The 57,109-nt window shown below is 35.3% G+C and overlaps 3 protein-coding genes across 3 annotated transcripts; 2 read left to right on the forward strand and 1 right to left on the reverse strand.

Moving 5' to 3' along the window:
- The first annotated feature begins 7,191 nt into the window (after positions 1 to 7,191).
- On the forward strand, positions 7,192 to 14,607 carry LOC111400984 (DEAD-box ATP-dependent RNA helicase 10-like). The gene is made up of 11 exons (XM_023028489.1): positions 7,192 to 7,685; positions 7,815 to 7,877; positions 8,672 to 8,746; positions 8,950 to 9,069; positions 9,963 to 10,004; positions 10,085 to 10,159; positions 11,007 to 11,153; positions 11,282 to 11,419; positions 12,596 to 12,707; positions 12,789 to 12,877; positions 14,278 to 14,607. Exons 1-11 carry the CDS (start codon positions 7,356 to 7,358, stop codon positions 14,395 to 14,397), a joined length of 1,311 nt encoding a protein of 436 aa, XP_022884257.1. The 5' UTR covers positions 7,192 to 7,355; the 3' UTR covers positions 14,398 to 14,607.
- Positions 14,531 to 21,331, forward strand: LOC111400201 (DEAD-box ATP-dependent RNA helicase 10-like). Its single transcript, XM_023027627.1, has 12 exons — positions 14,531 to 14,611; positions 15,228 to 15,313; positions 15,426 to 15,498; positions 15,621 to 15,695; positions 15,899 to 16,018; positions 16,912 to 16,953; positions 17,034 to 17,108; positions 17,956 to 18,102; positions 18,231 to 18,368; positions 19,320 to 19,431; positions 19,513 to 19,601; positions 21,002 to 21,331. Exons 1-12 carry the CDS (start codon positions 14,531 to 14,533, stop codon positions 21,119 to 21,121), a joined length of 1,158 nt encoding a protein of 385 aa, XP_022883395.1. The 3' UTR covers positions 21,122 to 21,331.
- A 3,863-nt stretch (positions 21,332 to 25,194) lies between these two features.
- LOC111400985 (probable galacturonosyltransferase-like 1) lies at positions 25,195 to 26,950 on the reverse strand. The gene is made up of 2 exons (XM_023028490.1): positions 25,609 to 26,950; positions 25,195 to 25,512 (listed from the first exon to the last, which is right to left on the reverse strand). The coding sequence occupies exon 1, from the start codon at positions 26,651 to 26,653 to the stop codon at positions 25,610 to 25,612; it is 1,044 nt and encodes a 347-aa protein (XP_022884258.1). The 5' UTR covers positions 26,654 to 26,950; the 3' UTR covers positions 25,195 to 25,512; position 25,609.
- Between the last annotated feature and the right edge of the window lie 30,159 nt (positions 26,951 to 57,109).

A 57,109-nucleotide genomic window follows, 5' to 3' on the forward strand; every position in this document is an offset into this window, starting at 1 on the left:
AAACAATTTTACGTTAGACTATATCCATATAAAAAAATTAAATATTATAGCAAATAAAAAGTTATTTAAATGCTCACTCATTGCCTACACATGGTAGATAAAGTATTATCTCCACTTCCTTTGTTTTACTTCTATGTTTCCTTACATCCTTTCGGGTAGAAAGCTCACAATTCATAATGAATGCTTGGATTATACTATGTGTTGCTTTTGCATGTACCATGACTTGATCTGCTATAAGAATACCGTTGCTACAGTCATATATTTGAAATTTTCATTCAGGAATATTCACCACAAAGAGATACCAACAATTGTCAGGAAATGAGCATGGAATTAGTAGATGCTTGCACGCCATTCACTTACGACCATTCATAGGCGAAAAACCATTCACATATTCATTTAACGGAGTCAAATCCACTTCTCCCCTGATGGTTTTGTTTTTCTCTTCTATTAACCAGGTGAAAATTCTAGAACACTCATCTTGAAACTTGAAATCCATTACAGCATAGTCTTTAGAACTTAAGGTTGAACCTTCCTTGATAAGTCGCCTTAATAACTTCAACTCTAACTCAATACTCTAATAGAATAAATACATGTAAAATTAATTTATTATTAAATATCAAACATAAAATTAAATTTATTGTAATCACTAAACCTTACTCACCGTGGGAGTTATATCTTTTCCTACATCCAACAATCTTTTCAACATGTCCCTTCCAATGTAATTGTCACTATCCTCCCAATAAGTACTATATAAACAAATATAAATTAATATTAGATAATATAATTCATTATCCACTGGATTAAAAAAAAAGTATTTAAGCTAATACAGAGTTAAATTTGTTACCCTGATAGATTGTGCAATATCCAATCTCTAATAATGTTGTACTTCTTCTTTGGACAAGCTTCTAAAGAATGGCTTTTTGATGATGAAGACCATATCTGTTTTCCCTTACCTTTATTTTCTCTTCTCGATCCTTCAACACTTTCTGTTTCTTGTTGAAATGTTGATGTCTCCCTTGGCGAATCACTCAGAATTGGAATTGTCTGAATAGGAACATCTTGTTGCATAGAACCAATGATGGCTTCTATGTTTGATACATTGCTCAATGTATTCTTGTTCTGTTCATCTACGTAGGATCTCATTGAACTTAAACTGTTATCCACGTAAGATTGGATCTTGCCTAAAATATTATCTTCTTGCCATTTTTGTTGCTGTTGAAATTCCTGTTGGAATACTTGTCTCTGACTGTCAAGAATAGTATCCATAGAAGAACGAATACTCGATTGCATATGATTTTCTTGCCATTTTTGGTGTTGTTCAAACAATTGGTTTTAACTGTGAATTATTTCGTTTTTCAAGTTATGGCATACACCAAATACATCTGATTTACATGTTGCTTGTGTATTCCCAGCATTTCTTCCATTTGTTTTCGAGTTATATAGTTGGAAGTATCAAAAGCAAAAGTAGAAGTGGGACCAACTCCAGGAGAAGTTTCTCCATGAACTATATCATCTAAAATGTTATGTTCATTATCTGCTGGCATTGAAAGAGTTGTGTACCATGACAATTCTAAATCTTCTTCCGTAGGATATAACACAGCAACTACCTCAATCTGTAATCATGATAACTAAATTTAGTTTTTAAATGATCAAATGAATATATAATTATGCATTCTTCAAAAAGTATGTTATACCTCTCTTGTGGCCAAAAACTATTTTACCATTCTCTCAGTCAATATTACATTGGGTCTCCACTTGTACATTCGAGGACTTTGTGCTGTTTTGTATCTCCTGCGTCCAAATTTTTTCCCAATCTCTGGAAAAGTTTCATATATCCAGAACTGCAAATAATTATAATATTTTGTTATACAAATAAGTTATAAATAATATATATAAAATAAAAGAACAGAAAAAATTTACCTGGAATGCAAGTGGATATCATTTTAATGCATATTTGCAGTCTGATTGATTTTGTTATGCTCTTTACATTCTTTGAGCTTGTGATTCTTGCAAAGAATTTAACAAAACAAAATATGATTTTCGACCCCATGGATAAGCAAGAAAGTCATCGAGATGCTCAACCATACCAAGAGTCTTATAATCAATATTTCTGCCAGTTGGTTTCAAAATACACTCCACGAACATAATCGACCCCAACTTAAATTTATCTATATAGTCTTCACATGAGTGGAATGCTTGATGTAACATTCTCATATTAATTCTTCTCAAACCATTGAAATATTGATTTATAAGATGATGGTGATTATGATTAATTTCCATAGACGATTCATGGCATGGTAATACAGTGATGAGACAATATTCTTGCATACTAAATCTGGCAACACGATCACCTAAGTGTACCCACACGTCGTTATTTTTATCATAGTGCATAAGCCTCATCACAAATTCATGTATCAACTTACTGCTAAATTGTTCCTCATCTTCCCTATACATAACTCCCACAAAAAATTCATAGAAATTGCTGCACATAACAGAAGCCTGTTGATTTGCATCTATAAATTCAAAAAAATCCAGGAAATATTTCCGATTTGGATATTGACAAATAGTGGCAGGGAGCCATTGATCTGGAGAGATAATATATTTAAGAGACATCTGCATAATAAAAAAATACACAAATTTATATTTATAAGAAATTCTAGCTCTATATTAGATGATTATGACAAAAAAATACTAAAGCTCCAAGACTTCATACATTAGGTAGAATGCAGACCTATATGAATAACTAAGACTATAATTTTTTCTCCATCTTATTTTTCTTTTTTCTGCTGTTGAAAATTTTACTTTAAGAGTCAAATTTAATATGTTTATAGGAGTCAGCTTCTTCAAATTGAATTTTATTTGTGAAGGTTTTTCTTCATAAATTATAGTTACATTGAACCCTTCTCACCTATAATTCATAGACATTTTTCCATGTATACATAATAATCCCAATTATTTATACATATACAACTTCTTGAGTTTTACGTGCAAAGTCGATTATTCCAAATTTTTTCTTGGAGGACACAGAGACAAACTCTCCGTGCACGAGAGGCAGCCTATGGAGAGATGCCAAACAACATTTTCTTTTATTCAACAATAGAAATCTTACTTTTCAACCGGCTAAAATGTTTCTCTCTACTCTCTACTTTGAAAACTCTCTCTTGCAAAAATGTGTAGAATTAGTAAAAAGTTAGTATGATTGATAAGATAAATAGTATAAGATTCTTCACATGTGAATATGAATTCTCGTGACTTTACACTTTTAACTTTTAGTAGTTCAAACAATAAATAAAGATAATAATTGTAAGAATGTTATTTTGTTGTTCTGTGAGTTAGTTGGGATAATAATTGTAGGAAATAAATTCTCTTTTAACTTTTTTTTTTGTTTAACATACTCATTCACATTAAAAGAAACCAAAAACTAATTTTATCAAATTTGTCAAAAAATATATCATCAATATCTTTTTTCAAAACTCTTTCTCATCATACCACTCGCGATCTTTATACACAGTTTACTCATATGCAGCGCATAAAACCTATTTACACAAGTTATTGAGTTACTCTAACACGATGAAATTTTACACATTGTCAGATAGCTTTATTTTAGTTTTATATGGTACAAAAAAAGAGTTCACATTATTTTAAATATCTTACTTCTAATAATTAATTGAGTTCATCTCATGAGTACTACAACTTTACAAGTAATCCCTATACCAGTTTACAAGTAATCTCCATGCCAGGTATGGCTATAGATTAGATTTTACAATATACTACTACTGGTAGATATAATAATATAAAAAATATAGATATCTTCCTCTATGTTTGATTGGTTATCTCATCATCAAAAGAAATCCCCCAATTTACAAGTTATCCCCATACCAAGTATGGCTATGGATTAGATTTTACAGTAAATATCCATATAAAAAAATATAACTTTAGATGTCTATATATTTTTTCTTCTATTTGGATTGGTTATCTCATCTCACCAAAAAAAAAAAAAAAAATCTTCCAAAAGTTCCTCTTTGTCTTCATCCTGTTTATAAAAACATTGTCACCAACAATGGAAGAAAAATATCAATTTATACCATAAATTCTATCCAACAATCAAAAATGGAAAGCCAAAATAATTATTGTAGAGAAACAATCACTGAAACCTTCAAGACAAGGCAATAGAAGATACCAACACATGATACTAATGGATACTAAAGTAAGTTATACAACAATTTAGTATTATTTTTCCTTTTTCAAAACAAATATGTTTTCTCTCTTTTATTATTATTAAAATTATATATATATATATATATACACACACACAATCTTACACTAATCAATTTTTATCTATCAGTGTAACACTATCAAAGCAAGTCTATATGATTCAAATATCACAGCCTTCGAAAATCAACTTCTTCTTGGAAAGATGTATGCAATTTCTAAAACTTATATTAAAAACAAAACTGGAAACTACAAATATTCAATAGGAGCACTACTTACAATGGACGATTTATGGACAGACTCGTGTTGAAGAGTTGAATGACAATAACCTATAACTTGTTTTTTCCACCTATCACCTAACTTCTTTCGATGAAGTTGAGCAATTCATGGATACAAACACTGATATAAGTAAGAAATTTCATCTTTATTTTCAAAATAAATAGTACTATTATATATAATTTAATCAAATAATTATAATTACAGTCAACACAAAAATAATTTATTTATTTTTCTTTTTGCAGACATTTTGGCTATTCTGATTGATATGATGCCTAAACGATTGATTCAATCAAAAGATGACAACCAAACTTGGGTACAAGATGTAACACTTGTGGACCAAAAATTCAGAACAATGGTGTTGACAATGTGGGATTCTTTTGTTGACAGAGAATGCAAATTATTCTCAAAAAATATTGACAAAAAATCAGTAATCTTTGCCACAAATCTAAAAGTCACTTCTTTTTTCGGTAAATTTCTATTATTTTTCCTTATTTAAACTCTGCTTAAAATTGCATTTCTTATCTTGCATCAATGAATTGTGTAGGTTTAAAACTCTCCACAAAAGTTCGTAGTACATTTTTCGTGAATACTCCTTTAATTGCAGTAGAAGAATTGGTTGAATGGTATGTATGTATATCTTTCAGCTTACATTTATTTTGGTTTTATTTGGCTCATCTACTCTTTCATTTCTTTCAGGAAAGATACAAATTTGGACAAAATCGATAAGTTGATTTTGAAAAAGCCATACACTCAAAAATCTCCCACAAAATTGTCTTCTCCAATACGCAACAAATTCACCTTAATTCAAAATCTACATCGTCGACTTTTACTGGTATTTATATATATCTGTACACAATATATTATGATTTCTATTTATGTTTCTTTATAAATTACAATTTCCTTTTTCAGAGAAAATTTTATTAGATGAATGCATCTGCAAAAATGGAAAAAATAGATAAAAAATGTTGGTATATAGCTTGCAGCAATTGTTATCGGCGATCAAGCGCTGATTTTGGTGAAACATATGTTTGTATTTTCTGTAAAAGTTTCAATTCCAAAGCTATTTCTCGGTAAAATATGTTTTTTTCACACCTTTCTAATAATATATATATCTATATGATATAGTTTCTTACTATATAAATAAATAATTACTCTCTTTATTTCAGAGCAAGAGCATATGTCCAATTATCAGATGTCACAGGATGCATAAATGCAAGTGCAATTGGTGAAGCTACAGAAAGACTTATGTTCACAAATGCACAAACTTTGATGGAAGAAACAAACTTTGTAATAATTTACAGTCTTCTCCAATCTCTTTTGATATATTTGATAAATTTTTTCATAACATTCATATTTTTTATACACAGGGTTCACAAGCAGATTTTGGAGATATAATTGGAAAAATGCAAAATACTGAAAGAGCATTCTATCTCAAAGCGACTCAAGCAGAACCTAATTCATCCAATTACAAATTTGACATCATCTCTGTTGAATGTTTAATTGTAGATGAAGAACAAGATTGCCAAAAGAATATTAATTTCAAAAAGAATTTGGACAATTTTAACATGGATGCAGATGCAGATGTCAATTGCTCTCCTCCAGCCAAAAAAGCTCTTTTCAAATCAGCTACTCACCAGTCAGAGTTAGAAAGTGCCGGCTCAAATCCATTTATATTGGACAAAATGAAAGAAAAAATAGAGTAAGAAATGGAATGAGTAGTATTATCTTTAAAAAATAGGCCAAGTTCATTTTGCATAATATTGTATATATTTTAGGTCTACCTTATGGTTAATTTATAGCTTTCAATGAAATTACTTTCACTTTAATTTCTTATTTTAACAACTTAAAAAACTTTTTTTTAAATACTCGACATATTCCACGCTAATAATAACAAAATTTATACAATACTCATGCATCGCACGAGGCGGATACTAGTTCTAAGAATTATTGTAAAAAAATATTTTCCTTTAATTGACAATTTTCATGTAAAACAAAGTCAAACGAATACCAAAAGATAGATGAATTTCTTGAAATTTTTTTTTACAATAAAAACAAATTTCATTCCCAATATCAGTAAAATTTATCTCTTTAATTGACAATTTTCATATAAAATAAAGCCAAATGAACACCAAAAATATTTTTATTTCAACATTTTTCACGTGAAAAATTATACTAATCAAATACAATAATTTACAATTTTGTTCAGAAAAATAATTTCTAAGTAATTCAATTCGCTGGAATTCTTTTTTTCCATCTAAATTCTATTTTTACAATCAAACGGACCATTAAAAATAAATTTTGATGTACATAAAATATGTATATAGGGATGTCCACACTCCCTCACATGAGATAGGGCGCACCTCCCACGAGTCCCACTTCATGTAAGGATTGTGGATACCCTTATGTACCAAAATTATGTACATCAAGTACAATCCATAATTTAAATATAAGTAAAAATTTTCTACTAAAGTATTGACAATTTGATGAAAATAAACATTATTATAGATAAAATATTGATTTAAAAAATTGTATAAAATTATTGAAACTATGAAGTTAGACTTATCAAAAAAATAAAATAAAATAAAATAAAAGTTCACCTCACATACATATTGAAATATTTGAGCTTTTAATTTTGTTGAATTAAATATTTTTAATTTTTTTTGTTGGATAATAAAAAGGAAAAATAAAAAGCAGTAGGTACCAGCAGAACTAAAATCGCGGAGTCTACCATTGAAGTAACGTTAACGAAAGGAACCCTAGCCGTTAGTCGGTGCGCACCATTGAAGAATTTGTAAACCCTCAACAGCGGACTTCCAAATTTCTTCACGGCGAGGCGTCGCTTCTTAGCTTCCTAAACCATAGCGATGGCGGAAGAGATAGAAGAAGAAAAATCCTTCAAAGATTTGGGAGTGAATGAGCAATTAGTTGATGCCTGTGATAGTTTAGGCTGGAAAGTCCCCACGAAGATACAAATTGAAGCTATTCCTCTTGCCCTTGAAGGGAAGGACATAATCGGGCTCGCCCAAACCGGTTCGGGTAAAACCGGTGCCTTTGCCATCCCAATTATACAAGCTCTTCTCGAAAAAGAGCAAGCCTTTTTCGCCTGCGTGCTCTCCCCAACACGTGAACTTGCTATCCAAATTTCTGAACAGTTTGAAGCCTTGGGGTCCGGCATTGGCCTCAAGAGTGCAGTGGTAAAACATGATGCTTCAGTATTTAGTTACTAATTTTAAGGATATGAAGTAATTGTTACACACGTTTCTTGTTTAATTTTTTCTTGGATCTTTTTTCATTGATTAGAGTTGTCAAAAATATTTTTGCAGCTTGTGGGAGGCGTAGACCATGCGCAACAGAGCATTTTGCTTGGGAAGCGGCCACATATTGTCGTAAGTCTTCTTATCTTCTGCTGCACTCGGGCCTATTCTTAACGTTTTTTGTGCAGGATTAATTATTAGCCAAATGTATTTTCAAATCTGTGTGTACCCAAAGCAGCTGCGCGAGAGCACAAAGTGTCGTCAAGTGGATGAAAGAAAAGGAGGGGATCTCATATGATTTCGATGTTATGCTTTGTTACATTGGTGGCTTTAAATTCAAATACAGAGCTACATAGATGTAAATGAAACTTGAGAGAAAAGGAGGTATTGATGAAGGGTAATGTTTCTGCCAAAGTGACCCACAAAGATTGTAGCAGAATATGCAAAAGGAGTGAAAGAACATAGACCATTAAGAAAGTGTCAGTGATTATTCACCTGTACTTTTCCGTGCTCGTCTTCACATTAATCTGCAGTTTGCAACTTGGAATAAATCAGAATACTTATTGGGTTGCCAGTCAAAATGTGAAGCTGCCATGTTTAACTACGTTTCAGATTTTAGGTTCTCAGCTCCTCAATTAGTGGCAGATCAGGATGGGCCAGGAGAGAGAGAGAGAGATAGAGAAAAAAAAAAGTGTTCATGCTCGACTGATATATCTATTTGGTTCTTTCAGTGAATTTCTTGACGAAACTATCATTCATTATTATGATGCTTGGTTCAAGTGTAGATACATATTGTTCTCTAAAGTTTTAGAATATTCGAAGCTACTTTAGTTTGTATTCCTGATGGATATTTGTTTTCTTGTTCATGCATTTATTTGCAGTGCTGACTGTTGAAAATGACGATTTTGTTGACCTACTTGTTGTAGGTGGCAACACCTGGCCGTCTTGTTGATCATCTCTCTAATACCAAAGGATTCTCTCTTCGTGCATTGAAATACTTGGTGAGACTCTATACGCATTTCAACTTCCATGACACTCTTCTCCATGCCCCTTCAGCACCCTCTTTCTATGCAGCTCTTTTATAATTTTGTGAAATAACACTCTGGACATTACAAAATTTGAATTGAATGCAAATTAAGTTTTTAACATTTCTTAATAGGTAATAAATGTCATGTGAGCATGTGATTATTTATTTATATGACAGGTACTAGATGAAGCAGATAGATTGCTAAATGAGGATTTTGAGAAAACGATTGATGAAATTTTGGGCGTTATTCCTCGTGAGCGAAGAACATATTTATTTTCTGCAACAATGACTAAAAAGGTATGCAAGTTAATGGTCATGCTGTAAACTTGTGTGTACATATGTTCTATCCATCATCATTAAGTCATACTTCTGTGACGGTGGATGTAACACGGTAGTCAACTTTTTTGCATGTGGCCATTATTTTCCTGTTACATGATTTCTTATTCCTTCTTTCTACGTTAATCTTGTTTGATATCATGCAGATCACATACACCTTCCCTCTAGTCAGTCTGCAAATTGCATCTTATAGTTTCATAAGATTTGATTATATTGTTTGGTGTTTTTAATGTTTTGTGAAGATCTTTTATATGCATTTTTCGTAATTTTGACCTTGTTTGATTCTCATTCTTTGGCCACAAAAATGAAAAATATGACTGTTATCTATCACATCAAAACAGCATATTTGACTTCTATCTCTTGTGTGGATCCTGTAACGGCTATATTTTTCATTATCATTCTTACAAAAGAATGTTCTTACTTTTTTCTGGTTAACATTTTTATGTATAGAAGAAAAAATGTTATTTACATTTTGCCTTGCTTTTCTTGCTTCTGCATATCCTGCATCTAAATATATTCAAAGTTTTCTGTAGTCATTTCTTTGATTCACTCAATTACTGGATTTGAATTGGCAGCAGCCAGCAGAAGCAAATCGACAGTCACCTAATTTGTCATCTGTGTGCAGTGGACCAAAAAGCCCAATCCATTTGTTATAGTGATATTTTCTTAGACAGGCCTTAACTGGTTCAAGAGTAAAAGAAAACCTAGATAGATTTTTCTTTATTCTTATTTGCTGTGGCTATCGAGTCCTGTTTCTTTGTGCTTCAGGTAGATGTAATCAGTTATTTGCCAGGAATGGAATGTAGTGCAAATAATCTCAATTGCCTAATGATTTCTGTTTCTCAATGTAACAGGTGAAAAAGCTCCAGAGAGCTTGTCTAAAAAATCCTGTAAAGGTATGTTGTGCGTGTTCTTGCTTGTCATTTTTAAAAAATTCTCATTGAATATTTGTCTCATTTGTTTTTTTATCCAACAGATTGAAGCTGCATCCAAATATTCCACTGTTGATACGCTTAAGCAGCAGTATTGCTTTGTTCCGGCGAAGTATAAGGTCTGTACTTTCTATAGCTTCAATTTGGCATACAAGAGACCTCCTAATGTTGTATGCCAGTCCTTTGTGAAGCCACTGTATGAACATTAAGATGGTGATTATATGTATATGTGTAATTTTTTCTGGCTAAGGTGGAAAATATTGAGTCAACACTTTGGTAAAAAAGTGTGGTTTTAGTTCATATTGTGGTTCTTCTAATGCTAAGTCATCATCACTTAAACTATTAGTCTTCTTACTATGGGGCACTATGATTGTAACATCCTACAGTAAAACGTTGTCGGAAAATGGGCACTGTTTATCTCATGGCGAGCACAAAAGTTCAACTCCTGGTACCTTTTGATTGTGGATTATTTTTGCCTAATAGTAATAGGTTGAGCTTTAGACCTGCCTCAGACCTGCCCAATTCTGTACTACGTTACAGGGCTTGTGAGTTAAATGCTACTTATAGAATATGATTGTTCAACAAATACGAACAATAGGGGTAAAACTATTATGAATCTAATTTTTACTGGTTTGAATGAACTCGGAGAATAGTTCAGAATAAAAGTATGTTTGGGAAGTGTTTATGAACCTTTTAAATTATAAATAGATAGGAATAAGTGTTGTGAATAGTACTTGTTTATCCCTCGAAATGTGAGGATATAATGTGATTGGAGTACTTATAAAGAGTTTATTTACATTAGCCAAACATAGGCTAAGTAAAATAGAACCCTTTTTTGTGTCTGTTCTCCATACCGTGTTTCTGCAATTGTACTTATATTAAAGTAAAAGTTGCAAGGTATTCTTTGCTAAATTATTTTATATTGTTCTTCTTTGGGTTTTGATTTACATCTTTTATTTGCTGCAGGAGTGCTATCTTGTTTTTATTCTCACCGAGAAGCCAGAAAGTACATCTATGGTTTTTACTCGAACATGTGATGCAACTGTTCTTTTGGCTTACCTTCTTCGGAACCTTGGCTTTAGAGCCATTCCGATTAGTGGTCATATGAGCCAGGTATTATTTAAATATCTTACTAACAGATTTGCTGAAGTACTACTTGTGTGTTACACATGGAAACAGTCCATTTTTGCAATATAGTCTGTTTCCATGCGCTTTCACATTCATTTCGCTTTTATTTGCAGGCAAAAAGACTTGGAGCCTTAAACAAATTCAAGTCTGGAGAGTGCAACATACTCATCTGTACTGATGTTGCCAGTAGAGGACTTGATATCCCATCTGTAGATATGATTATCAACTACGATATCCCCATCAACTCAAAGGTTAAGCTTTATTCTTCGTGGTCTATAAACTATGTTCTTGTTCCAAAGATGTCTGTTTTCCTCAATATCCAATTTCTGAGTTCTCATTTCATGTTGACTGGCTATTGTTAGCTCAACTTGTCCAACATTTTACTGCTTTCATCCCTTCCATCTTATTTATGTAAAATGCAAGTTAATAACTTGTAATATAATTTTCTTCTCTGGCTACTAAAAAAATATTTTGTTTGTTGAAAAAACAAAAAGATAATTATTAAGTAGAATCGCACAAGACTGCAAGAAGAAGAGTGGATAGAAAAACCTAATCTGTGAATAAATCTCTCCAAATCATTTGTAGACTCACTTATTATGACCAAATGACCAAATGATCATCATATGTCTGGCCCATAAACACAGTCTGGTGTACCTATAATGGCATGTCGTATTTTCTCATTATTGTTGCTATTGTGAGGTTGGGAAAACTGAGCTGAAATGATATGTCTGCTGCTTCTTACCATCTACTGTAGTATTATAGACTTGTAGCTAACTTATATAATGTTATGTATAATTTTAATGTTTTGAAATCTAAATTGCTCTTCAAGGTTTCTTCCTCCATACCATCTCTTTACCAGCATTCGTGCTTAATGTTTCAGCACTTCTTAGTGCCTTTGGTCAGCGCTTGCCCTCTTTTAATGTTTGTTACATTCTTGAGGTACTATCATCAAGATATGAATTCTCTGCTGTCAAATAAAAAGTGTACTGGCTAGAATCCTACAAATAGTGCTTATTGTAAGCTGTGGGTCCTATGGAATGTAGGGATAGAAAGTGGGTAGTAATAGTTTTGGTTCATACAAAATGTGTGGATAAAAAAGTTTGTTTGATCAGAAGTAATAATAAAATAATCACCAACCAACATGCAGTCTTCTGGTTTTTGTCAATTTAATCTTATATTGTCATTTTGTGAAATGTCTTCAGGATTATATACATCGTAGAATCCTACAAATAGTGCTTATTGTAAGCTGTGGGTCCTATGGAATGTAGGGATAGAAAGTGGGTAGTAATAGTTTTGGTTCATACAAAATGTGTGGATAAAAAAGTTTGTTTGATCAGAAGTAATAATAAAATAATCACCAACCAACATGCAGTCTTCTGGTTTTTGTCAATTTAATCTTATATTGTCATTTTGTGAAATGTCTTCAGGATTATATACATCGCGTTGGAAGAACTGCTCGTGCTGGACGCTCTGGGATTGCAATATCATTGATCAATCAATACGAGATGGGATGGTACCTGCAAATAGAGCAACTTATTGGTAAGAAACACATTTAAATAATTTCTTGGCGGAGTTATCCGACCTTTATTTTCCCTAGACCAAATATCGTTTCTGTTTCAGGTAAAAAGTTACCGAAGTACCCTGCTGAGCTGGATGAGGTGTTGCAACTGTTGGAACGTGTAACCGAGGCCAAAAGAATATCTGTGATGGTAGGCATTTAGCATTTTTTTGATATCATAGTTTAGCATTAGTTCTGCTTAAAAGTTGGTTGCTGAGGTTGAACTCAGGAGTTAGATATTCTTGTGAATCTGTTAAATTGGTTCACTAATAGGGCATGTTTGATATGTAGTACTGGACAAGATTAGGCAATACAAATGAATTAGATTTTAACCTTTTTTCCTTAAGAAAATCCACCACCGCCTATATTGGAATTTTTAAGATCCTACCAAAATACTGATGGTGGGTCCCCATACTTGAGCGAGATACTTACTTCAAGATGTTCTAGCACAGATCAATCCTTGAGAAACTTAAAGATGAAGGTACTACTTTTGTTACGGAAGTCAAAAATAGGAAAACAAAAGCTAGATTTGTAGTACTACTCCATTATTTAACGCCTAGATCATTAAACATTATGCTACAGCTAAAAATCACCCTCAATGCTGTGCAATTGTTATTTCTTTGATCCAATATATTCACCTCGGATATATGGGACATATAAGCGACCAAGATACAAAATACGATTAAGTTTAGATTGGCGTTTATTGCCTATCAACACCATGTAACATTGCATGGTGCCCTCATTAGTTAAAAACCAGCCACCTTATTCCCTTCTCTAGTTAATATCAGAGATTCTAAAGTTGAAGCCCAACTTGTATGGGTGAATTTAATCACGTTTTGAATACTCCAATCCCTGCTGCCATCTCACTTATACATTGCACTGCCACCAAAGAATCAGATTCAATCCAGACGTGTGAGACCAACCTACAACCAAGTCGTAGCCCATCCATAATTGCTCGAAGCTCAGCCACAAGTTGAAACAAATTTCCTAGAAGTTACATAAGCTAGATGACGGAACGGGAAGACCTCGGATGTAGAAGATCATACCACGAGTGATTTGGCAGGAAACATTGTCTAAGATGATCCCGAATGATAACATAAGATTTTAATTCCTTTCTTTGTTAATATCATCCAGTACTGTAATCCACCTTACCGAACATACTCTTAGTGCCATGTGGACTTGACAGTCATTATAATAAGATGAGGAGTAATGGGTCCTAGGAAAAGTGCAAATGTTAAGTAGGTTGTAGCTGTGAATGCGTGGTTAAAATTACAGTTTGAAAATTTCAAGTTCTTATGATGAAATCCTAAACACTGTATTTCTGATATATTTTAAATTTTTGCTCAGATTGCGTTGACATTATGGGCGTTCAATTGATTTCCTTCGAGTTCCTTGGTTTCTATGTCGTATCATTTAGTTTGACACACTTGGTTGATGAACCGTTTTATAATTTTGTACGATTGAGATATAGCTATTCTTATCATTTTGTTGGACTGTGTTTTCTAGGCAATAAATATAATATCATGATTTTATTTCTTAAATCTTCTGCAGAAAATCAAAGAAACTGGAGGAAATAAGAGGCGAAAAGGTGGTGAAGGTGATGCCCAGGAAGAGATTGAGAAATATTTAGGTCGTAATAAAGGGAAGTCGTTTAAGAAGACAAAAAGATGATGAGAAAAGGATCATCTTCAAGGGACTTGTTCTAATTTGGATTTCTCATTTTTGTACTTAAATTAGTATAATTATGTTTCCTTGCGAGGGAAAATTTTGTAGGATAATTTTGATCATATCTTTTATGGTTTACATGAGTCTAAACGTGAATATTGGCATCAATGCTACAGCCATATGTCTACATATATCTATGACAAAACTGATTCTATATACTGTAAAAGTCAAAAGTCTTGGCCAAATTCTCACAAGATTGCCAAAAACCATAGGGAGAATTAGGATTCCATTTTCCGTAGCAAATGATTTACTTTTTTCCTTCCAAAGAAACTTTACATGATAATGGCGTAAGAATAATAGTGTATTAAATTGTTTACCTCATCTCACATGCAAGTAGGTAGGGCTGGGTAAATCTCTCGAACCGAACCGATCGAATTTGACGATTCTTGTCAAATTAAATACCCGAACGGGTATCTGAATTGAGAATCGACGGGTACGGTTCGATTCTCGGTTCTAGAAAATCTGTGTGTACCCAAAGCAGCTGCGCGAGAGCACAAAGTGTCGTCAAGTGGATGAAAGAAAAGGAGGGGATCTCATATGATTTCGATGTTATGCTTTGTTACATTGGTGGCTTTAAATTCAAATACAGAGCTACATAGATGTAAATGAAACTTGAGAGAAAAGGAGGTATTGATGAAGGGTAATGTTTCTGCCAAAGTGACCCACAAAGATTGTAGCAGAATATGCAAAAGGAGTGAAAGAACATAGACCATTAAGAAAGTGTCAGTGATTATTCACCTGTACTTTTCCGTGCTCCTCTTCACATTAATCTGCAGTTTGCAACTTGGAATAAATCAGAATACTTATTGGGTTGCCAGTCAAAATGTGAAGCTGCCATGTTTAACTACGTTTCAGATTTTAGGTTCTCAGCTCCTCAATTAGTGGCAGATCAGGATGGGCCAGGAGAGAGAGAGAGAGATAGAGAAAAAAAAAAGTGTTCATGCTCGACTGATATATCTATTTGGTTCTTTCAGTGAATTTCTTGACGAAACTATCATTCATTATTATGATGCTTGGTTCAAGTGTAGATACATATTGTTCTCTAAAGTTTTAGAATATTCGAAGCTACTTTAGTTTGTATTCCTGATGGATATTTGTTTTCTTGTTCATGCATTTATTTGCAGTGCTGACTGTTGAAAATGACGATTTTGTTGACCTACTTGTTGTAGGTGGCAACACCTGGCCGTCTTGTTGATCATCTCTCTAATACCAAAGGATTCTCTCTTCGTGCATTGAAATACTTGGTGAGACTCTATACGCATTTCAACTTCCATGACACTCTTCTCCATGCCCCTTCAGCACCCTCTTTCTATGCAGCTCTTTTATAATTTTGTGAAATAACACTCTGGACATTACAAAATTTGAATTGAATGCAAATTAAGTTTTTAACATTTCTTAATAGGTAATAAATGTCATGTGAGCATGTGATTATTTATTTATATGACAGGTACTAGATGAAGCAGATAGATTACTAAATGAGGATTTTGAGAAAACGATTGATGAAATTTTGGGCGTTATTCCTCGTGAGCGAAGAACATATTTATTTTCTGCAACAATGACTAAAAAGGTATGCAAGTTAATGGTCATGCTGTAAACTTGTGTGTACATATGTTCTATCCATCATCATTAAGTCATACTTCTGTGACGGTGGATGTAACACGGTAGTCAACTTTTTTGCATGTGGCCATTATTTTCCTGTTACATGATTTCTTATTCCTTCTTTCTACGTTAATCTTGTTTGATATCATGCAGATCACATACACCTTCCCTCTAGTCAGTCTGCAAATTGCATCTTATAGTTTCATAAGATTTGATTATATTGTTTGGTGTTTTTAATGTTTTGTGAAGATCTTTTATATGCATTTTTCGTAATTTTGACCTTGTTTGATTCTCATTCTTTGGCCACAAAAATGAAAAATATGACTGTTATCTATCACATCAAAACAGCATATTTGACTTCTATCTCTTGTGTGGATCCTGTAACGGCTATATTTTTCATTATCATTCTTACAAAAGAATGTTCTTACTTTTTTCTGGTTAACATTTTTATGTATAGAAGAAAAAATGTTATTTACATTTTGCCTTGCTTTTCTTGCTTCTGCATATCCTGCATCTAAATATATTCAAAGTTTTCTGTAGTCATTTCTTTGATTCACTCAATTACTGGATTTGAATTGGCAGCAGCCAGCAGAAGCAAATCGACAGTCACCTAATTTGTCATCTGTGTGCAGAGGACCAAAAAGCCCAATCCATTTGTTATAGTGATATTTTCTTAGACAGGCCTTAACTGGTTCAAGAGTAAAAGAAAACCTAGATAGATTTTTCTTTATTCTTATTTGCTGTGGCTATCGAGTCCTGTTTCTTTGTGCTTCAGGTAGATGTAATCAGTTATTTGCCAGGAATGGAATGTAGTGCAAATAATCTCAATTGCCTAATGATTTCTGTTTCTCAATGTAACAGGTGAAAAAGCTCCAGAGAGCTTGTCTAAAAAATCCTGTAAAGGTATGTTGTGCGTGTTCTTGCTTGTCATTTTTAAAAAATTCTCATTGAATATTTGTCTCATTTGTTTTTTTATCCAACAGATTGAAGCTGCATCCAAATATTCCACTGTTGATACGCTTAAGCAGCAGTATTGCTTTGTTCCGGCGAAGTATAAGGTCTGTACTTTCTATAGCTTCAATTTGGCATACAAGAGACCTCCTAATGTTGTATGCCAGTCCTTTGTGAAGCCACTGTATGAACATTAAGATGGTGATTATATGTATATGTGTAATTTTTTCTGGCTAAGGTGGAAAATATTGAGTCAACACTTTGGTAAAAAAGTGTGGTTTTAGTTCATATTGTGGTTCTTCTAATGCTAAGTCATCATCACTTAAACTATTAGTCTTCTTACTATGGGGCACTATGATTGTAACATCCTACAGTAAAACGTTGTCGGAAAATGGGCACTGTTTATCTCATGGCGAGCACAAAAGTTCAACTCCTGGTACCTTTTGATTGTGGATTATTTTTGCGTAATAGTAATAGGTTGAGCTTTAGACCTGCCTCAGACCTGCCCAATTCTGTACTACGTTACAGGGCTTGTGAGTTAAATGCTACTTATAGAATATGATTGTTCAACAAATACGAACAATAGGGGTAAAACTATTATGAATCTAATTTTTACTGGTTTGAATGAACTCGGAGAATAGTTCAGAATAAAAGTATGTTTGGGAAGTGTTTATGAACCTTTTAAATTATAAATAGATAGGAATAAGTGTTGTGAATAGTACTTGTTTATCCCTCGAAATGTGAGGATATAATGTGATTGGAGTACTTATAAAGAGTTTATTTACATTAGCCAAACATAGGCTAAGTAAAATAGAACCCTTTTTTGTGTCTGTTCTCCATACCGTGTTTCTGCAATTGTACTTATATTAAAGTAAAAGTTGCAAGGTATTCTTTGCTAAATTATTTTATATTGTTCTTCTTTGGGTTTTGATTTACATCTTTTATTTGCTGCAGGAGTGCTATCTTGTTTTTATTCTCACCGAGAAGCCAGAAAGTACATCTATGGTTTTTACTCGAACATGTGATGCAACTGTTCTTTTGGCTTACCTTCTTCGGAACCTTGGCTTTAGAGCCATTCCGATTAGTGGTCATATGAGCCAGGTATTATTTAAATATCTTACTAACAGATTTGCTGAAGTACTACTTGTGTGTTACACATGGAAACAGTCCATTTTTGCAATATAGTCTGTTTCCATGCGCTTTCACATTCATTTCGCTTTTATTTGCAGGCAAAAAGACTTGGAGCCTTAAACAAATTCAAGTCTGGAGAGTGCAACATACTCATCTGTACTGATGTTGCCAGTAGAGGACTTGATATCCCATCTGTAGATATGATTATCAACTACGATATCCCCATCAACTCAAAGGTTAAGCTTTATTCTTCGTGGTCTATAAACTATGTTCTTGTTCCAAAGATGTCTGTTTTCCTCAATATCCAATTTCTGAGTTCTCATTTCATGTTGACTGGCTATTGTTAGCTCAACTTGTCCAACATTTTACTGCTTTCATCCCTTCCATCTTATTTATGTAAAATGCAAGTTAATAACTTGTAATATAATTTTCTTCTCTGGCTACTAAAAAAATATTTTGTTTGTTGAAAAAACAAAAAGATAATTATTAAGTAGAATCGCACAAGACTGCAAGAAGAAGAGTGGATAGAAAAACCTAATCTGTGAATAAATCTCTCCAAATCATTTGTAGACTCACTTATTATGACCAAATGACCAAATGATCATCATATGTCTGGCCCATAAACACAGTCTGGTGTACCTATAATGGCATGTCGTATTTTCTCATTATTGTTGCTATTGTGAGGTTGGGAAAACTGAGCTGAAATGATATGTCTGCTGCTTCTTACCATCTACTGTAGTATTATAGACTTGTAGCTAACTTATATAATGTTATGTATAATTTTAATGTTTTGAAATCTAAATTGCTCTTCAAGGTTTCTTCCTCCATACCATCTCTTTACCAGCATTCGTGCTTAATGTTTCAGCACTTCTTAGTGCCTTTGGTCAGCGCTTGCCCTCTTTTAATGTTTGTTACATTCTTGAGGTACTATCATCAAGATATGAATTCTCTGCTGTCAAATAAAAAGTGTACTGGCTAGAATCCTACAAATAGTGCTTATTGTAAGCTGTGGGTCCTATGGAATGTAGGGATAGAAAGTGGGTAGTAATAGTTTTGGTTCATACAAAATGTGTGGATAAAAAAGTTTGTTTGATCAGAAGTAATAATAAAATAATCACCAACCAACATGCAGTCTTCTGGTTTTTGTCAATTTAATCTTATATTGTCATTTTGTGAAATGTCTTCAGGATTATATACATCGCGTTGGAAGAACTGCTCGTGCTGGACGCTCTGGGATTGCAATATCATTGATCAATCAATACGAGATGGGATGGTACCTGCAAATAGAGCAACTTATTGGTAAGAAACACATTTAAATAATTTCTTGGCGGAGTTATCCGACCTTTATTTTCCCTAGACCAAATATCGTTTCTGTTTCAGGTAAAAAGTTACCGAAGTACCCTGCTGAGCTGGATGAGGTGTTGCAACTGTTGGAACGTGTAACCGAGGCCAAAAGAATATCTGTGATGGTAGGCATTTAGCATTTTTTTGATATCATAGTTTAGCATTAGTTCTGCTTAAAAGTTGGTTGCTGAGGTTGAACTCAGGAGTTAGATATTCTTGTGAATCTGTTAAATTGGTTCACTAATAGGGCATGTTTGATATGTAGTACTGGACAAGATTAGGCAATACAAATGAATTAGATTTTAACCTTTTTTCCTTAAGAAAATCCACCACCGCCTATATTGGAATTTTTAAGATCCTACCAAAATACTGATGGTGGGTCCCCATACTTGAGCGAGATACTTACTTCAAGATGTTCTAGCACAGATCAATCCTTGAGAAACTTAAAGATGAAGGTACTACTTTTGTTACGGAAGTCAAAAATAGGAAAACAAAAGCTAGATTTGTAGTACTACTCCATTATTTAACGCCTAGATCATTAAACATTATGCTACAGCTAAAAATCACCCTCAATGCTGTGCAATTGTTATTTCTTTGATCCAATATATTCACCTCGGATATATGGGACATATAAGCGACCAAGATACAAAATACGATTAAGTTTAGATTGGCGTTTATTGCCTATCAACACCATGTAACATTGCATGGTGCCCTCATTAGTTAAAAACCAGCCACCTTATTCCCTTCTCTAGTTAATATCAGAGATTCTAAAGTTGAAGCCCAACTTGTATGGGTGAATTTAATCACGTTTTGAATACTCCAATCCCTGCTGCCATCTCACTTATACATTGCACTGCCACCAAAGAATCAGATTCAATCCAGACGTGTGAGACCAACCTACAACCAAGTCGTAGCCCATCCATAATTGCTCGAAGCTCAGCCACAAGTTGAAACAAATTTCCTAGAAGTTACATAAGCTAGATGACGGAACGGGAAGACCTCGGATGTAGAAGATCATACCACGAGTGATTTGGCAGGAAACATTGTCTAAGATGATCCCGAATGATAACATAAGATTTTAATTCCTTTCTTTGTTAATATCATCCAGTACTGTAATCCACCTTACCGAACATACTCTTAGTGCCATGTGGACTTGACAGTCATTATAATAAGATGAGGAGTAATGGGTCCTAGGAAAAGTGCAAATGTTAAGTAGGTTGTAGCTGTGAATGCGTGGTTAAAATTATAGTTTGAAAATTTCAAGTTCTTATGATGAAATCCTAAACACTGTATTTCTGATATATTTTAAATTTTTGCTCAGATTGCGTTGACATTATGGGCGTTCAATTGATTTCCTTCGAGTTCCTTGGTTTCTATGTCGTATCATTTAGTTTGACACACTTGGTTGATGAACCGTTTTATAATTTTGTACGATTGAGATATAGCTATTCTTATCATTTTGTTGGACTGTGTTTTCTAGGCAATAAATATAATATCATGATTTTATTTCTTAAATCTTCTGCAGAAAATCAAAGAAACTGGAGGAAATAAGAGGCGAAAAGGTGGTGAAGGTGATGCCCAGGAAGAGATTGAGAAATATTTAGGTCGTAATAAAGGGAAGTCGTTTAAGAAGACAAAAAGATGATGAGAAAAGGATCATCTTCAAGGGACTTGTTCTAATTTGGATTTCTCATTTTTGTACTTAAATTAGTATAATTATGTTTCCTTGCGAGGGAAAATTTTGTAGGATAATTTTGATTATATCTTTTATGGTTTACATGAGTCTAAACGTGAATATTGGCATCAATGCTACAGCCATATGTCTACATATATCTATGACAAAACTGATTCTATATACTGTAAAAGTCAAAAGTCTTAGCCAAATTCTCACAAGATTGCCAAAAACCATAGGGAGAATTAGGATTCCATTTTCCGTAGCAAATGATTTACTTTTTTACTTCCAAAGAAACTTTACATGATAATGGCGTAAGAATAATAGTGTATTAAATTGTTTACCTCATCTCACATGCAAGTAGGTAGGGCTGGGTAAATCTCTCGAACCGAACCGATCGAATTTGACGATTCTTGTCAAATTAAATACCCGAACGGGTATCTGAATTGAGAATCGACGGGTACGGTTCGATTCTCGGTTCTAGACGAAGAATCGAATATTTCTAATTTTTTTTTATATTGAGTAAATCAAATTATGTTAATTTTAATTTGTTCTAAACAAATTAACAATTTATAAATTCAAATTTTTGATCCAATAATTTGTTTCATTTTTAATTTTTTAATTTTTGGTCCCATTACCCATTTTATTGTTTCATTTCTTAGCACAACAAGATTCAATCCATTAAATAACTCTAAACGCCTATACTAAAGTGCATAACGTTGTCTCGATTCTCGCACTCACTCTCGTAGCCTCGCTGACATTTCAAAACCTATACAATCGTCGGTTGATGCTGTGACCTTCGATCGAAATTGCGACCTTCGTCGATTGAAACTTTGACCATAGCGATCATTTGAATAAGGTAGTCTACTAGTCTATTGCATTCCAAAATCATTGAATGTATCATTAATTGTATTTATATAATGTTGTTATAAATGTTAAAAAATTTAATTATAGTACAGAACTGAACTGAACGGAACCGAACCCGAACGGTTCCATAATTATATTTGGACCCGACGATTCCATTTACTAGAGACCCGAAAATTTTGGTTCGGTTCGGTTCTAAAGAGAACCGAACCGAATCAATTCACGCCCACCCTACATGTAGGGGATCCTCATGAATAAAAAAAATCTTAAAATGTGTTCCTCACTCTCTATTGTGAGTAGTCGGCAAGAAATTAGGTAAAAAAAATTGGTGCATGTAGTATGGTCCATGGCGTAAATTTTAACTCTTTCAAATTTGGGTCGTATAGGCTTAATTTCCTCTAATTAACAATTAATTGGGTGAGCATTGAAAACTTGATTCCCATATTAATTGTGATAATACTAATAGTTATCATCACATGTGACATGTCCATGCCTGATCCAATAAGTTTGAAATATATGTTAGGTCTGTACGATATAAATTATAGAAAAAATGAGCTCTTTGACTCTTTGTTAAATTTATGTACGTCATTTTCTTGTAATACATCGATGTGGAAATTTCAATTTGTATGTGCTCTTCCCCCGGTGCTAAATTCTTTCTGGTTATATAACACGACAATATATGTGTCATGATCTTACGTCTCAATCAAGACCATTGATGGTCTACTAGCTATGGTGTGGATTCCTACGCCTAATTTGATAAAATAAATGTTTTTGATATTTTGTAGATTAAATATTTTTATTAGAATCAAAATTACTTGTATTCATAACACTTTTAATTTACTCTCGACTCTTTTAGTAGTTACTCATCAACATTTTGATTTAAAGGAAATTCTCTCAAGCCTTTATCTGGTTGGGACTTTGACATATATCGAGATTTCAATCGCAGCAGAAAACTTAAGGAAGAGACAGGTACAAAATCTTCTCAAAGACTCTTTTATTACATACTGCGAAGGTAACTTCAAAAGTTTAAATGACTCATTCATTATACCCTTAATTGGTTTTGATGGAAATCAATTCTTTAGTAGATTTTAGTAAAATTGAAAATTGATAAAATTTGTGGATTCCGTGAGTATGTTGTTAAATTTAATTATTGATTTTAACTTAGATTTTTATCTATTTTTTTTTTTAATTGAAGGGACTAAATGTCGTAGTCCAAAGGTAGCTTTATAGAGGCCGACATCGGAAGGGTTTTGAAACATATGGCCTTACGATGTCAATAATTGTGTCATGTGTTCATGGGCCATGGCTTAAGGTTAATTCTTCATATTATGATGGCTGCCGACACTGTTTTTCTCCATACCTTTCTTGATATTACACTGTCTTTGTTCACAAGTTTGATATATTGTGCGTATAATATTTTCGTTATTCTAATCAAAAAATTAAAGAACACTCTAGGGATATCCTCAATTGAAATTGTGATGAATTTTTAAAATCTTTCTAAATTTAAGCGTCCTCAATTGAGATTATAACAAATTTTAAAGAAATTCATTAAAATTTGGGTGTCCTAAATTGAGATTTTAATGAAGTTCATGAAATTCTTTAAAATTTAGCTATTCTCAATAATTAGTGAATTTATAAAGATTTCATTAATAAGGGGATTTTAAAATATTTGGATGGACTTCAAGTTTAAAAAAAAAATATATACATATATATAACCAAATTTTTTGAAATTTCATCATTTTTTATGTGATTCTTATGAAAATTGTGAAAATATCCACGAAATTCATTAGAATTTATAATCCTTTAAAATCTATCAAAAGTTGAGTTGATGACGCTCCCAATTTGTCCAGCTAAATAGTTCGCGTTGAATGCACGAGGGTCATTTAACTACTACAAAAGGCAATGTCAAGGCTTAGAGTAATTCCTATTAAAAAGGAAGATCAAAGTGGACGACAAAGAAATCTTCAACTTTTGACAAGTTGGCCAACCTTTTAATCTGTTTTAAATTATATTTTTTAATATTATTACAATCTATATTATCAAATAAAATTGTAACGTCAACTATTAATCATCCACGGATTGCCTAGATTTGATTTGAGAGGTGAAAATTAGACACAATGAATATGTAAAACACATACCTTCCCTAAATAAATTCCATTTTCTCTAGAGAATAATGTTATTTGCAGTCATTTACTATCGTAATCGCCCTATGTGACTTACATGTAGTGGTTAGTAATTTGATATATAAGGTAAGAAAAACTATCACATTAATATATCAAATCACAATTGACATATAGGATGTCACATAGGATGATTACCGTAGTGAGCGACTATGAATAGCATTACTCGTCTCTTAAAACATTATTGGTACAAAACATCAAAATATTAATTCAGATAATTACTTATCATCCAAAATTTTGTGTTAAGCTCAAGTAACAAAGATTCTTCTGAAATTTCCCAACACCCCTTGTGATACTTGTTTGTGTAGTAGCAACTCTTTGACTGCTCCTCCCTACAATATACTCAAGTGTTTTTTTGTAACATCAAATATTTTAGTGTTTTTTCGTAACACCAAATATTCTATGATTGATATAAGGAAAGAGTTCTAATTTATTAATAAAAAATTAAGATACTACAAGCTTTATTTTTCCAAAAATCAAATCGATAAACTCCTACCACAACAATTCAAGTCCCTAAGGAAGATAAGGGGTTAATAAGAAGATATGATGGCCCCTTCCCAATAACAAAGAAGGTAGGAATAGTGTCCTATCAGGTGGAGCTTCCTCCGAGACTATACGAAAGGTCATATCTGATAGAGAACTATACACTATACAAGTAACATTATTGTCTGGAAGAAATTCTGATAATTAAATTTGGATAGCAACAAGATCATTAATTATCTTTAATATTTTTCATTTTACTCGAATATAAGAATTGTAATTTCATAGTAAGGTAAATTTAAAACCTTCATTAGTATCAAAAAACATAAAAGAAAAAAGAAAATCATGCAAAAAAGTAAAAAGAGAAATTGAAAAGCATCTTAAGATTGATGGCTCTATTAAACAAATCAATAGCCGTAATTGAATGCGCTTTGCCCTCTTTTCAATTTTGTTAATTTTTCCTTTTGTTTCAAAATGTAAACAGTATAAATGATTCTTTCAAACAATGCAAGGCAAGGCAAATTGAATATTGAATTCAACATAATTATTATTTCAACTGTAATTAACTATTTCCGAAGTACATAAGTAAATATTTATCTATAGCTATACGTAATGTACAAACCTCTTTACTCTCAAGATATTCATCTTTGATGTCATCAGTGAGATGACTCGATATCTGAAAAGGTATGACATCTCTTCCCTCAACTTCGATTCATGTTTCTTACGTCCTCCGCGGAAGAAAAAACCGTACTGTATAGTAGTAATAGTATTTAACACAATTGAGTGGGATCTCCAGCTTCAGATCTCTCATCTCTCTTGTGGTTCCTAATTACAAAAATTCTGAAAAAAAAATGAAGAAATTTAAAAAGAAATTGAAATAGTTACCAAAATAGAAAATATTTCACGCGAGATTTTTCTTAGTTTGTAGGCTCATACCTCAAGAATCAATAATATATGGCGTTTGTAATAGATCATAAGGTGCCCACAAAGCATCCAAAGGGCAAGGGCGGTTGGCGTCTAGTCGAACCCATGGTTTACCCTTTCCACTCCAATGTAACAGGCTTACTGGACCCGGATGCAAATCCCGGCATAGCCCCCGGAAGTTATCACCGCCGAGGCCGTGTTGATTCCACCGGTGATCCACTGGAGCTATATTTCCGGCAAAAACAAGCAAGAAAGGTGGCAAAGAACCCAATTCATATATCCTCATTCTCTTCTGCAGCTCCATCCATTCCACAATTTTTGTTGTATAGTCCCCGGCTCTCCATCTCTCAAGATCAATGACCATGACTCCAGTGTTGAAATAACAAGGTTTTCGATTCGCGAAGGTTAAGGAAAGAGAAGGGTTGGACCAGAATGTCGGCGTGAAATAGGTGGTGAAGTTTGCGTTGCAGTACTCAGGTGCTGCTAAAACTGCTTCATTGCCTAGAGGAGTTGAAGCAAGTTTAGCAATATCATCGACGAGTACGAGGTCGGAATCTAGATAAACAACCTTTTGAACGCATCTTGGGAACAGATCAGCGAGATAGTTGCGGGCATAGTTGAGAGGACAATCCAGTGCAGCACGAATAGAAGTTGAGATCAACCCCGCCACCGGCGAATCATTGAAAGGATAGACGTTGAACTGAAGATAAGGATATGACTTTGCCATTGTGAGGTTGAGATGGAAGGTGTCGGCGGTAGCGGAAGACACAAAGTGGAAGATTATATTTTCAGGGCAAGACGAGTGTTGAAGGACTGAAAGAATAGCAGCCATGGATCCCCGGAGGTAAAATGCGTCTAGAGTCATTGCTACATGTACTGCATTGTCCGAGCAAATCTTGGCGGCAGCGGCGGTGGAGCAGTGAATGGAAGGGCACTTCGGAGAATTGTAGAACTTCGGAGCCTCCCTGAATTGGTGGTTCCCGGAAGTAGCTGCTATAGTCGATAAGATAAACAGTAACGAAAAGAGAGATTCTGAAAATGCTACTGCCCCCTTCATAATTTCAACTGGAAGCTCAAAATCTTTGACCTCCCTATTCTCTGCACCGAGTGATCTGTCTTATATACTTCTGCACTAATTTATTGGAAGACTTGTAATTTAGTATTTATTTGTAGTCAATTAGGTCAAAACAAGCGGCTAGGATTGATAACAGTGGTCCATAAATGTTATAATCTAGCGTGGAGTAGCTACGTACCCGCACGTATATTTCAGTAAGCCCCTTTCATATCTACGGTTAAAATATAAGGTTGTCCTTAGATGGCTCACTTTCTAGTACTTTGTTGAGATATCTAGAATAGCTTCATAACTACTTCTCTCGGGTACAAAAGGGAAAAATGCAGGTTTATAATTTATATCTCTCGTCTATTGTATTAATGTTCATTTATAGTTCGAGATCAATTCATATACTTTTTCTTGGTTTGTAATGTAGGGTTTCATCATTTTAGCGTCCCATTGACTAGCAGGTTTACATAGATAAATTCTTCCCGCCTCATCAGTCATTTTGCTAATCATTGGTGGGGGTGGTATGGTTAAAAAAGAGAATAATTCTAAACGAACATAGCCGACGACATAGAGAATGACATAGCACTCCCATAAAATGCATGGGACTCGGGGTGAATAAAAAAATACCGACCTCATGTGTGAGGATTATGTCAACTTTAATGTCATCCTCTATGTTCATCTAGCAAGACTCTAAAAAAGACCCTTCAATAGAAAAAAAAGATCACACCTCGCAATTTTAACTTGGAAGCGAATTCTCAGTGTGGACAAATAATATTTTAGCAATACTGCTCCTGATATTCCGTATAACATTTAATGCAGAGAAAACTACTTGATTACGAGTAACTTAATAACCCTCTATTTGTTCTGATTTTCTCCCTATTTTGATCCACAATCTATGCGACTATAATTATCAACATATCTTTTCGTACTTAATTGCAGAGAGGTGATAACGAAAGGAAAATTGCCACGTACCAATGAAAAGAGGATTTGAGGGTGCAGGTGGACCAAAAATGGTGAAGGGTCTATTAAAAAGAAAACTTGAAATGGACAGTGGAACTAGAAACATGTGGAATTGTGTTATGAAATAGTGACAATGTTTTCAGTCATACATGTGACCTAATGCTTTATTTCAATTATAATCTGAAAAGCAGTAGATACTGATAATAAAGCCGATGTCTCACTATGACTTATTTTAAACGAGAAATATTTGATAAGTGGTATTTAATTCAGTTATGCAGATGTGTTTGAATAATGAGAGACAATGCATGAGATAAGCCAAGAAATGCTTATTATGATTGAAAGTCGTAAAAAGTTTCATCTAGTTGTAACAACTTCCTCTCAATTGCACAAAGTGAACTTGGTTACCGATGTGGCTATAGATAAAGATGTTTTCGGTATTCTTAAGTCTTAACTAGATGTATAAATGCATATTTCTATTTATAACTTCATATTTACACCTGTACAGACCTAATGAACACGTTTTAGGGGTAAAATTTTATTCTATACAATATTCGATAGAATTTATGTATATATAAATTCATTTTCGTAGTTTTTTATTACATACCTGTCTAATTTCATCATTAAACATCTTTGGACCCTAATCCTCTCAAGTGCATGGAGTGAAACTTAGTTATTCACGTGGTTAGATAAGGATGGTTTTGTATATTTGCTACTAGTTCGTACACATATTTTTATTTATAGGTTACTTGTTTAAACATATGCATATAAACCTTATTAACATGAATTAAAGGACAAGTTATATTATATTGACATTATAAAGTATCATCATGATAAATTAACATCAACATATAAGTAAAGAAACTCTCTCTCTCTCTTCAAAGAGTAAATGTTCGAAGATGGCTTTGGACATAATTTTGAAAAAGAAGTAACAATTAATACACATGGTGGATTTAATTACTTTCTTGGATCTTCCATAATTAAATAGAGGGTTCCCCATTTTGATGGCCAAAATTACAGATTTGCATGTGCGCATGTTCTCAGCCAGAAAGTTTTGGGTTTCAAACAAATAGAACGGAGAATCAATTCCCAATTATTAGGGTTCAATCAAAGAACATATGATAGCTATGGTTCCATTTTCTTGACATGACTGTTTTTCTTTTTCGATTTTTGCTCGACAAAGCAAAGCAACAGCAAAAAGGCATGGAAATTTAATTCGTGATATCATTTAGCCCATGTTTGTCATCCATTTTCTTCCATTCTTTTTTCTACAGTACTCATTTTCAATTACACATTCTTTATTAAAATAATATTATATATAAATAAAAAAAATTTCCTTCTTTTTTAACCACACATTTCAACATCAATCATTATTCCATAATATATCCTTCCCAAATAATGGGTGACAAACACGACTTTAGTCATTAGATAATATCCCTGTTTGGTAACTATTCTTTTAGAACTTTTGGGTGCATCTCCTTAAATCAAAATCTAAAACTTTAATAAGTTCAAGTGCTAACTTGCCTTAGTTGAAAATCAAATGGGAAGAGGTATGAAAACTCTTAGGACAAAAAATGGTTTAGAGCTTTGCAACTTTGAATTTGATAGTTTCTACAATGATAAGAGTATAATGAAGCATAGAACTATGAAACATACCTTCCGACAAAATGGGATGGCAGAGAGAATGAATCAGACTTTAATAGATGAAGTCAGATGTATGATGATTAATTCTGAGTTGTCTAAAGGTTTTTGGGGTGAAGGTGTGTACTATTGCCTATTTGATAAATAAGTCACATTCTAGTTTTGTTAACTTCAAGACTGCTTAAGAATTATGATTTTAAAAAAAATTATCCAGATCTGTTACACATTAGAGTGTTTGGTTGTACGGCTTATTTACATCAGATTGAAGGAAAATTGGATCATATGGCTACTAAGTATGTCATCTTAGGTTCTCCAGAGAGTAAAAGAATATAGATTGTGGGTTTTAAGTGTGAAGGGCACTAAAATTATTAGGGCTGGGCAAATCTCCCGACCCGAACCCGAACCCGAACCCGAACCGAACCAAACTAAACCCGACGATTCTTGTCAAATTAAATACCCGAACGGGCATTTGAATTGAGAACCGACGGGTACGGTTCGTTATCGGTTCTAGACCAAGAACCGAATAAGAATCGAATATTTCTAATTTTTTTATTTTATTTTGAGTAAATCAAATTATTTTAATTTTAATTTTTTCTAAACAAATTAACAAATTAACTATTTCTAAATCCAAATTTTTGGCCTAAAAATTTGTTTCATTTCTAATTTTTTTAATTTTTGGCTCAATTACCAATTTTATTGTTTCATTTTTTAGCTCAACAAGATCCAATCCACTAAATAACCCTAAACACCTACACTAAAGTATATAACGTTGTCTAGACTCTCGCACTCACTCTCGCAACCTCGCTAATATTCCAAAACCTATACAATCGTCGGTCGACACTTGACCTCCAATCGAAGTTGTGACCTCCGCTGACCGAAATTTTGACCATAGCGATCATTTGAATAAGATAGTCTACTAGTCTCTGACATTCCAAAACCATTGAATGTATCATTAGTTGTATTTATATAATGTTGTTATAAATGTTAAAAAATTTAATTATAGCACAGAACCGAACCGAACTGAACTGAACCAAACCGAACGGTTTCATAAATATATTTGGACCTAACGGTTCCATTTACTAGATACCTGAAAATTTTGTTTCGAGTCGGTTCTCTTCAGAATCGAACCGAATCGACCCGCGCCCACCCTTAAAGATTATTAACAGTAGAGATGTGAATTTCAATGAACTTGATATACCTAGCCTTAAAAACAGACAGTCAGAAGAAATGGATTGAGGAAGGGGAATTTTCTAATAGAAAAGAAGATGGAGTTTGAAGTGAAGAGAATAAATGATAATCCAAAGGATAGTAAAATCCAACATCAAGAATAATCTGAACAAGAAATGGTGATAAAACAACCTGAACTTGAAATTTCTAAAGCTATTGTCCTTAATCAAGAAACAACTGCAGATATTAATTTGGATGATTATCAATTAGTAAGGGATAGGGAGAGACGACAAGTGAAGCCCAATTTGAAGTACATCTCTTCAAATTGGATGGAATTTATCCTAATTTCAGATGCAGCCTCGGAATCAGTTGAATTGGTTTAATTTGAAGAAGCAGTTACCTATAAAAATTTTGAAATTTGAAAAAAGGCTATAAGATAAGAGATCCAGTCTCTGAACAAAAAGAGACTTGGAAGTTGGTTGAAAAACAAAAGAATCAAAAGGTAATCCATTGTAAATGGATCTTGAAGTTGAAAGAAGGAGTAGGACCTAAAGATCCTTTAACATATAAAATTAGGTTGTTGTGAAGGGATTTACTCAGAGAGGGGGATAGACTGTACTGTGGTGTTCTCATTGGTCATTAAGTATAAAACTATCAGGTTAATCTTAGCCTTTGCAATCTAGTATGATTGGGAATTAGAGCAACTAGATGTTAAGACGGCTTTTCTTCTTAGGGAGTTGGATAAATTGATTTACATGTCTCAACTCTAAGGGTTTGAGGTCAAGGAGAAATTTGAACTTGTGTGCTTGCTTAGAAAGTCATTTTATGATCTTACGCAGAGTCTTAGGCAATGGTATAAAAAATTTGATTCATATGTGATTTACTCAGAGAGTGAATTTGATGCATGTTTGTATTTTAATAATTCTAAAGTAGGCTGTGAAGTTTATATATTGTTATATGTATATGACATGTTGCTTGCTAGCTCTAGTAAAGCTAAAATCATAAAATTTGACATGAAAGATTTAGGAAAGACAAAAAAATTCTTGGCATGATTATTAAAAGGTATAGAGTTGATAGTAGGATGACTATTAATCGAGAGTCTTATTTGGATAAAGTAAATAACAAAATTTGGTATGAAATTTGTTAAGTCTGTCAATATACCATTAGCTGCATACATGTGTTTATCATATGTAGAATGCTCTAAAATTGAAGAAGAAATGCATGAAATGAGTAATGTTCCCTATTCTAGTTAGGAGTATTTTGGACCATAGATTAAATCCAATGGTTGGATTTAGTCTTATGATCAATTCTCATTTTCTAATTGTGTTACATTTACTCTTGATTATAGTACAATATTTAAATTTGAATTTAAATGGTTTTGGCTCTATAATTACAAGACATCACTTATTTTTCACTTGAACTTGAGAGTTGGAAAACATAGAGAGGAGCTAAGTGGGAGAGTTCATTTCTCTAGTCAAATTCTTGGTTGCTTTAGGTGATTCTCTCGGCATATCCATTGTCGTTCCCGTGGACGATGATGCATGATCCGGTGTGGCACAAATCTGAGCTCAACATCATAAGACATTCCATTGGTGGTGTTGAAGAAGTTTTGGGTCTATTGGTTTGGTTTTTACATGTTGAAAGTTTAAGTTTCTGCATTGTTGTTGTAATAATCATTTGTACATTATATTTTAAACTCTACAATAATTCAATTACGTAGATGTGTTTGAACAATAAGAGACATTGCATGAGATGAAGCCAACAAATGCTTATTATGATTGAAAGTCGTAAAAAGTTTCATCCAATCGTGACAAATTTCTCACAATTGCACGGAGTGAACTTGGTTATTGATGTGGCAATAGATAAAGATGTTTTTAGTATTTTTAACTAGAGGTATAAATACATATTTCTATTTATAGCTTCATATTTACACATATACGGACCTTATGGACATGTATTAGAGGTAAAATTTTATTCTATATAATATTCAATAGAATTTACGTACATAAATTCATTTTCGTAGTCTCTTATTAAATACCCACCTAATTTCGTCCCCCCTTTGGATCACATTATAATGGCATTTTTTTTTTATCTCATTATTCTACAATGAAAGAATCAATAAAAAAAAGTAGAAAAGGTAGTTGTCTTGTCATACTTCAATTTCCCATACCATTGAAAATGCATTGAACAAAATTACCCTCAACTACGTTATACGATTGATGCAATGCTCTACAAGAACATGTCGAGGGCAGTTTGAATAATTTAAGTGGATATTGAAAAGTCAAGACAAATGTTGGATTGCAGCAAGATATACAGGGTGGAGACCACAAATTCTGGAAATGAGAAGAAGAAAAGGCAAATAATGGGGGTCAAATGGGCGCTTCATCATTAAACATCTTTTGAACCTAATCCTCTCAAGTGCATAGAGTGAAACTTTGTTATGCACGTGGTCAGATATATGTATATATATACATGAATTAAAGGACAGATTATATTCTATTCACATTATAAAGTATCGTCATGATAAATTAACATCAACATATAATTAAAGAAATTTTCTATTTTTTTCTTTTTTCAAATAGAGTAAATGTTTGAAGATGGCTTTGGAAAGTAACAGTTAATACACATGGTGGATTTAATTACTTTCTTGGATCTTCCATAATTAAATAGAGGGTTCCCCATTTTGATGGCCAAAATTACAGAATTGCATGTGCGCATGTTCTCAGCCAGAAAGGCTTTGGGTTTCAAACAAATAGAACGGAGAATCAATTCTCAATTATTAGGGTTCACACGCTCGACAAAGCAAAGCAACAGCAAAAAGGCATGGAAATTTAAATTTCGCACTATAATTTACTCATTAGATAATATCCCTGTTTGATAAATGTTCTTTTAGAACTCTTTTTTCTCATTTATTTTCAACCACACATTTTCAAAATAAAACGTAAACTAAACTCAAAAAAATTTCTACTTTTAAACTACGTATTCTTCAAAAAGTTACTATTCAAAAACCCATTCTCCACAAAAAAAATGGCTATCAAACAAGGCCATATAATTGTTTGAAGATCACGATTGAATATTAATAATAAAATATTGCTGAAGATAATAAATAAATTTATTAACCTTTAACAAACTTAACTCTCATTAATACGAATGATTCAATATTGTATTGTAACACACGATTAAAAAATAAATTATTGATGTTTGATCATCAAAGTAGTGTCCTTAAACTTGGTTGAGAGAGATTTTTTTAAAATTATTTTCAACCATACATTCAATAAAACCCAGAATTTTTCCTTAAAAGTAAGGACATTCTCCAAAATATAATAAAAGCTGGCCAAACAAGACACCAGAGTTAGGTCAAGAACAATAATAAAAGCAGGCCAAACAAGACACCCACGTTGCGGTAGTCACTGCAAGTGCGTACGTAAGAGTAATTGCAGGTCACGTATGTTTAGTTTTTTTCGGACAAAGTAGAAACCAATGATAAAACGCCACTTTCAGGTTTTGGTCCAATGGAGACTCTTGTGAGCGGAAGAAAAGATGGGCATTTAATTTCATAAGAAGAGAGAAGTGTCCAATTTTCTTGCTGATCCTTTTTATGGCTTCAAGAAATTATCAACACAAACAAAAGAGGCAAATTTTAATCAAAGAAGTCAAATCACTGAATAAACGTGCTTAAGAATTCAAATTAACTAAATTGAATGAAGAAATTTGAGTGAATAAAAATGTACAGTTCGATGGAGGAACTTTAGAACACCCCAGGGTAATGTGTCAAGTGTCGTAGTTAAGCGAGTAGCTCTAGAATATCCCTTTGATTTATGATACACGTATAAGAATGGGAGAAAATCCAGATAAAATCCGATTGGGTCCTTGAGTTTTCGAAATAGTATACAAAGAAGTGCTTCAAATATGGAATTAAAATGGATCAAATAGGAAATAATACTCTTCGAATGTTAAAATTTCTCTTTGCCAAGGAGAAGATGCGGGTTAGATTCCCGCTATCCGTTGAAGATCAAGATATATGCTAAAGTAGTCAAAATAAATGAACGTATTTAAATTAAAAAAAATATATATTTTTTCAGAATCTCGATTAATTGAATCTCTCGCTCCAGGTAAATTTAGCGATGTTTCGTAGAACTACAAAGTAACAAACATTCTAATTGGATTAGATTAATAGATCAATCTTAAAGCTGTTGTTCATCATATGTTTCAATTTTCATTGCAAGTACTAAATCTATTGTGTGAGATACGTCAATAGCATTCGGCCTGTGTTTAGTTTGGATAAAAATCAGATTTTTAATAATTTTAATAAAAATTGCTTAGTTGAAAAGTTGACAAAAATTACAAGTTCTATAAAGACCCTGTTTGAGCCGCATTATTTGAAAAAAAATATTTTTAAATAGTGATTTAACATTATTTCAATCACACATTTTCAATAAAATAATATTACACGCAAATCAAAAAAAATTCTTATTTTTTAATGACACATTCTTCATCAAGCTACTAATCCAAAATATATTTTTAAAAAATAATGTGACTCAAGCACACAAAATGTGTGATTGAAAATAAATTTGAGAAAAATGAAATTTTATAAAATGAGAGCCAAACAAAGGATAGAAGTATCCATTTACCAACTGCGGAAACCTTCTCATACTCTGAGACACAGATGCAGGAAAAAAGGATTAGTGCAGTCATCGACATTATAAAAGGCAACAAAACCATTGTATTCAGCATTAATCAAGGCCGATTACGAGAAAACGAGCCTTTGTCTGAATGTGAGCATCCACTTGATTGTGGAGTTAAGACAAGAATGCAACCAATTAAGGGCATGATTGGTTACACAAACTTGGACAACTCATGTAAGAAAGAAAAAAGAAGTTTGAAACTTTTTTATTATACAGCAAAGTTTTGTTACCTCAAGGTATAAACAGTGAAAAACCACTTTGAAGACAAACTCCCACAACTAAAAGGAGGCTATGAGAAGCGTCAAAAGGCTGATCAGTCCAGAAAATCATTGTGAAGACAAGAAAATTTGCAGTATAGAGAAAAAGATAATGCATGCACAAATAGAACCTAAATCGAAGTAACAAAATTGGTATTTTTTTTTTCATGGAAAAAAGTGCTAACCAAGGAACTTGAGAAATAAGACTCCAATTTCCAGAGACAGGAGAATAACAATTGATGGCACTAAACAAAGAGAGTGTATGAGCAAAATTCATTTACACAAGAAATAAAGCAAGCAGCACAAGAACTAAAATTGTTGGATTTTTGATACCCAATAATCCCAGGCGATGATGTTAAACCGACGTTGGATAAATTAATTATCAATACCCAAGATTGAGGACCCGACTCTAAAACTATTTGGACAATTGGAAGCAACCTAATTAATTAGTGTTGCTCATGGCTCGACTTTCACACTCATTGGACGACTTATTTTGTTAGCCCACTTACTGGTATTCGTATTGGATTTGGCTCACACAACTTTGACCTAACCTAAACTATATAAGCTAGGCCCTTAGTCTTCTATCTCTTACGTGTGTTTCTTGGCTTTGGAAGAAAACTCTCTACCCCTTTTGCTTTGTGCTCTCTCTCGACTGTTTTTCTTCTTGCTTCTTCATAGCCTTTGTGGCCGAAAAAATACCGTCCCTATTGTGTCCTTAGTAGGTACAAGGTGAAGCAATCGGAGTGTGGAAGAAGGATTGGAGGTTCAGGTCGTGATTTGCTTCGGTGTTGTAAGGTTGAGATTGATACACTGAGTTCGGAAAATTCATTGATTGGAGGTCGATTATTCAACATTTGGTATCAGAGCGAGGTTGGGGTGGAGTTTCCGGGCAAAATCCGACCAGAAAATCGGTAGAAATCGACAGAAATCAGCAGAAAAACTGTCCAAAATTTTTTTTCACAAAAATCGGATATGCACTTCAATTTTCGGCGAATCTAGACGTCTTTTGGTGAAACGGAGACCGGATTCATAATCTGCAGGTGGAGGCGGTGCTGGGTGGCCGGTGCGTGTGGGCGGCGACGGCGCGTGGGCAATTTGGCGAAGGTGCATGCGGGCGTGTGCGACCGTTTCTGGAGGAGGGCTTGCAGAAGAATCTGGACAGCGTTGTTCTTCAGGCGTTCGGGACTCGATCTTGATTTCTTCGTTGCTGCAGTTTTCATAGATTTTAGAACGAGTAGTGGTGGTCTTAAAGTGATAAATTTGCATTTCTTGTAACTTACGGACTCAGATAGGTTCGCTCTGGTATATTGGCTTATCTCAATTTAAATTTTAGCATTAGCAGATCATCGTGTGGGGTGATCGTTAGGATTGGGGGTTGTCATTGCTTGGTAACCATTGCTTGTGCTAGAAATTAGGATTACTTGTTCTTTTGTGATTGAGTACTTATTCTTGGATAAATTAGCGTATTGTGCTTTGTGCTAAAATTGCCGTGAAATTTCATTTGATTGGATATACTTATTTTTTGTTGCATCGTAATATTACTTTCGTTAGAATACCTAGACCTTACCCGTTCGAACGTTTCTTTGATCTAAGACAACGAGTCTTACGAACCCTGGGAATCTAGAACGGTGTATATTGCAGCTGTAGGATTACTTTGTGTGATCTATTTGCCCAATTGATTGCTTCGTTTTTCAAAAATGTCTTCACATTTCAAAGTTGTTATTTTCAATGGAAAAGATGATTTTTCAATCTGGCAACAAAAAATGAAGGGTATTTTAGTCCAACAAAAGGTTTCAAAAGCCATTGAAGGCAAATTTTCAGCTAATTTTTTTTTAAAAAAAAGAAGAAGCCGATAAGCTTGCTTATACCTCAATCATTTTACATCCGTCTGACACTGTTTTGAGAAAAGTAGGAAAACTGAAAACCATAAATGATCTTTGGAAAAAGTTAGAAGATCTATATTTGTTTAAATCCACTCTCAATAAATTTTATCTTCTTGAGCGTTTCTTCACTTTTAAAATGGATCTTTCAAAAGATCTTGATGACAATTTAGATGTTTTCAATAAACTTGTTCAAGATATTGTTAAATGTGAAGAAACCGTATCTGAAACCTACAAGGCTATAATTTTGCTTAATTCTATGCTTGAGTCATAAAAGGAACTTAAAAATGCCATTAAGTATGGTAGAGATACGTTGACTCCTGAAATTGTCATAGACTCACTTAGAAGTAAAGAGATGAAAATGAATGCTGAAAATGAAGATAAGAGGAGTGGTGAGTTACACATGATAAAGAGTGGGATGAAGTTTAAGAAAATGAATTTGGGTAGAGCTTAAAATAGTGGTGATTCGAGTAGTGACTCGAGTGATGAAGGTGGTAAGATGAAGGGCAAGGGGACGGGACAAGTCTAGTGATAGACAGTGTTATAGTTGTGGTAAGTTTGGACACTTTATTAGGAATTGTCCCAAGAAGAAGGATAAGCAGGAGGGTTATGTGAGAGGTGAGACAAATGTGGTTGAGGGGTCGAGTTATGACCCCAGTGAGGTTTATTGAGAGAGTAAACTTAGTAACTGCATATGCATCTGTGTGTGATCCTTTCAGCATGTGTGTGATTGCCTAATTTATTGTATGATTATATGTTGCATTTCAATTTGTTTGATATGTGTGCTTGCATGAATTTGAGGTAATGTGATTACTTGGTGTGATCGTTTGCATGCATAGTGGGTTAGGATGCATTAGCAGTGTGTTAGATGTCTTTTGGTAAGGTGGAGTATAGATGCCTAGGGATATATAGTGATTTGTACCGGGGGATGTGGAGTGTGACATTTGGATCACAAGTGGAGATGTGATCAAATGTATAGAATTTATTTGTGAAAGAGACCCTGTACAAGTGGAGTGTGAGGGAGACACTTCTATCACTTCTGTAAGGTGGAATCCCATTATACACGTGGGTTGAGAGAAGTGACGTGGTGATAAAGGATTATCCCTAAAATTTAGGATCTATTGTGACTTGCCAGTTTGACATGAGCTGTGTGATCTATTTAGTGAGCATGATGGGTGATGAGAGGAGATATGTGTTCTCGAGGTGGGAGTAACACGAAATGGGATAGCATAAGTGTGGTGAGATCTTGCGTGGGGTCATTTATGCATTTGTTGCATATGTGTTTGACCGTGTGCTGATTAACTTGGTGTTAATCTTTAATTCTGTGTGAACATGATTTTCTTAAAAGATCTGTGTAGTATCCTATATAATATCTTCATCGCATGATTATTTGTTTGTTGTGATACTTGTTCCTACTTGGGTGTTTTTGGACCTTAGCTCCGGTGAGTATATGGAGCTGGTATGGTGTGTGTTTCGGTTCGAAACATGAGGTAAGGTCTGAGATACCAATTTTATTGGATTACCTTAATTGTGCAAGTTTAAACTTTGTGTTTTGATTGCTTGCAGATTATTGAGCATCAAGGTGGAGATTGTTGAGTTTTTGATACCCAATAATCCCCGGCGATAATGTTAAACCGACGTTGGATAAATTAATTATCGACACCCAAGATTGAGGACCCGACCCTAAAACTATTTGGACCATTGGAAGCAACCTAATTAATTAGTGTTGCTCATGACCCGACTTTCACACTCATTGGACGGCTTATTTTGTTAGCCCACTTACTGGTATTCGTATTGGACTTGGCCCACACAACTTTGACTTAACCTAAACTATATAAGATAGCGCCTTAGTCTTCTATCTCTTACGTGTGTTTCTTGGCTTTGGAAGAAAACTCTGCCCCTTTTGCTTTGCGCTCTCTCTCGACTGTTTTTCTTCTTGCTTCTTCATAGCCTTTGTGGCCGAAAAAACATTGTCCTTATTGCGTCCTTAGTGGGTACAAGGTGAAGCAACCAGAGTGTGGAAGAAGGATTGGAGGTTCGGGTCGTGATTTGCTTGGGTGTTGTAAGGTTGAGATTGGTATACTGAGCCCAGAAAATCCATTGATTGGAGGTCGATTATTCAACAAAAATAAATAGCAAAAGTTTCTTCAGAGTTTCATCAGCATTTAAACCGTCATTTGCCTACTGAACATGACCTGTTTCTCTATAGGCGTGGCCGCCGGTACCGTGAAAAGAAGCAGCATTTCCAAAATGATACCCTGATGTTGCACCTAAACCACTTGTATTTGAAAATACATGTAGCTAGATGTTAAAAATGGGAGAAAACACCCCACCAAAACCAACAAACATTCTGAAATTACTGAATGTTGCAGATACCATTGGTACAAATCCATCCATCACTCCCAAAACTATGTTAGATAAGTTGCTCATATTTGGAGGCGGAGCTGTAGTAGGTCTCTGCCTGGCTGGTTGATTAGGGATTTCAACGCTTGGAACAGGTTTTGATCTCAGGTCACTTTTGACTTGGTATCTTGCCTCAACCGTATAAAGGAATTAACTTTTCCTCTTGTATTAGGGCCTTACAAACAGGGCATTCGTTATAATGTGAGTGAAGTTTTAGCCATCTGTAGAGGCACGGCCAACAATAGAGGTGACCACAGAGGGTAATTATTGGGTCTTGTGCTCAATCGAAACAAATATTGCATTCAAAATCATCAGCTCGATCGCTGTGTCTTTCAGAGGAAGCTGAACTCTCTGGTGCCCCGGTAGTCGAAACTTGGGCCTCAATTGCCATCTTACCTAGTGAACTTAAAATCCAAAGCTTCCCAAATATGGTTACAGGGAACCTGTAATTTGGCCTCTCTTAGTCACTAAAATTTTAGCAAATTAATCTTAAAAACAGAATCATAGATATAAATGCCTAATTAAACTATACTAATAACTTAACCCCAACACCGAAAAAAAAGGTGGCGAATGCAATGCACTTTATACCAATTTTCCAAATTTCATCACCAGAGATTATTTGTTGTTCTGAAGGCAGTTTGAATTATTGTTAGTTACCGAGTGTGAGATACTTTTGTCTAAAATCAATAAAGCATCCCAAACCAAAAATTCGATCTTGAATACGGAATTCATCCTTTTCATTTAGATCATCAAACAGAATAATTTACAATCGCATCTCAAATGCTATAAACCCTAGATTGAAGAAACCATCCATCCCAAAATTACTAATCTCACATTCCTTGCTTTACTATTCATATAACAGCAAAATTTTTATTTAATTAAACATGCATGTAATCTATCAAATCCCAAATTGTAATCAAAAGCATCCCATCAATTCAGACACACAGAAAAAAACGTTATTCACCATTCCCTGAAATTATATATTTTGCTATCCGTTACCTCCAATTTAAATCAACGTATTAAAAACGAATTGAAAAGATAAAGAGAGAAAATAAATTAAAATTAAAAATAAAACACTTAAACTTTTTTTAATTTGATCGACACAAAGAAGATCACGGAGCAATGATTGTCACAAAACGCTGTAAACAATATAAATAAAAGAACAAGTTCTGCATTTGGAGTCTGTAGAAAATTCCAGAGCGAACATTGTTATATTATCAGATTAATTTTATTAGAATTGTGCCAAATTAACGTAACATTTCATTGGTAGTAGACCCAAAAATATTTTCTAATTATCAATAAAATACTGTCAAATTTTAATTTAGTACAATTTTGATGAAATGGCATAACTCTTGATATTAAAATGATGTCGGCTTTAAAAATGTTTTAAATCAATTAGAATTAGAATCAGCTCGTTGTCGTTGTAGGCTTAAATTAGCTTGCCTTACATTCAATTATGTGGATCTTGGAGCTTCCCTCTATCTGGGCCAGAAACCCAGCCCATTTCAGTTTACAAGGGAGCCGAAAATGGAATGTGCTGATTATTTCATCGAGCTAACTCTAGCTAAAAAATATTTGGTATTGCATTGGAGCAACATTACACCAAAAACATTTTTGGAATATTTTATATACAATGGGGCCCACACACACGATTTTATTCTGCGCAGCTTCTGTAAGCTTAAAATCTGTACATATGGATTTTTCCAAAATAGAAATATGTTCTAACGGGCCCATCTTTTGACAAGGACATGTTGACGTGTGACGGGATATGATCACATCAAAGTTAGTCGAAGGGTTTTTTTTTTTTAAATAAAATTTTTTTGGCTCGTAATAGATAATATGCACTAAGGCCATCTCCAGCACTGTACCAAATTTTACACCAAATCTTGCATAAAATTAAAATCCATCTTCAACTATTATATCAAAAGTTACACCAAATGAACATTGTTTAACCATTTTTTTTATTCTTTATAATATATTTATTTAATTATTTTATAAATACATAAATTACTAAATAAATAATTATTTTAATTACGAAAAAGATTAAATTCATTAATAAATCGTGTTTATTATATTTTAAATTTTTTTCTTCTTTTAATTAATTTATTAATTATTATTTCTTACATTTAAAATTTATTTTAAATGCAAATAATAATAAAAAATAATAATTTATTGTATTTAAAAATATATAGTACAAATGACACAACTATCTTTCATCAATTATTTGAAAAATGAGAAGAAAATGACAAAATAGACTTTCACCACTTTACACTATTTTGCATTAAAATGGTCCAAAATTTGGTATTGCATTGGAGCAACTTTACACCAAAAATGGTGCAATTTGGTGATTTGGTGTTAACATTAGAGTTGCCCTAAGCATGGTGTGAGAAGAAAAAAGGGAAAATGAGGAAAGAAAATGGAGAGAAATAGAACGTCCACATAATTTTGTTGGGTAGAGCGAGGTTGACAAAGTAATAAGAATTCACAATTCGATACTTATTGTTGACACATAAAAATTCAGCCTAAATCGAACGGCCCAAGGAGTAAAGCCCAATTAGAGGATCCCCAAATCAGATAGCCCAAAGAATGAAGCCTAATCAAACAAATCAAGACGAAGGCCCAAATAGGGAGGCCCAAGAACGCGGTAACGCCATCGCCCAAGTTTGCAAGTAGCCCAGAATCTGAGCGAATGGAATGTCATACAGTCGCCCAGAGCTGTTACTCTATTCTCGCCCAAACCTTCAAGTCGCCCAAGGTCTTAACAAACATAAAGCGTTGTAGTTATCAAGAAGTGCAGTTATCAAAGCAGTTGTTAAAGCAGCCCTATCACGTTCCACTATTTAAGAAATTCAATCGAAAGCGGTTGAACGACGAAGAGTAATGGCAGCAGTTAAAAGAAGGCAGTTTTCATGACAAGTTGGCCATTATGAGGAAAGTGGGCAGTTATAGGACGATCAAGCAGAGTTTAGGCGGTTGATCACAAAGAGATCGTCTATGAAGTATAAAAGGGAGAAAAGACATAGAGTAAAGGACCGAATCAAAAACTCTCGAACAGAGAACATGTAATTTTAATTTCCTTAATTTAGATTTAAACACTTTTCTTTCAGTAACTCGTGTGCTTGCGCCCCTTGGAGGCACTTTGCTTTTAATTTCCAATTGTAAAGTCATCGCCAATAAAAGAACACCCCTTTTTGGGACTTTGTCTCAAGAGGTTTGTCCCTTACACAATCGTCTGATCCTTTTTAATTGTTAGCGAATAACCCGCGTGAAACAATTTGACACGCCCAGTGGGACAGTGGTGTTTGGTGTTGAAAGTACAAAAGGTGAAACAATATGCCTCAGAGATCCGATAAGGAAGCAGCAAGTCAGGGAGGAATTCAGTCTGTGATCGAGCGATATGAGGAGCAGCATGCCTCTCCACGAACAGATGGACAGAATCAGAGCAGTAACAGTCGTTACGAACCAATGACGGAGTTGAGTCCTCGAACCATGCGTGCATTACTTGGAGAACTCACACAAGACGTCGTTGAACAGATAAATCTTCGAAGTATTCATAATATGGAAAGATTTACCCAAAATGGGAATGTACACTATGACAACATGGCTAAACAACTAAACATGTTGAACGAAACAATGAATAAGTTAGTAGGCCAAATATGTTAACCGGCTATACCCCTTGCAAATCATTTTCAAACTAGGACAATTGTGGGACATAATCCCTCAGTCCTAAATCCGAATCAAGGGGTAGAACCACCTTCTGGTCCCTTTACTTCGAACCAAGGGGGTACTGCAGTGCCAAATCAGAACAATGGTAGTGGTACGCCTAACTTGGGGGGTAATCCAAACATAAGAGATAATGTCCTAAACAATGGACAGCACAACCCACGTGTTAATGAGGGAATAGATGTTCAGGTTAATGGTAATGGCCCTAATTATGGTAATTTTGTTGCCAGTCAAGGACCAAACATCAGGTCTCATGCAAATCAACCGGTTAATCAGCCTGTAGGAATTCCATATGATCCCAACGTCATGTTGAGGAATCAGATTATGAAAATCGTACAGGATTAGATGGCTTTTGGGGTGCGTCCCGTCATTAGGCCGACGTACACAAAACCATATCCTGATTGGGTAGACCAAGCATATCCATGGCCTAGAGAGTACAAAGTACCAGAATTCTCACTGTTTACCGGTTTAGGAGAGGTGTCTACTCTAGAACACATAGGGCGATTCACATTGCAAAGTGGTGATGTAACCGATTACCATAAAATGAGGCTTTTCCCTAGTTCGTTAACAGGAGTAGCTTTCTCCTGGTTCATCAACTTGCCAGCGAACTCTGTTCAAACATGGCAACAATCTGAACAGTTATTTCACGCTCAGTTTTATAAAACTGAGTCTGAAGTCATTTTGGCTGATTTGGCGAATCTACGTCAAATGCCAAACGAATGGGCAGAAAGTTTTTTCCAAAGGTTCAAGACAGCAAGAAGCAAGTGTTTTGTACCTCTGCTCGAAAAAGAATTTGTCAAAATCGCTCAGAGCTGCCTGAGCTTTGATTTAAAGAAGAAATCCCAAGACAAGGAATTTCCTGACCTTTTCCAGTTGAGTGCGAATGTGATCAGGTATGAACGACTGATAAGAGAAGAAGAACAGATGAACAATTCTAGTAAAGAGACTTATTACAAAGACCCAAATTTTGATGTTCATACCATCAGTGACGAGCCATATGACCAGGCCGAAATGTGTTTGGCCGAATTGGTCAAAGGAGATACGTATGCTTGTCCCATAATGGCCAAGCCTAGACTATCGGGCAAAGATGAGCCCATAAAAGATGGAAACATAAAGGCTAGAACGTTCTCGTTCGATGTAACCAAGGCCGACCTTATATTTGATAAATTATATAGGGATAAGCAGATAAAGTTGAGCGATAAGCACAAATTGCCAAACCCTGAACAAATTAAGGGTGAAAAATATTGTAAATGACATAATGCATGGTCACATTTGACTAACAATTGCTTGGTTTTCCGCCATGTATTGTAGGATGCCATTGAATCAGGACGAATTACGTTCGATGATAAGAAGAAGATGGCAGTGGATGAAAATCCTTTCCCACAGCCACTTGGAGTAAACATGGTGACATCTAGATTTAAAAACAAGTTGCCAAAATTCAAGTTGGTCGTAGATGATGGAGAAGAGGATCCTAGACCACATCCCAGCGTCTTTGAACGAATCAAGGGGAAAGAACCAAAAAAGGACGAAGACGTCCTGTGTGCAAGGTGTAAAAGAGAAGTGAATGGAAATACGGAGAAACCAGGAACATGGCAGCATCCTCATCGCCCTACCTTCTTCCCAAACACTCAGCCTGGTAGAGGGCGAGGTACATCATTTTATAGAGGACCGCCTTTTGAGAGGCAGTTCAGGCCAGCAGATAATAGAAGAACATTCAGGCCGCAACCTCACCGGCCAAATGTATGGCATTCATTCCAGTACAATGCAGGAAGGGCAATACCCTTCGATGAGATGACTAGGACCCAACAAAGGCATTTCCAACGAAACTACGGACGGATGATGAGGCAGCAACAGGGAGTGCCACATCCTAAAGCGCCTAAACTACTCAAGGTAGCCAATCAAAATGTCCTCAAAGATAGTAAAGAGACCGATACAGATGAATCAATGAAGGAACTGCCAGAATCTTTTTCTGGGAGATCAAAGTTTGAGCGAGACAGAAATGATGGAGAAGATCAAGATCAGCCCCTTACCATTCAGTTTGGTACGTTACCTCCTGTCGTGGCCAATAATTACTTACTGGCCAATGAATTCAAGAATAAAGAAAAAGAAGAAGAGATGGAGGACAACGAAGGAGAAGCTTGCGTGTTGGTATGTGAAGAAGGCCAGACTTCTAGAGAGGTCTACAACGACGAGGAGGACGATGGGATGACAGACATTGAAGAAGAAATCGACCTAGAGGCAGAAAGAAGAAAGAGAGGAGTATCGCGCAATACTCTGTTGAAGCAACTACATCGAGAGGGAGTTCGTGAAGTAGACTTGTTGGGGGAACCATCTGGGCGTCCTTTCGATTTCTACGTACTGTACGGGACATCCAAAAGGAAGGAAAGAGTGCCTCGCTCTGAAAAGTATGGGTCACCTCCAAGAATAATGCCCCCTCCCACAGGTTGGGTAACTGATGAGGAAGCATTAGAAAGAAGTAGGGAGAAAGTTCAGGAGACAGAGGATCAGCGTGATATACTGCACGTCGACTTATCACAGGGGGATAATTCGACAGAAAACAAGCAGGAAGTAGAAATAGAGGCTGCCGAAAAGGTTATTTTTAAACGGCCAGCCATGAAATTACCTAAACACTTGAGGCCATTATACGTTAAAACTCTAGTTAACGGCGTCCCAGTGGCAAAAGTGCTTGTCGACAATGGTGCAGCTATAAACATCATTCCATCTAGGATGATGAGGAAGTTCGTAAAGACAGAGGGTAACATGATTCCTACAGAAGTCATCCTCATTAGCTTCAACGGAGGAGCAACTTCAGCTAAGGGAGTTATGCCATTGGACATAACTATAGGGACGACTACTAGGACCACTGTCTTCTTTGTAATAGATCGGGGCGAAGCAGAGGTGGTAAGGCCGATCATAGGCCTTTTGTCGCAGAAGCAAACTCGGTGGAAAAGTTCATGTACGAAGGAAACTATGGACCTGTCAGGGTAGTACAAGACGGGGAAGAAACTCAGGTTGTCTCGCAAAGCAAAGAACTGTTCTCAGTGGATGCACTCACTGAGATGTTCAAACGGATGAGGCCAAATATAGTGGCCCTGGAAAAGCCAGTGATTGGCAAAAGAATAATCAAGGAATCTTGAATGGATTCTGAGTTACGAAAGCAAATGGCCGACATTCAGGCCTTCAAAGCCAGACTGATGACTTTCAATAAGGAATGCAATGACAAGGCGAAGGAAGAGACTGCCCTAAAAGCGCTGAAGGACAAGTTGGCAGTATTCGAGTTAGAGTAAAGCATTGGTCGAGAAGTCAACAAGGTGGACTGTTTAGAAGAAGAAGTACTTACAAGGGAACTCGACGACGAAATGATGCGGATCGCCAAACCTGGATACGCTCAAGCACAAAACCCTCTGATCAAAGTAAATATTGGCAATGAAGGAGAAGATCGTCCAACATTCATCAGCCAGATGCTCGACCAAGAGGTTAGTAACAAATTAATCGCTTTGCTAAAAGAGTTCAAAGATTGTTTTGCTTGGAAATATGAACAAATGCCTGGTTTAGATAGAGGCTTGGTGGAACATAGGTTACCAACTAAGCCTAACTTTAAACCTCATAGGCAGCCTCCTAGACGTTTTGCTCCCAATGTACTCCCTGAAATCAAGAAAGAGATAGAGTGATTATTGAAAGCAGGTTTTATAAGAATAGCCAGATATGTTGAATGGTTGTCGAATATCGTGCCAGTACTAAAAAAGAATGGTAAACTAAGGGTGTGTATAGACTTTAGGAATTTAAATATAGCTACACCCAAAGATGAGTATCCAATGCCTACGGTGGATTCTTTAGTAGACTCGACTGTCGGACATGTCATGTATTCTTTCATAGATGGGTATTCAGGATATAATCAAATTTATATAGCTGAAGAAGACATACACAAAACTGCCTTTAGATGCCCGGAGTCTCTAGGATGTTTTGAATGGGTGGTTATGCCTTTCGACCTAAAAATGTAGGGGCAACTTATCAAAGGGCAATGAATTTAATCTTTCATGATATGATAGGCAAGTTTGTTGAAGTGTATGTAGATGACATAGTAGTCAAGTTCGTTAAAGAAGAGGACAATTTCGAACAGTTAAGATGTTCGTTTGAGTGAATGAAGCAATATAAGCTAAAGTTGAATCCCTTGAAGTGTGCATTCGGTGTTAATGCAGGGAATTTTCTTGGTTTCTTAGTACATAAGAGAGGGATTGAACTTGATAAAAATAAAGCGAAGGCCATTTTAGAGGCCAAACCACCTAGCAACAAAAAAGAATTGCAAAGGTTTCTAGGCCAAGTAAACTTTTTAAAACGTTTTATTTCTAACTGTGCAGGGCGAACTAAAGTCTTTTCACCGCTCTTAAAGCTGAAAAATCAGGACGAATTCGTCTGGAGAGAAGAACATCAAAAGGCTTTTGAAAGCCTGAAGACATATCTATCAAGTCCACCAGTATTGGTGTCACCAATCCAAGGACGGCCAATGAAAGTGTATGTATCGACTGAAAAAGAATCAATAGCTGGAATGGTCGCACAGGAAGACAAATTTGGTGAAGAAAGGGCAATATACTATTTAAGTAGACGGTTAACGAAATGTGAATGTAATTACTCTACTATCGAAAAATTATGTCTTGCATTGTATTTCACATGTACAAAATTAAGGGCTTATTTACGGCCCGTAACCGTTTATTTAATTTCTAAAGTAAATTTAGTTAAGTATATGTTCTCGCGCCCTATTTTACACCAAAGGGTAGGCCTTTGGATATTAGCTTTATCAGAATTCGAAATACAATATATATCTCAAAAGGCAGTCAAAAATCAGGCTCTGGCTAACTTTCTAGCCGATCATCCATGCCTTGACATGCCTGAAGAAATCGAACTAGAAATCAATTCGTTCGAGTTAAAACCTTGGGTGTTGTATTTCAATGGGTCAAAAACCTCCAAAGGTGTAGGAGTAGGAGTAGCATTGATTAATCCTTTAGGGATTTGCTACAAGTTCACATTCACTTTAGACAAAATGTGCACCAACAATCAGGCCGAATATGAAGCCTTAATTGTAGGCCTAGAACTAATGATAGATATGGGAGTAAGAAATGTGATCGTTAGGGGCGATTCTCAATTGGTGATCCATCAATTGATCGGTGATGTTAAATGCCAAAGTGATTCCATTGTAAGTCAATATGAAATCGCCCAAGAATTATTAGAAGAATTCGATCAAGTAGAACTTCAATGCGTTAATAGGATATATAACGACGTGGTAAATGAGTTAGCCCAAATGGCTTCAGGGTACTCAAAGGTTTTGAATTGAAAGTCTACTTATGAGTATGTAATCATATTGCTCGTGACTTAAAGAAGGGCGAAGAAGATTGAACTTCACTGCATACAAGATGGAGATGCAACGGATTGGAGAACAGAGATTAAAGGATTCCTTAAAGAACCTAATGGAGGGATTAGTAGGAAAATGAGGCTGTGTTTGCTGAACTATACACTAATAGATGAAGAGTTGTTTAAGAAACGCTCTGATGGTGTATTACTAAAATGTGTAAGTTTGCAAGAAGCCAAGATGATCATGGCTGAGGTGCACGAAGGGATATGTGGAGCTCATCAAGCTGGCCAAAGGATGGGATAGTTGATTATTAGGAGTGGATATTTTTGGCCAAAGATGGGAGAATTATGCGTTCAGTATGCAAAGAGTTGTTTAGCATGCCAAAAACATGGTCAAATACAAAGGGCGCCAGCATGAGAGATGGCACCTATTATTAAACCTTGGCCGTTCAAGGGTTAGGTGATAGACCTGATAGGGAAGATTTATCCCCCATCGTCCAAGCAACATACTTTTGTTATAGTTGCAACCAACTATTTCACCAAATGGGTAGAGGAGGTACCTTTGAAAGAGATCACCCAGAAGAATGTTATAAAGTTTATCCGTGATCACATTATTTATAGGTTTGGAATTCCACAAACGTTAATGTAGATCACGGAACATCTTTGAATGGGGATCAAGTGAACAAATTTTTGAGCGAGTTTGGGGTTAAATTAGTAAACTCCATACCATACTACGCTCAATCTAACGGACAAGCGGAATCTTCTAATAAGATTCTAAAAAATATCATCAGAAAGATGATAGATGAAAATGCCAAAAATTGGCACGAATGTCTGAACAAAGCCTTATGGGTTTATAGAATATCACCTCGGTCAAGTACCAAAGTTACTCCTTTCCAACTTGTTTATGGACAGGAGGCCGTTTTGTCTATGGAAATCAACGTGCAATCGATTAGAGTGTGCTTGCAACATAAGTTGAATGATGATGAGTATGCCGAATCACTAGTTCAAAATTTATTGGGGTTAGACGAGTTAAAGTTGGACGTCTTAGATAGATTGCAAGTTCAAAAACAAAGAATGGCTAAGTTCTATAATAAAAAAGTCATAGTCAAGTCGTTCAGCCTGGGTGAACTAGTTTGGAAGACGATACTCCCTTTGAATAGCAAAGATCCAAAGTACGGAAAGTGGTCATCCAATTGGGAAGGACCATACAAAATAAACAGTGTGTTGCCCAATGGAGCGTATCACTTGGAAGATTTAGACGACACTAAGCACGTGAGATTCATTAACGGCAAATATTTGAAAAAATATGTTCCTTTTTTATGGGAATGTGAACAGATAAAATCATAATCAAATATGTTGAACGATTAAAGGATAACAAGGTTAGAGCGAAATACGTTCAAATGAAGTCCTTTATTATCAAACGTTCATTATAAAAATGCAAAAGTACAAATAATGGATGCTCTACAAAATACAATTAAAAGTAAGCCAATCTCCCGGTTGATCACTGAGTAAGCCTCACACCGCCTTCCTAAATGCATCGCTGCAATGGTGGGATCGCCGAGTAAGAGGGTGGACAGGCCTCACCACCTTCCTAAATGCATTGCTGTAATGGCGAGCAAAGAGGCTGAGAAGCACTCTCAGCAAGCAAGTTGAGAAGCAGTCTCAGCAAGCAAGATGGCCCGCAAGCATCCCAAAAATTGCCTTCTATTATCGACTCCTTGTAAAGGACAAAGAGACGATGGGAAGAACTTTGATGGTAAAAACTTCGCTGCTGGCCAGAAAATATTTCCTATATCTCCCACACCAAAGGTGACATCAAGGTAAATAGTAAAATGGACGGACTAAACAGTCCATTTTCGGATCGAGTTGATTGTCAGAATGCCAGGCAATGGCAGTAAATTAGTTTCGAAGAAGAAAATGAAGATGAAGATGGAAGATGGAAAATGCGAAGCATTTATAGGGGGTGGAGATGAAGAGACAGAATATGAACAGCCACATTTCTGCCTAGTAAATGGAATTAAATAGCCCAAAATCTTGGGAAAAGTGGTGAAAATATCAAAAGAAAATGGACAAGATTTTTAACACAAAGCAGTTAAATGCTTGAAAAATTGACGACCAAAAAAAAAACAAACGTCAAATAAATGCACAAGAAGTTAATGTTCATTAATAATGAACAAAGTTACAAAGGGAAAATCAAATTACACAAGAAAAAAGATATCATATGTCTTAATTACAGTCCACCTCATACTGAACGAATTCGTTCCCTAAGTTTTTCTCAATCCTCGTTCTGCCGAGAGGAAGTGATGTTCAATTCGGCCGCGACATCATCATCAACTTCCAACTTCTTGTACTGCTCAACCAAGGATTTAGTTCGCTCAATTCCCTGGGAGGCGTTGTGCTTTTTAGCAGCCATCCTCGCCCTACAGTCGTCCATTTTGGCTTGAAGTTCCTTCATCTGAGCAGCCAAATTAACCATCAAAGAGTCTTCAACCATGACTTCGGAAGAGATTTCTTTCAACTCGTCCTCAGCCTTGTTAATCTTCATACGCAAAGACTCTTTCTCAGTTACGGCTCGAAGATATTGAGTACTTTTGGCCTTTAGTTCAGCATTCTTGGCCAACAAAGAAAGGACCTCGGAGTGGATAACCTTCAACGTCGCTTTAAAATCGGCAGAAAGATTGAGCAACGGAAGCGTCAGTGCTTGCTCCAACTTCGCACTCAAGTGCTCAAGTTTATCTTTGTGTCTGGCAGCACTAGCCCTTCCAATATCCATATCCATGAAGGATACGTACTCAAATATCGACTCCTTGAGGAACTTCAAATCTTCCTTTGAAGAAGCAGCATGACGATCAGATGGAGCAGGGCGAGACGTCTGGACTTGCCCCCAGGAAGCGAACAAGTCTTGGATAGAACGAACAATTTTGTCAGCATCCTGCAAAGAAAATTGTCAATATTAAAGATTCTCACTATAACGAACAAGATAGAAATAGAAGTGAAGCAAAGACTACCTCATCAACAATCGTGGAAGATGGCATGCCCTCAACCAAGTCTGTCACCAATGACTCCTCCATTCGTGAGGACTTCCCCTTATCTGAGCGAGAAGATGTTGCCACAACGGGCGGACTCATAGGAGTATCTGCAAAACTCAAGAGCAACGAATCAGAAACTAACAGCACAAGCAAATGTAAGACATTAAAAAACTGAATTACCTTCTGCTTCAATATTTGGGGGGTTGACGCCCTGGGAAGAAGGTGGTTCATCCATGGGTTGTAATGAGGACTCCGGGATTGAAGATGTCTCTTTAAGCGTAGCCCCCTCATCAACCGGTTTGGATGAAGCAGCCTCAGCGGAGGATGATAGAGCAGGAGCTGTCGATGCCAAAGCCTTTGAAGGAGAGGCTGAACTTTTCTGAGAAGTCCAAAAGATCATCAGCACACAGAAAAATTTCAAGTAAGGAAAAGTATGCTTGTGAGTAAATCAATTTAGTTACCTTTCTCCTGACGATGAGAGGGGCATCATCATCATCATCAACATCATCCTCCAGAATGGGAGATGCTGAGGCTGGCCGTTTGCGGCTTGGGGCACTCTTGGCTGTAGTAGGCTTGGCAGGGAGAGAAGAAGATGGACGAGCAAGCTGTTTAGTGCGACGAGAAGGAGAAGGACTCCGAATGGACAAGGGAGTGACTAAAACAGGAGGAGGGGAAGAAATGCTCGACTGGTCTAATGAATGAAAGGCACGATTGGCGTCAGCTGCAAATAATCTGCGCTTCACTGACGGCCAAAGCTGTTCAAAAAGAGGATGAATGGCGTGGCTAGAATTGAAGGGGTCTAATGAAAAATGGCTGGTTAAAAGAAGATTACGAGCATTTATAGCCTCTGCCTCCGCCTTATTAATAGTATGAAAACGGTCAATTAAGTTCCTTGAATAGCAAGGAGGAACAGGTCAAGTTTGGTCGAAACCAAGCTGGCGAGCAAAAAATTGGGGAGCATAAATTTCTACCCCCGCCTTAGCATTGGTCCCAGTTAAAATATCATGAAATAGCTCCCTTCCGGTTAAAAATTGGATCCAAATAAGCAGGGAGGTACTCGCGCTGTCTATAGTGGAAGAGGGATGTACATAATTTGGAGTCAAAAAAGGAAGAAAAGGAAAAAAGGAAGGGATTGAATCCAAAGAATAAAAGAATGAAACAATGTCCCTTCTGGACATATTTACAGGAGCCAAGGGCTCCATGGCTAACCCATAACAGCTAGCAGAGGGGCGAGAGATTGATGGAGCACCAAGCAGTGGAAAATAGGATCTCAACCACAGTTGAGTGAACCAGAGAGGTCCACTGCCAGTGGGAGATGCACCATTCTTCAATTGAGTTTGAAGAGAGGTCATGCCTCTATAAAGGACAGTCAAAAACAAAGAACATAAATTCAAAAACCTGTCACGTGCCAATTCATGCGCTATAAGTAAGTAACTCAGGGAGGGCTTTATGCTTGGCACACACAAAACATATTTACAAAGTTAAACTAGAAGGAAGGCCACTCGCTCAGTATGGAAAGGCTCAGTGCTCGAATGATTGTAAAGGGTTTGCAGGCTTGAATAAGAATCGGTGTAGTTTTTACCAAACTTTGGGGCGCCACCAGAAACCAAGATACCAGGAAAAATGGTATCGCCCAAAGGTGGTAGATTCACCAGGGCTCCAACATCCCTTAAGGTAATAGACATGGGGCCAAGAGGGAAAATAAATGTATTATACTCGGAAGACCAAAAACTCAAAGCAATCGAAAGGAGTGCTGAATCAAAAGTAGGGGGGGAATAGAGATTTCTAGCAAATCAGAAATCCTAGCGCTATCAAAAAGTGCCTTAGTAGGGCCATGACCCACAAGACGAGCATGCCACCTACGGAAAGCTACATCAGATTTAGGCCAAGTGCGAATACCTCTTTCGCGAAGTGGCCCTAGCGATAGAGAGTTTAGGAATGGAGGGCCTTGAGTGCAAGGAAACAGCTGACCCACCGCCGCCTGTTCAACTGCCTCCGCATTGTTGAAGAAAGGACCCAAGTAGAACTCATTATGTTCGACATCGACGGGCGCGAGAAAACTCGGAGTTATGTATGGACGACTTAGAAGTTTCTGAAAGTCATCAAAACCAAAGGAGTCGTCAGCTTGAGATTGTGAAGTAGCCATTTGAGAAGGAACGAAATTTTTCAGGGTTACGTAGCAGGGAAGCAAAAGATGAACAGTAAATCGTGAGAGAGACGCAAAAATTTGAGGCGTGATTTAATGGTGCAGTGGAATGGCGTGTTTGGGGGTTATAAGGGTTTGCAAAACGACGCACCTTTTCAAGTTATAGAAGAAAACAATGATTGAAATTCTTGGAAATTTCGAATGTTTGGAAACACAAAGTGAATATGGCAAAATTTAATAATTGTTATTAATTCTGCCATATTGGGGGGTAATTGTTGATACATAAAAATTCAGCCCAAATCGAACTGCTCAAGGAGTAAAGCCCAATTGGAGGATCCCCAAATCAGATAGCCCAAAGAACGAAGCCTAATCAAACAAATCAAGACGAAGGCCCAAATAGGGAGGCCCAAGAACGCGGTAACGCCATCGCCCAAATTTGCAAGTAGCCCAGAATCTGAGCGAATGGAATGCCATACAGTCGCCCAGAGCTGTTACTCTATTCTCGCCCAAACCTTCAAGTCGCCCAAGGTCTTAACAAACATAAAGCGTTGTGGTTATCAAAAAGTGCAGTTATCAAAGCAATTGTTAAGGCAGCCCTATCACGTTCTACGATTCAAGAAATTCAATCGAAAGCGGTTGAAAACGAAGAGTAATGGCAGCAGTTAAAAGAAGGCAGTTTTCATGACAAGTTGGCCATTACGAGGAAAGTGGGCAGTTATAGGACGATCAAGCAGTTTTTAAGCGGTTGATCACAAAGAGATCGTCCATGAAATATAAAAGGGAGAAAAGACATAGAGCAAAGGACCGAATCAAAAATTCTCGAACAGAGAACATGTAATTTTAATTTCCTTAGTTTAGACTTAAACACTTTTCTTTCAGTAACTCGTGTGCTTGCGCCCCTTGGAGGCACTTTGCTTTTAATTTCCAATTGTAAAGTCATCGCCAATAAAAGAACACCCCTTTTTGGGACTTTGTCTCAAGAGGTTTGTCCCTTACACAATCGTCTGATCCTTTTTAATTGTTAGCGAATAACCCGCGCGAAACACTTATACACAATTTTATCCAATCACGTTAAGTACGTATTTTCTTCATTCTATTTCCTTTTATTTTTCATTTTGTTTCTTAACTTGTGACAATATTTTTTCATAACAAGTAGTATCTCTAAAACGCCAACTTGAGGCTATAAAATTCAAAATGCATTTTAATACAAATTTCCCAAACATATGTACCCATTGAAGTAATGCAAAACATTAATTATTTATCGAAATGAAGGAAGGGATTATGAGGCTGCACAATTCTGACCCGTTCATATTCTTCCCTTGAATTGGCATTCTTATCATCAAAGAGACTATGATATTAAAAATTAATACAAAAAGAGCATTAAAAAATAGCATAATAGCTTAACAAATTATTAACAGATAATTAGGAATGAAAACGAAGAACAATAATGAATCTTAATACAAATATTCTGTGATATTATGCAAGCGTTTCAGTACTGTGTGGCATTAATATACAATGTGGATTGGCATTTCTATCATTAGCTATTGATGAATATATGTTATGCATTATCTCTAATGAAGTACTTACTATACATTAGCTCCTTCTTGGTCTCGATTTTCATTAATAATTATATGGTACCCGTTTGCATTTTATTTTCCTCTTTCCGATTAATTTCTCAAAACCTAATAGATAATCAATAATGATTGATAATGAGAATGTTCAAGATTGAAGTTTTCGAACGTCAATTATCGATGTTTAATAATTTTATGTAATTAAAAGCGTTTAATAAATGTAGTAGAATGTATTCTTCTAATTGAGATCACAGAAGAAAAGTTGAGTTAATTATTTTTATGACATGTCGGTTTGATGCTTAATTCAGATGAATCTCTTTATCCATACAATTATGCTACATAGTAGCATTATTATGTCAGCCATTATGTCACATATTTTCTGGCAAAGTAGCATTATTATTATCCATAAGAGTTGCAGGCAAAATAAAAATAGATAGAGTAATTAAAAATTGTCCTGAAATATAAATATAATTATCTTTTAATAAGTAAATAAAAAGGACAATAAAGAAGGTAAATACAGTTCCAAGACTAAATGCATACCTCCCAAGCTTAATGCATGCACAAGAATCCACACCCCATTCATCACTTGGGAAGACAAACTCAAACTTTTTTCCTTAGATTTTTTTTTTTTTTTTTAAATTAGACAGACTGAAAAGTTAATTAGAGGAGTGATGATCCAAAAAAATGGAACTCGAGAACTGTGCATTCCAGCTAAACCTTCCCTACTCCAATTCTTGCTTAAAAATTTTGTATTCTGCATAGATTCAATCTGTACATTGTTCTGAATCGATCATGTGCCAACACCCAACAGCCATTAAATATATCAGATAATCCTTGTCATTGAATAGCTAGATCAACATATCTTAATCTCCGGTTGAGGATGAACAAAACATAATAAAATTGTTGATACATTTGAATAAAGATGGTAATATTCAGTTAATATTTTCTTAAAATGAAATATATATATAACCATCTATCCCTTGTTTGTGGTGGGTTGATTAGTATTTTTAATATGATATATTGGTTAATTAAGTGTAATTGGATAATGTCTTCTTGTTGTTGTTAAGTTGAATACTATAATTCCTTCTCATCACAATATAATCAAACTCTTAAACTCTTAGCATCCTCGTTGCGCTCGATCAGTGAGTTAGTATGCACCGTTTCAAGGGAAATTGTTTCTAGGCAAATCTTATGAATATCTTTGCACCTTACCTCTTTTATCATTGAGTAATTATCTAGGGGCCTTAGCTGGTGATCAGAGTTGTTTTCTTGTCGATGATGAAGCTTACTGGGGTATCTAATCCCATTCGCTCCCCTAGCTTTCGTCTCTCAGTGTCAGTGTCGGCCCAGCAGAGTGCTTTCGCCGTTGGTGTTCTTTCCGATCTCTACGCATTTCACCGCTCCACCGGAAATTCCCTCTGCCCCTACCGTACTCCAGTTTGGTAGTTTCCACCGCCCGCAGGACCTCCCCTACAGTATCGTCACCGCAGTAGAGTTTAACCACCAAGTTCGGGATAATATCGAACCATGAACGAAGAAAGGCATGAGAGAAAAGCCTATTGTGATTTAGGTCCTATTAGTATCCATGATACAAGTCGAATCCTAGATGTAGAAATAGAAGAAGGTGGACCCTCTCTCCATCGAAAGA

This window comes from Olea europaea, chromosome 10, assembly GCF_002742605.1.
Source record: "Olea europaea var. sylvestris chromosome 10, O_europaea_v1, whole genome shotgun sequence".
Taxonomy (NCBI): Eukaryota; Viridiplantae; Streptophyta; class Magnoliopsida; order Lamiales; family Oleaceae; genus Olea; species Olea europaea.

Bases quoted from the DNA above. Each gene is read 5' to 3' on its own strand.
- LOC111400984 (XM_023028489.1), top strand. From the start codon at position 7,356: ATGGCGGAAGAGATAGAAGAAGAAAAATCCTTCAAAGATTTGGGAGTG. The intron at 7,686-7,814 runs GTAAAACATGAT...ATATTTTTGCAG, and splicing joins TTGGCCTCAAGAGTGCAGTG to CTTGTGGGAGGCGTAGACCA. The intron at 12,708-12,788 runs GTAAGAAACACA...TTTCTGTTTCAG, and splicing joins GCAAATAGAGCAACTTATTG to GTAAAAAGTTACCGAAGTAC.
- LOC111400985 (XM_023028490.1), bottom strand. From the start codon at position 26,653: ATGAAGGGGGCAGTAGCATTTTCAGAATCTCTCTTTTCGTTACTGTTT.
- LOC111400201 (XM_023027627.1), top strand. From the start codon at position 14,531: ATGAGTCTAAACGTGAATATTGGCATCAATGCTACAGCCATATGTCTA. The intron at 14,612-15,227 runs GTAAAAGTCAAA...ATTAATCTGCAG, and splicing joins CAAAACTGATTCTATATACT to TTTGCAACTTGGAATAAATC. The intron at 16,019-16,911 runs GTATGCAAGTTA...TCAATGTAACAG, and splicing joins CTGCAACAATGACTAAAAAG to GTGAAAAAGCTCCAGAGAGC.